At 36.9% G+C, this 61,431-nt stretch overlaps 4 protein-coding genes across 4 annotated transcripts; 2 read left to right on the top strand and 2 right to left on the bottom strand.

Annotated features, from left to right (window-relative positions):
• Positions 1-1,040: 1,040 nt before the first annotated feature.
• K441DRAFT_548772 (uncharacterized protein) lies at positions 1,041-1,193 on the top strand (the record flags this gene model as incomplete). Its single annotated transcript, XM_067642975.1, has 1 exon — positions 1,041-1,193. A coding segment is annotated over one exon (153 nt), but the record flags the coding sequence as incomplete, so codon positions are not given.
• Positions 1,194-20,084: 18,891 nt separating this feature from the next.
• Positions 20,085-20,610, top strand: K441DRAFT_17366 (uncharacterized protein). Its single transcript, XM_067640331.1, has 2 exons — positions 20,085-20,350; positions 20,404-20,610. The coding sequence occupies exons 1-2, from the start codon at positions 20,141-20,143 to the stop codon at positions 20,428-20,430; spliced, it is 237 nt and encodes a 78-aa protein (XP_067506794.1). The 5' UTR covers positions 20,085-20,140; the 3' UTR covers positions 20,431-20,610.
• A 7,083-nt stretch (positions 20,611-27,693) lies between these two features.
• On the bottom strand, positions 27,694-28,037 carry K441DRAFT_17350 (uncharacterized protein). The gene has a single exon (XM_067640330.1). It carries the CDS (start codon positions 27,932-27,934, stop codon positions 27,758-27,760), a length of 177 nt encoding a protein of 58 aa, XP_067506793.1. The 5' UTR covers positions 27,935-28,037; the 3' UTR covers positions 27,694-27,757.
• A 13,739-nt stretch (positions 28,038-41,776) lies between these two features.
• On the bottom strand, positions 41,777-42,164 carry K441DRAFT_656021 (uncharacterized protein). The gene is made up of 2 exons (XM_067647945.1): positions 41,906-42,164; positions 41,777-41,828 (listed from the first exon to the last, which is right to left on the bottom strand). The coding sequence occupies exons 1-2, from the start codon at positions 42,132-42,134 to the stop codon at positions 41,812-41,814; spliced, it is 246 nt and encodes an 81-aa protein (XP_067506792.1). The 5' UTR covers positions 42,135-42,164; the 3' UTR covers positions 41,777-41,811.
• Between the last annotated feature and the right edge of the window lie 19,267 nt (positions 42,165-61,431).

The raw sequence follows: 61,431 nt of genomic DNA, 5'->3' as shown, positions 1-61,431 counted from the left end.
GCGTTGTTAAATGGCCTAAGTTTTATACCTTTTATTAAGTTCTAAATCTAGAAGTAGAAGGCTAGATTACTACGGCACACTTTAAGGTTATAAAGAAGATTAAGAAATTATAGTAATTCTAAAAAGATATCGTACGAAAGAAGCTTTAATTAGTATTATTAAGTATATATATTTCGCTTAATATCTAGACCTCTCTAAACCGGCTTCTTCTCCTTAGGATCTGCGCGCACTTTATTAACCGACACTAGGAGAAGCTCGTTAAAGCACTCCTTGCCCTTTATACGGTAGTAAACCATAGTAGAGAAGAGCAATTTACTACTCTTTTTCTAGTGCTTTAAGACTATGGAATTGTATAAAAGCTTAGTTCTATTATTTATAATAACACTACTTTAAATAATACGCTTTACTGTATAGTAGTAAATTATCTCTAGAAGAAAGAGAAAGTTAAGTGGGATTCTATATTCTGACGGATCCGCTATACTAGCTATATTATTAACTTAGCCGTATAAGCTTTCTTTTTTAGGGCCTAATAGAGATAGAGTAACTTAAGTTATATAATAAATAAGAAGGAAAAGGGAAAATAGAAGGCGAAGTTAAGTAAAGGGCAGCTTTTTAGGCTATGGGACCACTTAGAAAGCTTTATAATATTATTATACACATTTATAATTCGGTTAGTTATATAAGGGAGTTTAAAGATCTAGTAGGAAGAATAATTCTACTTAATAACCAGATAAGATGAAATAGCTAGTATTAAATGCTAGCTGTAGCTAAATAACAGTTAAGCGCCATTAATATATATTTAAAGAGCCACTTTACTACGCTTTAGATAGAGTATCTCTATCTAAAGGACTGGGAATTTCTTTATACAACTAAGGTATTCCTTTAACCATTCTATTAAGCAACCTTAGAAACTTAGGGAGACTACGCAATAATTAACAGAGTACTCTTTACCATAGATATTCTTATTAAGCACTTTAAAAAGGCCCTTATAAGTAGAATTCTTAATTAGGTTAAATAAGGCTAATACTGTATAGTAGTCCGAGCATACTTCTAATAAGGAGTTTAGCTCCCAAATTAGGAAGGGGTGGGAGACCTTTAATAAGTACTATAGTAAAACTAACAACTTTCCTCTTTATGCAGCTGCCCTTATTCTTTATCTAAACCGTCGTATAAAGTATATTCGCGTAAACTAGAAGGCTAAATGGTAAAAGCTAATACTATAAAAGGTGAAAGAGCTTTAGGAGTTTTATCGGGAAAAAGCACCTACTCCTCTTACTCCGTCCTTGTATAAAAGGAAACCCTCTTAAAATTAGGATCTTAATAAATTTAATCGGATTGCTTAAGATCTAAGAATGTACGCTTAGCTAGTAAGTTAAGATAAGTACGAAGACTATAGTAATGGAGAACTATATAATATTAGGAAGCTATCTACTCTTAAATAGTGGTATTAAGATTAATAAAGAAAACGTTGGCTAAGATTATCGTATATGGCAATTGATATTCTATTAATTCTAGCAATAAGCGATAAGCCAGAGAGAGTCTTTTTAGGAGCTCGTCGTACAATCTCATAGGAAAGGGCGCAACTAGGAGCTGAAAATATTAAGAGAGTAGAGTGTTTAAAACATTAGAAACGGAGTGGTATTATAAATAATAAGCTTGGAGTAGCTTAGCTGTTATTCAATTATTAACAAGATTATTAATATTGATTGAAGCGTTATTGACTTATTGACAACCACCCTGCCCTTGTGTTTGAAAGATTGAAGGAGGCCGTAGAGTCGAGAATAATAGCTATAGAGGGTGCGGAGCGAATGGATACACTCAGTGTGGCCAACAGGCAGCGTTCAGCGAGCGATGACGCCTTCCGCTGACTGACTGTGGCCAATCAAGTCGCTCGCTGGACGCTCGCTGGAAAGGTGTATACGCTGACTGCAGAGCTAACAGCGCGCTTATCCCAATCGGGTAATTTATATAGATCTAATAGAGTTATAGAGTTAAACTTTAGAATTTTGGCAGCACTTCTGTATATATAAATATTGATATTGTCTGATCTTAAATCTACCCAAATTAACCTTAAATAGTATCCAAATATTGTCGGATTCGATTAGCACGCCGCGTAGGCTTTAAAGTAGGTATTTACATCGGTAGTAACGTTAGAGGTAAAGATCTAGGTTAGGTGGTTAAGCGGACTCTATTTTAAAGTTAGGCTCTATTAAGGAACGGGCTTTAGTAAACCTACCTATCTTAGCTAGTGTTTCTACCGCCACATTTAACTTATAGCCAGTTAGGTTAGTATTTAAATTCATTAGCTAAGGCGTAGCTAAGGCGCCATTAGAGCTGACGCAGTTAATTAAGCTGCTTAGTAGAAGGCCTTTAAGAAACTACTACTTCTGACATTAATCTGCTTTAATCGTGTCGGCTGCAAGCTTATTATATTTATTAGTAATAACCTTTTTAGCTTAACTAAAAGCTTATTTATAAGCAGAGCTTATTACTAGTATAGAAAATAGATCTAGGGCGATCTTGGCGAAGATTGGATAGAGTACTTAACCGGTTATAAGCCACCAATTAAGAGGATCTGGAAGGACGTTATTTACCTTACTACCGTTCTTATTACGGATCTTAATAAGTTTAAGGCCTGCGTCGTAGTAGCAATTAAGCTTAGTAGTGAGCTTAATTCGCTTTTGCGAACGTAAGGAAGTAAGGTCCTCGTCAACTAGTAAAGACTGCAAATATTCGTCGCCTAAATCGTCACTAGGTATATAAGGAACCTTCCTATATTGTAACTTAACTACCTCCTTATCTTCCTTATTAACTTACTTATTAATATAGTTATTAAATACTGTTTCTATACACCGCTTAGCGTGCTTTTACTACTATAGCCATCATTTCCACTTATTACAAAAGTAGGCGCGTTTAAAAGAGGGATGGAGGATAACTGTAATAAAGTAGTGTGGGCTCTTAAGCTTTATCTTGTCAAAATACTTATTAAGCTTCTATAGAGCTATATTAACGCCGGATTTAATAAAGGAATCGTTTTTATTCTTAAGGCTTTACTAAGTTCGTACGAGGACCTAGCAAAGAAGTTCTATATTTATAATTAACTCCTATAAAGCTCTATAGGAGCCCTTAAGCCTAGGGTTATTAGCGTCACCTTCTATACGTTTAGTGGCTAATATAAAGGGCTTTAAGATCTTAATAAGCTGCTTAACTTCCGCCCAATCCTCTATAGTAAGAAAGTCCTACATAAGGTCGTAGCTATTGTTAGCGGGCTTCCTTTAAGAAAGTAAATATTTGTTAATTTCTTTCTTAAGAAGCAGCGCCCGGTAAAGTATATAGTAGGTAAAGTTCTATTAAACGCCTCCGTCTTTAATAAGTATAAGTTTAGCTTAATTAAAGAGCTCGTCCTCTATATAGGCTTAGGTTTAATTCTTAGTAAAGTCCTTATAATAAGCCGTAGATCGCATAATATATTTAACAATATTATAAACCTTACTAACGGCGCCTCTCTGCCGCATAAGGTTAAATTTGGCCTTATTACTTGCACTAATTAATAAGCGTTTAAGCTTGCTAACGCCTTTGCTATATATTAGGGCCTTAATGGTAAGGTTTAGAATATACCCAATACACCAGAGTCGTTCCCTTTTCGGTATAAAGAGGCTTTTAGAAAGGTGCTCATAGAGTTTATTATTATTAGTAGCATTATTAGCTATTAAGCAGCTAAGCTTATGTTTAAATTGGTACTTCTAAATAACTGCTGCTAAAGCCGTTATTATATTCTTAGTAGTATATAAGCCTTATATCCGCGGGAGTCCTATAAGGATTAATTAGAGCTTGCTACCTTCGTTAATTAAGTAAGCTACTATACTAAGTAGTAATATACCATTCGTTAACGTCCAGATATCGCAGCTAAGGTAAATTTTGCTTTATAAGATAATAAGGAGGTCTTTAATATTAAGGCTTCGGCGTTTAAAGGTGGATTTTATCTAGCTGCTTAGTGACGTATATAAGCTTGCCAGACATTCCTATATATAAGGGCGGTTAAATATTAGCAACGCGCGAGTATAAGCGCTTATAGCCTACCGAAATATAATATCCTATAGGACTGTCTAATTAACGTAGGCTTATACATAGCCAGCTACCTAGAATGGCTGCCGTTCGCTACCGCCGGGTATAGGAGAGGATTAAGTAGCTAAATTAACTAGGCCTAGGGTGGCTGATTAACGTAGAGTACCACTATAGCTTTTTAGGTTTAATATAATACTATGCTTTAATTTTAAATGGCCAATAATATAATCCGTGCCGTTAATTATAAGTAATGCAGCTGGTTTTTAAGCTAGATAGTAGGTCTTATATAGCCAGAGTCTCTTTCTTCCCTCTAGTCCGTCCTAAAATAGATCTGCTCTATGCTTCTATATAGGTGATATAAAGGCTATTTTTAAAAGCGACCGCTTATTAATAACTTGGTATCTATAGTGACCAGTAAGCTTGCCATACTTGCCTAGAAAAAGGTTCTTTTAGTTAATTAGGAATATACAGCCGTAGTTCTGGCCAGCTAGTAGAGGTTCTCGCGATATAGAGTTATTCTGCTTATTTGGTTTAGATATGTCTTTAATTATAAGGGGAGTAGAAGTAGTAGATCTACGAGGTCTACGAGCTGCTAAAGAGCTTAATAGACGCGTAGATTAAGAATTGGATAAGGAAGGAGTAGAGGAAAAAGCTCTGTTATATTGCTAGTAGGTAAAATGTAAAGTCCGTTGCATTTTCCTGTTGTGATAAAGGTTAACATTTAGTGGACAAAACGTGTGTATAGACGCGACGGGGAATTTGGAGAAAACCATATAATTTAGTATAAATATCCCAGGGTTTCTCACCCGAATTTTAACCGGAGATCCGAAGATCCTCAACTTCTATAAAAAGCTTCAAAATACTACCAAATTGGTCCTTCCTTACCACTTAAGCAGCGAGCTGTTAGCGCGCTGCATAAAAGTACGCTAACTAACTATTGTAACTATGTACGCTAACTGACTACTTATATCAGCAGCGAGCTGCCAGCGACGCTGCTAGCGACGCTGCCTGTTGGCCACACCAGTGATCTATTTGGACTGGAGTGGCGTAGATCCGAGGTCAAATCCACTCCATCCACCAAAAAGACGATTTGGCTCCAGGAGCGCCACAGAGCTCCAGTATAGATATATACTATTTATAGTAAGTCTTGGCACGACTTTGGTGTTGTATTTAGGGGTAGGAGGCGTTTAAACTTACTAAAAAAGATCGTTAGATTTGCTCATCAGTTTCCTTATTACCTTCCTCTATAATCTCATCGTTATTAATAACCACCACCCCATCGCCGGGTGTAGGCTCTTCCTTAGAGCTAATCTCTTCTTCCTTAATTATATTAAACTCCTCCTCAAAGCCAAAGCCCTAAGCGTCCTTAGGTTTAGTAGGTAGTAGAGTAAGAGCTTTCGCAGCCTTGCGAGCCGCGGAAGCTTATAAGGGTAAGATTAAAGGAGTTGTAGGCTCTTCTTCTACCTCTCTAACTACTTAATTATCAAATATACCTTTCTGCGGACGACTATACGAGTGCCAAAAACACTTATTTGCCTTAACTATATCCATCCGCAATTAAGAACAATAATCCTTAAGTAGAATCTTACAGCTGCTAAATAGCCTCTCGCATTTATCTAATATAGGAGGCACCGCCAGAATATTAAGGGCAAAGCGAGCTAAATTAGGCTGGCTCTTAAGGCGATTTAACTAGTATTGTAAAACGTCAAAGTATTTATTGTCGCTGATAGGCTCGCAATTAGTTTTAAGGTAGGCTGTAAGATTATCTTTTCTAAGCGGAGTTAATTAATCTTGGTAAAAGACTTTAAGGCGCTTATAAGCTTAAGCAGAGGTATATATCTTCTCTTAATTTAGCTGCCGCGGTAGAGAGTTTAAATAAGGTAGATTTAAGGACCTTACTAAATATTTGTCTTTATATTTAAGCCAGAGCTCTATAATTAAAGCCTTAACTATTAAAATCCACTTCTTCTTCTTATCTAAGCTCCCCTATTACTGCTTAAACTACTTTATCTTAAGTGTTGGATTTAGTATAATTACTACATAGTACGCTCCAGTGACATCTGCCTTCTTAAAGTACTTCTCACATTTCTACTATATAGCTTCTGCGCAGCCTGCAAGATATTTATAGCTTTACGCCTTATAGCGGCTCTGCCGGAGCTTCTGCTTCTTAGCTAAAATCTCTAAGAACTTCTGCCTTGTAGTGTTAAGCTTATTTAGGAGCCAATTGAGTATTTAAAATTGGTCTGCAAGATTTATCGCATTCCCTTCTACTATAAGGGTAGCCTTATAAAAGGGTTCTAAGTAATTATATAAGTATTTAAGCTCGTTCCAGTGGTGGGGTTAAAGTATATTATCCTTAGTAAGGGGCTTTAAGGTAGCTATTATATACTTATTACAGAAATGCTTAACGCGTTTCCTGCAATTTAGGAAGCGACTTATAGCCATAAAAAGGGAATTCTATTATATTTGGTTATTCTAAATTAACTAATTAGTGTTAGTATTGACCTATAAAATAAAATAAATATTGCGACCATATAGAGTGTAACGGCGCTATCGCACGTTACCTGCCAAATTTTGCCATATTCTACCAACCTGCGATTAGCCCGCCTAAAGCTAGCGCCTTGGCGGCCCACCCTATATATTTATTTACATCGGTCCTAGCGACCCCTTTTCCTTCTCTTTAGCTTAGTATCTTTATAATACAGCATTTGTTTAAGCTTCAGTTTAGAGGCATTTGTTTAAGCCGTGACATTATACTAAGCTCTCCCTACCTTACCTGGGAAGGCCTTAATAATATCCTACCCTAAAGAAACTTCGTCTGCAATAACGTATTGACACGCTATACTTAGATACCAAAACAACTCTACATTACCTAGGAAGGCCTAGATAATATCCCACCTTATAAGCCAGATAAGACTAGACCTATACCTCCGGAATTAAAACTAAAGCGTATAATACCGACGAACCTTAGGAAGCTAACAATAGTACCTAAAGCAAGCTTATCTAAGAGAGCTGCCTCTACCTAAGAGGAACCTAAAATCCAATTGGGATTAGAAATTAAAGATAATAATAATATTATAGATATACGCGAGCAGATTCGCGCCCTTATAGCTAGCTAGGAAGCCAATCGTCTTAAAGCGAGAAATATATAAGAGACCCTATAAGAGATCCTAGAAAGCCTTACGGCCCTATAAAATAGCCCGGCTTTCCCTTCTTAAAGCCCTAGCCGACCTATTTACTCTACTAAATGCGATATACTAGGGAATATAGATATAATAACAAAGCAATTAAAGTCCGTTAAGCTTCTTAACCCCCTACTACTATCTAACGGGATAGACCCTACCTTTAAGAATTAGAGGATTTAAGTATAAAAAAAGCTCCGCGTTAACTATAACTATTTCCTTTTTAAAGAAGCCAAAATGCTCTACCTCTTTAGTTAAACCACTAGGGACGCCTAACGGCACCTTTAAGCCAAGTTTAAGGACGACTTCCCTATCTAATTTATATCTATTAATAAGATAATATAGCACCTAGCAGCTATTTATATTAACCTAAATAAAGTACGGGATGCCCGTTATAACTATAATTACCTAATAATAAAACTAAACTAACCCTTTACCAAATTCTAGACTTAATTTCTATACCTTATAGAAGAAGGCCAGGTTCCCCTTAAGAACTACTAATTAGACCTATACGATAAGCTAACTATCCAGCTATAAGAAAAGATCGCTATAACCTTAAATAACCTACTAACCTATAAAAGACTTATAGCTTATTGCCTATTATTAGACTTAAAACTAAAGCGGATTAACGCCCGCCCTAATTAGTAGAAGCAACTCCATAATAATTAGAACTCGCTAGCTATACCTATAGAAGCTAGAGTAGGAAGACAAGTTATAACTACTCTTATACTAAAGGCGGTTATAACTACGTACCGGCGAGCCTCGCCCAACTAGCTATATACTACGCCATTAACTAGTATTTGCCGTAATACTCCAATTAACCCTACCTCGGCTATATACTTTAACTGCGATAAGTAAGGTTACTTTATCTTATCCTGCCTGGAGCTAAAGGATATAGGCGATATTAAGGAGATAGAGGAAGGAGAAATATCCGATAAGTTAGGAAAAGAAGAACCCTAGGGAAAGACTCCCCCCTAGGGTACCCTATTAATCTTAAAGAGATTAATCTTAGTTAGTTAATAGGTGGAAAGTATTTTACGGTTCTATATATAGTATCTTAAAATAGATATAGAGTTAATATAACCGCCCTTATTAATACTAGAGCAAATAGCTTCGCCTTTATAAATACTACCTATATAAATAATATTGCCAAGTTTTTAAATGCAGAAGCTATTTAACTAGAGAAGCCTATTTAGGTAAAGGGCTATAACAGCTAAGCCGGTTAGCCCGTTACCTACGTCTTAAAGTTATATATCGCTTTTAACGGATAACGCTAATATAGTATCCCCTTTTGCATCCTAGACCTAGGGTCCCACAATATAATCCTTAGACGAAAATAGATATCCTATTTTGATATTTAGTTAAATATACAAAAAAGACGGTTTATCTAGCCAAAGGATAGACTAAGGTTGCCCTCCTTTATTAGGGAGATCCAAACCAACCGCAAAACACTAGCTATAAGGGCTAACCCTACCTACTAGCAGAATATCCGGGCCCATAACCTAGCCTTTGCCTAAAAGGACGCCCACTATAAAGCTAAAAAGAACTCTATATTAACAAAGATACTCTTCTAAAGCGCTATGTTTAAAGAGAACTCTACATATAAAAGCGGGATAGATAATAATATAGATGACGTCTAAATCGCATAGATCTAACCGTTATAGAAAAGAACGTATTAATAGGATATAAGGGATAACCTCCAAAAGATACAACAGGAGCTAAAAGGAGTAACGATAACGCTAGTACCCTAGAAGTCCCTAAAGTCATATACGCCCCTATTATTAGGTAACCCCCCTACCATAGATATTACCGCAATTAGCGCTATAGCGTTCCACTTTAATATATACTAAAAGGACAATAAGGTCTTTATAATAAGCCTATATAAAATTAACCGAATTATTAATAATAGAGAGGAAAGGCTAGATAAGGAAACCGACAAGGAACTAGTTAAATACCTCCTTCCTACCATTTATACAGGCTATAAGAATACATTCTTAAAGGCGGCTTTAGATAAGTTACCCCCCTACTAGATATACAATTATAAGATTTAATTAGAGGCTAATAACTCGCTAGGCTATAGCCCCCTCTATTATTAATTAATGGATAAGCTAAAAGCAATAAAGTAGTACTTAATTAACAACCTGGATAAAGGGTTTATTAAGCTAAGTTAAGCCCCTTTTACTTCCCCTATTCTATTTATAAAAAAGCCTAATAGAGGCCTTCGTTTTTATATTAACTATTAAAAGCTAAACGCTATTACTTAAAAGGACCGGTATCCTATTCCTTTAATTAACGAGACCCTTATATATCTAAGCTAGGTAAAGATCTTTACTAAACTTAATATCCGCTAAGCTTTTTACCAAATTAGGATAAACCCTACATCCGAAGATTTAATAATGTTCTATACTACTATAGTTCCTATAAATACAAAGTTCTTCCTTTTAGACTAATAAATGGACCAGCTATATACCAAAGGTATATAAATAACGTTCTTTTTAATTACCTTAATGAATTCTATACGGCATACCTAGACGACATTCTTATATACTTAGACGATAAACTTAAGCATTAAGTTTATATTAAGAAGGTCCTCTAAAGACTACGGAACGCGGGCTTATAAGTTAATATTAAGAAATGCGAGTTTGGGGTAAAACGTATAAAATATCTTAGGTTTATCATAACTACGGAAGGAATTAAAGTTAACCCTAAGAAGGTAGAGGTAATTTATAACTGGAAGCCCCCTTATATAGTAAAAGGAATCTAGTTCTTTCTTAGTTTTTATAATTTCTACCACCAGTTTATCCGTAACTACGGAATTATAGTAAAACCTCTTATACGACTAACTAGGAAGGATACGCCTTTTGTCTTTAATAATAGCTATATAGAGGCCTTTAAAGAGGTAAAGAATCGGCTTATTTCTTCCCTAATTCTTTATTACTATAACCTAGACCTTAAATTAATACTAGAAACAGACGCCTCTAATAGGGTTATAGCGGGAATCCTATTACAGTTACATCTAGACGGCGAATAGTACCCTATAGCTTTCTTTTTAAAGATAATAAACCCGGCTAAGTATAACTATAAAGTATATAATAAAGAAATGCTAGCTATTATTTAATTACTCTTCTAATAGTGCGTAGAGCTTAAAGGTATAAACTCCTGGATTAAGATATATATAGATTATAAAGCCTTAGAGTACTTTATAACTATAAAGTAGCTTATAGGGTAATAAGCCTAGTAGGCCAAAATACTCTCCTAATTCTTCTTTATGATTATATATTGTTCTAGTAAGTAAAACTCTAAGGCTAATACCCTAACCCAAAGAAAATAAGACATAGGACCCTAGGATGAGCTAAAGACCTAATATTGGACGCGCGCCCTCCTCTATCTAGAACAGCTTAACCTACAGATCCTTAAGGAGCTAGACTCCTAGTAAAACGAGCTAGCACTAATAGAGGAGTCTTTAGATAAGCTAATAGGGCTAATTAACCGCCTCCTAACTATAAACCGCACGGCTAACGCCTTAAGGGCCCTCCGCGAATAAGCCGCGAAAGGAGACCCCAATTTTAAAACGGAGGAAGGATTACTCCTATACCAAGAGCGGCTTATAGTCCCTAACGTTAACAATCTACAGACCAAACTAATCCGTAAAGCTTATTACTAAGTCTTTATGGTATACCCTAGCAAGAACAAGACCCGTAAAATTATTAACTGCTGCTACTACTAGCTAAGAATAGTTGCGGATATTAATTAATATATATAGAACTACGAAGACTACTAGAGAGCTATAATCCCACGGGATAAGACCCTAGGACTACTTAAGCCACTCCTAATACTAGAGCGCCCTTAGTAGTATATCTTTATAGACTTTTATAAACTACCTAGGGACCGTAACGGATACAATATAGTTATAGTTATAGTTAACTACTTTAGTAAACGCCTATTTTTAATTCTATGTTATAAAAACATTAATGCCAAAGAGGCAGCCCGGCTATATATCCACTACGTCTACCAAATCTACGGACCACTAGATACTATTATATCCGATTATAGGCCACAGTTTATATCGGCCTTTTAAAATAAGTTTACCTAAATCCTAGGCATTAAGCTAAAGCTTTCTACGGCTTATTACCCCTAGATAGACGGTTAGATAAAGATCGTAAATTAGTACCTAGACTAGAGGCTTAGGCCCTTTATTAACTATTTCTAGGATAACTAGTCTAAACTACTACCCTTAATAGACTACGCGCAAGCAACCCTACCCTATAACTCCATAGGGTTTGCCCCAATTTAGCTAGAAATGGGATACTTACCCCGTATAAGCTTTAACTAAAAAAGGCCAAAAGAACCCCAGACTATACAAAAGAAGCTATCCTATACTAAGGCCTAATAGTACGCCAAATAATTGGAGGAGGCCTGGACGGTAGCCCGCGAGAACCTAGAAAAAGCTTAGAGGTTAATAGAACAGTAGGCGAACAAACACCGTTAAGAGCCCGATTTTGCCCCTAGCGATATAGTCTAGGTTATAATAAGGAATTAAAGAACTAAACGACCTAGCCATAAGCTGGACTACTAGATAGTAGGACCGTATAAGGTTCTTAAGAAGATAGGCAACTTGTATAAGATAAAGCTCCTAGACTTAATTAGGGTTCACCCTATCTTCTTGCTAGATAAGTTACGAAAAGCTACAAACAACCTATTGCCTAGATAAAAGAATAAGCCTCCCCTACTAGTTTAAGTAAACGGTAATAATGAATAGGAGGTTAACGAAATACTGGCCTATAAGATAGTATGGGGAGTACTAAAATACCGTGTCTAATAAAAGGGCTATAATCCTAACCTAACCTAATACCCTACATAGAACTTTATAGGCTACCCCTAAAAGCTTAAAGAATTTTATAACTAATACCCTAATGCGCCTGGACCCCTAAAGTACCTAGACGAATAGATAGAATGCTAGTATAATAAAGACGATAAGTTACCGAAAGAACATAGGGACAAAAACGCCCTAAAGCCCTAATATAGCTGTCTACCAAATTCTACTATATTCTGCCGTTTTCTGCCAGTACTATAAAATTTTAGATATCTAGGAACTTTAACCGCCAGTTAAAGTTGTCTAATTGGTTAGATCCGTGCTAAGACTTTTAGCGGCTACTCTTTCTAGCCTAGTGCTTCCACTTAGCCCACAATCGCCCTTTATACTTAGTTAGGACGGACTCGTGTCCCCTTTGTCTTCTTATCTTATATTTTTATAATCCTACGTTTATAAGCCTAGTGCTACCCTATTTTTTCTAACTAAGCCTAAGGGTAGGCTTTCTTTTAGAGAGGGGGGTAATGTAACGGCGCTATCGTATGTTACCTGCTAAATTCTGCCATATTCTGCCGACCTATAATTAGCCCGCCCAAAGCTAGCGCCTTAGCGGCCCACCCTATATATTTGTTTACATTGGTCCTAGCGACCCCTTTTCCTTCTCTTTAGCTTAGTATCTTCGTAATACAGCATTCGTTCAAGCTTTGGTTTAGAGGCATTTGTTTAAGCCGTGATATAGAGACTCTTAACGATTTTCTACCGGCGTTTTAGAAAATCTATAACCGAGCCAATTAAACCCCCTACTTATGACGTCAGAGGGGTGCAGTTAGCTTAAACCTTAACACTAAATGCCTATATAGAATCTCAGCACCTACCTTTAAGCCATTAAACTCAGTTAACGAACCTCCCATTTAGATCTTTACAAAGAAACTACAACGCTAGGGGGTTAGGCGAATATATTAGATAATATTATAAAGCAATCCAACCGCTCCGCACTTTCGCTATAGTTTTTTAACAGTCGCTATATCCTAATCGCGATAGGCCGTAGAGAGCTGCTTATAAATCTTCTTAGAGTCCTTTCCTATAATAAACGCCTAGGCGTAAAGGTTTGTAATATAGCTAAAGCAACGTAGCCAACATGCCTTCCGCTATTTTACTAACATATTACTATAGAGAGCTTAAAGAACTACATCAATATAAGTATCGTTCAACTCCGCATTATTAGCCATAAAATATCCTATATTACCGCAGATCTCGTACTCCTTAAAAAGAGCAATAAGTATACCCGCTTAATTCTCGCCGCTATGTTTACCTAAAATCTCTCATAGTTTAAGAACAGTATTACAATACCTTCCTCTCCTATTAATAAAATAAGCAACTACCCTAAGAACTGCATACGTATTCGGAGACATCTAAAGATTAAAGAATATTAATATCGTGCTGCGGGCTTCCTTAAGGTCCTTCTTTAATTGCTCTTTCTACTTTTTATACGCCGCAATAACCCAACCCCAAATTATATTTGCGGCCTTTAGAAGGAGCTTCTTAAGGCCTAGGTATAAGAAGAATAGGAGCTATTAAAAATACACATTCTCAAATTAGAAAAAGGTAATATGGCAATATATAATCCATCAAATTAGGAGCCGTTTAAAACTATTAAAATTACGACTCATCTCAAGAGCCCACCTAGTAGGGTACTCCTCAATCGTTGGCTAATCCGATTTGGGTACACTACTATTCTAGAGCTTGCCGCTAGTCCTATGTATATTATAATCTTCCGTAAGGTAATCTAAAGCCGTACACCTTCCTTTTAATATAATTATAAGCTCCTAGTAGCGCTTCTACTTTTCATAAAGCCAGCAGTAAAAGTACGTGGTTTTGCCATTTAAATCTTTCAGGAAGATATCCTTACCCTACCGCTAGATTGGTAACGTTCGTTGCTTAGTATACTTCGGCTGCTTTATAAGAGATTAACACCAAATATACTATCTGCCATAGAGCCGAAACTCGTTAACTTCCTTGGAGTCGTTGGCCTTTGGATTGATTAATTTTGGTATAAGAATAACGTTGTTAGTAGGCGCGGCTGCGCGTATAGGAAAGAATCGTTCCATAGCAGTAAGGGAGTTAAAATTAAGCCACTAAGTAATTAAGTATATAGGAAGGAGAGTAGGAAGGAAAGGAAATAAGTAGGCTTTATAGATTATATGGGGGACGTTCGCATTTTAGAAAACTAAGTTATTATATGGCTCTACCGATTGGCTTAACACCACGCTTTAACACCTTATTGATCCTTCCTCTATAGCCACCTTCTTCTAATTAGATATACGACTGGCGCTTTAAGAGCTCCAAAGCCTTAAGATCCACTCCACGCCACCAATCAAATCACTGGATCCACAGCTAATGCAAATCGGCTCCAGCCAAACGCGCCAAATCGGCTCCAGTCCAAATAGATCACTGGGCCACACTGGATACACTTTTAGAAGATGTCTAGAATGTCTAGCTTATATAAGAGTTACGGCAGCAAAGGAATGACTACCGAAGGTCACCTGCCACGTATTAGGCTACAGTTTAAAGCCCAGCATAAGGATACGAAGACTGGCGGAACACCACCTGAGCTCCCTTTGTCCTATAAGACTGTCGACCTCCGCAAGATTCTACTGCCTTTGGACGGCCGTAGTGGGACGCATAGGGTCAGCAAGGTACGCGAGGACAAGGCCGACGGACCTGTTCTGGATGCGGAGGAAGTTATCGTTTTACTGAGTTCGAATGCCAAGGCTTAAGGGATCTTGTCCAGTAAGGACTTGTGCACCTGTCTAATCAAGGAAGACTAGTAGCGTGGATATGCGATTGACCTGGACCTGTACTTCCGTGGCTCAGCAATGAAGGACGATTAAAAAGTATTAAGAACTGGCTCCGTACGTACCAAGTAACAGACCTAGATAGGCCAAAGGAAGAACAGACGTAGTAACGGGCCCCTGTAGTATGAACGGATTTCACTACTTTCCATGACGGAGTAGTGCTGAAGAACAGTGACAAAATGCGTACGAACTGGGAGGACGACTATTAAGTACGACCCACGGACTTAGTAGTAACACCCAGCTAGCAACGTCCGCAGACTCGCCCGATTCTTAGAGACAGCCGTACAACCAAGACAGCTATTGCTCCGCAGCAGGCTCCACTATAGGAGATGAATGTACGACTAGGAGAGTACATCCAGATTAGGTTACGGCCTACGGATGAGACACCTGAAGCTAGGAAGAAGAATGAATCGTATGGTCCTTGGAGACGGTCTTGGAGACGGACGCTTGACCAGGTTAGCCATTAACCGCAGGCTCCGCAGCAGGCTCCGCAGCAGGTGTTGGATATTTGACTAGGGGACAGTCAAGTTTTAAGGTTGGGGAGGGGACGTAGGTAACGGCCGTATAAAAAGATTTCTATTTGTCTGTTTAATTACAGTATTTCCTAAAGCTCCTTTTCTTGCTTACTTTCTTAATCGCGGCGCGTTAATCGCGACGACCTACTGTAAAGATGTCAGCTTAACGTGGGACCCCAGGAAGCGAGACACCCCCCCAAGCGAGTCACTTACCCCCAGATGCATTTGTATTAATAATAAAATCAACAACGCCTTTGTATTAAATCTAAATAGCCTAAATTAAAGCGATTACGCTTCTTATTATAAAAGAAAACGGCTTGGAAGTTTCCGAGTACATTATAGGCGTAATTTTGCCCCCAACGTTGATCAATTAGATAGCTTACCACCACACTCTTCTAAGCCTCCCCTCCAAATTAACTTACTACCAAATTCCTTTGCAGGCTGAGGATCACACCGAAAGACGTATGTAAATGTTGCCTAGTCTTAACTACATTTACTAGGGTTTAATATAGCTCTAGTATACAAAGCAACGTCAAGCTCTGGTAGAGAGGTCCCTTCCTTATACTCCTTTTAAGCTAACTTTTGGGCAGCAAGCTCCTGTTTTTATAGATCCTCCGACTTTAATCAATCAACGTCCTCCTAGGTAAGAACTCTGTCCTTACTTAGGAGTCTCCTACTACTTTTCTTATCTATCTTATACTTCTAAAATCGCTTGTTTTCTTCTCTCTGTATTTATATATTAGTAGTAAAGCCAATAGCAGCTTTAAACAGCTTTTTAACGCGTTACTAAATAGGGGTTTCAAGCATACCGTCTAGTCGCTTAGTAGTTGATTTGGTAATCTGATTTCGTAAAGACTTAAGGTCCTCTACCGTCCTAGGGGTCTTTAGCGTTTAACGGTCTATAATTACAATTAACTAGCTCGTTCTAGGGCTTACAGAGGCCTCTATGCATAGTAGAGCCTTTAAAACAGCGGTAGGATTATATAGTAGAAGGCCTATAGCTTTCCAGGCGCTATAAATCGTCTTATATATTGTTATAGTACGTACGGACTATCAAGGTACGATGTACGAGGTAACTGTATATTATTGACAAACGATGTTGTATAAGGATCTATGTATAGAGGTGAGGCGGTATATATACGTGTCGCTTAGGGGTTAGGTCTGTGCTCGTGTCACAGCAACGCCGAGTTATAACAACGTGTTAGGTCAGTGCCGTGATATATATAAACGCCTTAGCATATACTATAGGGTAAAGCTTTATAAAATACTCTTTATTAATTCCTACATGGCCAAAACGATAGAAGTTATCTGCCTTTACGCTATAGTAGTACTAAAGAGGTCCAAAACAGCTCACATCTAGTGGCTAAAGCTTGTGCGTTAAATAAGGTAGGAGAGTAACTAGAATAATCTTATATAACAGCGCATACTTAATAAACTACCAGGTAACGTGGCTTAAGTAATTATCTATTATAAGCATGCAATAGCTTTAAATGTCGTCCTTATTATCCTCCACAAGATATTACGTATATATATTATAGTGTTTAATATAGTGTAGGCCTGTAACGGGACTAACCCAGTTATAGTAGAAATGTCTTAGTGAAATACTCAATAGATAAATTCCAACGCTTTAACCAAAATCTGCTAGAGTAATTGAATTACTAAAGTCCGTTAAAGACCGCGTGCGTATATACGCACGCATTAACCACCAAGCCCCTAACTATTTAATTATATAATTCTCTTGTTATTCCTTTCTCTTCTTTACGCAACGTCTTATTCTTAGCGAGAGCTATATACCCTTAGATTTAGATAGAATTTATATTATTCCTTTAAATCTTCCCTAAAGTCTCTCCGCGCCCTTATATTACGTTATGTTAATACTAATACCCTTAAAATAGCAAACGAACTTAAATCCACCACGTCAACTATTATAGCCCTAGTTAGGGAATAAATAACTATAATACAATAGTCCTTTATAGATGCCTTAGCCTAGTAACGAACTATACTAGAAGCTTAGTATTAGTAATTAATTAAAGCAATACGTAAAGAACTTTATAATGCTAAAGTATTTATATTAGAGACCCTAATAGCAACACCTATAAACGAAATTAAAATAACTATATACGAACCCAACCCATTAAATATAAACCCTAAACTAGTAATGGCAGCTTAACCTATACCTATAATAAACCTAGTACCTACTACAAAATTTAAAAAGCTCCCTAACCCTCTAATATTTAATAGAAATTAAAATAACCTATATCCCTTTATAACTAAACTCCGTCTTAAACTTTTAACAAACTATAACTAATACCCTACTAAAGCTAGTAAGATTAGCTATGGAATGTCTTATTTAAATAAAGACGCTACATAAACTATAGACCCATTCTTCTATAACAGCACCTTTATTAATTTTAAAATCTTATCTCTCTACTAGAATAAACGTATAATAACACTAGCTATAAATATATAGCTGTTACTAAACTTAAAAACCTATAATAATAGAACCGAGACTTTACTAGCTTCTTTTCGGAATTTTTAGGCCTTATTAGTGAACTGGATTAGAATAAAGCCGCTAGAGTTACCGCTCTCTGCTAAGCTATTTTGGATAAAATTAGAGCATAGTTAGTAGGTAGAGAACTGCTAAAGGACTTACCCGAATTTACTATAATATATTAACGAATTAATAAGGACCTTTAATATAATAAATAGACTCGTTCCCTAAAGCCAACTATACCTTATATTTAAAACTCTATAAAACCAGTATATACCCCAAAGCGCGATCCATCTCTAAAACCTAAAAGCCCTATATATAACCCTATAGACCTTAATGCCACCTAATCCTATATACCCTTAGGAACTAATAAATAAAGAACATAAGCCGTAAATAGAGAATGTTTTAGATATAGAAAAAAGGGATATATTTAAAGGGATTGCCGAACTTACCCTTTTAAAAAAGTCCGCTGTAGCTCCTCTCGGTCCTTAAGTTGTACTTATTTTATAAATTATACTTAGTCGCTATAAAGCATCTCACCTTTAGTTAATTCGGAAAACAAATTATCCTAGGGCTAAGTCACGCCTTAGGATAAGAAGTAGAAGAGTATAAGTGTTTAGGCTCTTTTAGTGCTAATATATAATATAACTCCCTTAATATACTTAGCGAAATTTAAATACTTAGAAAATAAAAGGAAGTATAAATTCTTATAGATAGCGGAGCTACTAATATAGGCTTTATTAATATAAACTACGCAAAAACTTAACACTTAAATTTAAAGAAACTTAATAAGCCCTAAGGCCTATAAGGCTTTAATAGCAAGCCTTTAATATATGGTGAACTAACGCACTACGCTCTTATAAAGATACGGATAGGCGAATACCTTAAATACGTTTCCCTATTTATAACACCCTTAAAGCATTATAAGGTAATACTTAGATATAGATAGCTAAAATAACACGACCCTTTAATTAGCTGGGTTAAAGAAATATTAAAATTCCATACAACCTATAGCTAAAGTTATTACTTAAAATACTACTTGCCCTATAAATATATATATAACTATTTAAATTTAATATAATACAAATTACCCTTGCTATAAACTTTAAACCAATATAATAAAGTTATAACTACTAATCGCGGTAAAGAATGCGAAGATAATATATTAAAACCTCTTAAAATTCGTATAATATAAGCCGTACCCTTTTATTTATTAGCAAGAAAACAAGACCATAAGATCTTTGCTATAACACTAGAAGATATTAAAAAGGCGTTAGAACTAAAGCAATACATTAACCCCCGACCTCTTATACCTAAAGAATATTATAATCTAATTAATACGCTTAAGAAATAATTTGTAGACTAACTACCCCTATATTAAGATAAGCATGATTTTAAGATAGAACTTAAACCTAGTATAATACTAAAGTTCGGCCCGTTATACGGTATATTGCGAAAAGAGTTACTTATAATGCAATAATACCTTAAAGAGTACCTAGAGAAAGGATTTATCCGCCCTAGTTAATTACTATTTATCTTACCTATACTATTCGTTAAGAAACCTAAAAAAGGCTTAAGATTCTATGTTAATTATTAAGCCCTAAATGCAATTATAATTTAAAACTAATATCCGATTCCTCTGCTATAAGAAACGCTTAACCGCTTAGTAAAAGTATAATACTTTACAAAGCTTAACATAGTTGCTACCTTTAATTAAATCCGTATTCGCAAAGGAGATAAGAAGTATATAGCTTTCTGTATACAATAGGGACTTTTTAAATACCTAGTAATGCCGTTTAGCGTAAAGAATGGTCCTAGTACATTTTAGCAATATATTAACAATACGCTTCGCGAATTCCTTAATGTATTTATTACCGCGTATATTAATAATATCTTAATCTATTTGTCTTTACTTTCTAAGCATTAAAAGCACGTTTAAATAGTCCTTAAACGCCTGCGAGACGCGGGCTTATAATGCGATATTAAGAAATGCAAGTTCTATACGTCCAAAGTTATATACTTAGGCCTAATTATATCCCGTAACGGAATTAAAATGGACCCTAAGAAAATTGCTGTAATTGTAAACTAGAAAAGTCCTAGTAGTACAGTCATCACCGAAATATCGGTAACTCGCTTAGGACGCGAAAGAGCCACATCGCACCCCACCAAAATTTCTATAAGGGGCAATTCTTTTCATTTTAACCACCACAATTAAAGCTATTATGGGCCGCCGCCTTCCGGATAAAGTTGTTCACAGAATTAGGATTCGTATTAAAGCTAGTAAGGCGGTACCAGCCATTGCGGAGGCTGTAAAGGTGGCCAAGAAGACGATTTATAAGATGCAATTAAACCTTGATATTTGGGGCGAACCATACGCTCCTTCTACCGTTGTTCTTGGGCGACCGAGAGCTCTGTTACCCTACCAAGAAATGGTAATATATAGCGTCATGGTGTTGAGCTTTTTGCTAACTGTTTAACTACGTAGAGGCTCCTTGACTTTCTTAAAGATTAGCCAACCGCATATATAGATAAGATGCAGGCCTTCCTATTTAACGAGTTTGACACCCAAGTCTCTGCTATAACTATCGCCCGTATTCTTAAGAGAGCTTATTGGTCACGGAAGGTAGTTATAGCTCGTGTAGCTTAAAGGAACGCCCCCCTCTGCAACGCCTGGATTGGTATACAGAAGAGCTAGGTAGCAGAGCAGCTTATATTTCTTAATGAGTTGGCAGTAAATAAAAGGACTGGTGATAGGAAGTACGGCTAGTTACCAGAAGGGACTACATGTGCTGTATTACGCGTACTTAAGAGGTTAGAAAGGTGGAGTATTCTACCAGCGTTAGCAGTTAACGGATATCTCAGCTACCTTATCTTTTAAGGTTCTATTACCTCTGCGATATTTAAAGCCTTTATAGAGGAGTAGGTACTACCCCATTATACACTATATTTAGGGCTATAATTAGTCCTTATTCTTAATAACGCGTTAATCTATAAATTAACACGGCTTCGAGAGCTTTGTAAGCAACACGGCGTCCTACTAAAATTCCTACTACCGTACTCGCCAGATTATAATCTAATTAAGGCTACGTTTAATAATATTAAGGCTTGGATTAGAAGGAACCAGCGGCTAGCTAAGGACTTTAAGAGCTTTGAGAGCTTTTTATATTTTACTGTTAGTTAAGTATATGGTATATACGTAGGAGCTTACTTCTAAGAAGCAGGATATATTATAGATTAATAGACAGATACTATCTTAATCGCTTAAACTTTAAGATTAGAGCCCTAATTCTATATAGCGTTCTAATCTTAAAGTTATAGGTCTCCTACTAATCTAACGTTATACTTTTACCTGGCTTATATAACTTTAGCGAGTTAATATTCTATTCTTCCTCTACTAACTTATCCTTAATTGACTCCAAAATAGCACTCTGCCTCTCGCTATTAAACTCTAGCTAGTTAGCTAGCTACTTAAAGAACTGGCTAAGTAGCTTAACTAGATCTATTTCCGACTGAACGGGGCTTAAGTTTTAGGGTGCTTCGACATTTAAATATGGCGGAGGATATTATTGAGAAAGGTAAGGATTTTAATCTATAGATTTAAGCTCCTTTATAAGCATAACTAACGCAAGCTTCTTAAGATGCGACGTAGTAGAATCTTCCTTCTCTACTACTGGCTCCTTCTAGCTCTTCCAACTCCTCTCCTTGTAGTTAACCAAGTTAACAACAAGATGTTACAACGGCTGCTTAATAGTAGAGTCACCAGAGAGAAGCTCCTTATTCTACTGCTGGAAGTTTTCTATACTAATAGGATAATGGTTGATTATAGTATTGGGTAAGTCGGGCGACTTCTTATCCTACTAGTACGTCTTGCCTTTATTACGGTAATGTATATTTATATAAGGCCACCTATCTATAATCGCCGGCATTCTATTACTAGAAGCATCCTCAGCTATAAGTACGTTAGGTAGATTGGTAAGTTAAGCTTATATAGCTGTCCTTCTGCCTATAGGCCTAATAACTACTTGCTAACTTAGAGTTACGGTAGGAGCCTAAGTCTCTGGCTCCTTCTCCTTAACTAAATATAAGGTGAAGTTTAAGGATAGAGACCTTAACGGCTAGCGCTTATGCCACTCCTTAATTATAGCGAGAGCTTGATTTAGATCCTTACTTAACTAAATATCTTAAGGGCAGCAGTTGGCTTACCGGGCCTTCTTATAAAAGGCGATAGCTTGGAGCCAAGTAATCTTAAACTTCTGTGGTAATAGACGTTATATAACCTCGTCCTGCTATAGATCTAGCTTAACGTAGTATATATTTTTAGTGTTAAATACAGCTGACTTTATGCCAGGAAGAGACTTATTTTTACTACTCGTAACTGCCTTCCAAATACTTGTAAAGCGTGCAGGCGGCGGCGGCGGCGGCGGCGAGTCTATATCCTCATCTTCCACCTCTACAGGCTCCTCGGTATTCTCATCCTCGCCCTTATTGACCTCATCTGCAGATATAGGCTCTGCGGGCGTTACCGGCGCCGACGGCGACGGCGACGGTGACGGTGACGGTGATAGTAACGATAATGGTGACGGTGACGATAATGGTGACGGTGACGGTGACGGTGACGGTGATGGTACTGGTATTGTCTTCTGCCTCTTCTTCGCTATCTTCGCCTTCCTCTTCGCCTTCTTCTTAGGCGGCTATAGGATAGCAGAAGCAGGCATAGATTAAGCCCGCTTTTATTTAGAAGGCTTTTAAGGACGACCTAATAATCAAGTAGGCTGCTGCTGTTGGGGCGCCATAAGATGCAATACTAAGATTTCTATATAATCGACTTAACTAGGTAACGCGCCAGCTTTAATATTTGGGCACTTATAATAGGTGGTTAAAATCAAAAGAATTACCCCTTATACAAATTTTGGTGGGGTGCGATGCGGCTTTTTCGCGTCCTAAGCGAGTTACCGATATTTCGGTGATGACTGTATATAAAATATCTAAGGATTTCTAGGATTCGCAAATTTCTACCATTAGTTTATTAATTACTTCTTAAAAATCGTTTAGCTATTAGTAAACTTAATAAGGAAGAATATAAGATTTAAATAGACCACTAAATGTAAACAAGCTTTTAATAACCTAAAATATCGTTTTATAACTGCTCCAATCCTTATTTACTTTAATTTAGACCTTAAATATATTGTTAAAACAGACTTATCTAATCATATACTAAAAGGGGTGTTATCGCAGTATAATAAGAACGGTGAGCTGCGCCTAGTAGCCTTTCTCTCCTGGAAACTTACCCCTACTAAATTAAACTATAAGATATATAATAAGGAACTGCTTACAATTATTAGATGCTTTAAATAATAGCGCCTAGAACTTAAAGGATTATTATTCCTAATATGCGTATTAACGGACTATAAAAACCTACAGTACTTTATAACTACTAAGCAATTAATATAGCGCCAAATTCGTTAGGCTAAATACCTTTTATAATTTGACTTTAAGATTATATATTAACCTAGCAAACTTAACTAAAAGCCTGTCATGGCACTGACCTGATGTATATTGTTTTATACTGTCTTATACTGTTTCCTACTATTAGCTAGCCCACTACTAGCACCTTAGCGGCCGGCCCTACTATTTATAACGTGGGTGACAGGGTTTTGACGGTGTGATGAGTTTTGACGGTTTTAAGGTTTCCCATACAAACTTTGTCTGTGTCCTCTCGCTTAAAGTTTTGATGTTCAAAACCCATCACACCGTCAAAACCCTGTCACCTACGTTATACAATACCCCCTTTCCACCTTCTTCTCCTCTTTATACTATAACGTAGTTATTTAGTCTACTTTATTGCAGCACTATGACAGTTTATAGTATCTCTAATTGCACCCTATCGCGATCTTTATTTTTCCCAGTCTACTATCTCCGTTTTCCCAGTATAATTACAACCCGGCGTGACCGATAATACTATACTATAGTCTTAGATAATCTTAGCATAGTCTTAGTATAGCCTTAGTACAGTCTCAGCAATCTTAGTATTATAGTCAGCCTTATAGATTCTAATTGCCTTACCTAGATCTCTTAGAATGGGCGACCACAATATAGATAACGTCCCGCTGACGAACCCTCGCGAAGCGCTCGCCCGCCTCCTTAATACCTTCTATACTAATATCGCCTGGGCGATTAGGAACGGTCTTAAATACCTAAAGGACCTTAATGTGGCAGGAACCTTTTAACAACTCTCTATATATGCAGCCTTCTTGACTAGTATTAAGAGCGGCCTTTAAGCCGTCTATAGTAAAGGCCAAGCTATAAAGTCCTAACTTAAAAAAGCTTAACACAGAATTAACTCCCTTAAGACACTTAAACCATATATTAAACAATATAAATAGCAAGCCCTCGTATATACCGAGACTATACAAAACCTAAGCTTTTAGATTACTATACTTACCAAGACTATTACTAATAAGAACCATACTACTAGCTCCACTCCATTAACTAAGCCCTGTAGAAAAAAGCGTAAAGTAAAAGATCTAACCCCGTTTAATAGTAAGGGATCACTAATTAAAAAGTAAGAAAATTTTAAAATATAGGAAATAAAAATCTAAGGCGTTTTCCGGAGGGATGTAAAGTGCTTTAAGACCCTAATAGACGAAATCCTCTATATATTAGATATGCTAATGGATAAAGCTTATAACTATATTAAATATAGCCTTAATACGCTATATATATACCCAAACGACCTAAGTAAATAGACCTTTTCTAACTAAGAGTCTATGTTTATATATATAAGAGGATACTATAAGACTATAGATATAACCTAAGTGGCTAAAAATAAGTTAGATATCTTAAGCTAAGGCGAGCGTAACTACTAGTCCTAGAAAGTAGAGCTTAATAAGTTAATAATTAAAGTAAATAAGACTAAGGAACAAAAAGTAGATTTGCTTAAAAAGAATATTTCCTCTAAAATAAAGGACCTAGCCTTTACCCTTAGCTATAAGATTGGCGATACTAACTATAAAGGCTAGAGTAAGCAGATAGATATATTTGCTTATAACCTATAGAACCATACCTACTATATTAAGTTAAATACCGCTAAGCTAAGTGCCGCTAGCGGCTATTAACCTATATCTTTATAAAACGACCTAATAGACCTAGACGCCGTTAAGTTCGGTAGCGGTAGTATTGTGGTGGTGTAGATTGGACGTCGCCTACTGTCTTAGCATTTTCCTATATTTATAGAGCCTTCGGCTTCCTTCCTTCTTCCCTTATCACATACATAACACGACTCTACCAGTTACCGGAAATACACTCTTTTCTTTCTTTCTTACTAACTGTTCTACTGACCGACTAACTAACTAACTAACTGACCAACCGACCGACAGACAGACTGACTGACAGCACCGTGACTTTCCTATCTTAGAGAGGTCGTACCCTCCCACATATTTTATGGCATTCCACGTGGGGATGACGGCAAGCTCTTTGGATTAGAAGTCTAGTGCTACATATACAGGAGATATACAGGAGACACATAGGAGACACGTAGGAACATCCTATGACTATAGAAGAACCGCCAGCTATAGAAGAACAACCAGCTGTGGAAGAACCGCCAGCCAGACAGACGAGACAATAGAAGAAAACTAGGCAATATCGAATAGTAAGGGGAACCAGGCAGTACCAGAAAAAGACAGGACAGCTAGACTTAACGTATAGGCTAAAGAGTGGCAATAAGAAGCAAAAGACTGTAAGTCTGTTAACCTAAATCGGATGTCTTTGCCACCTTAACTTGGTCATAGGAAGAGAAGGGTCTTGGAAAGTTATATATAAGGATGTTGGGCGAACCAGCGAGCCAATTAGATAACTTTAACCGGCGGTTGGAGTTACCGAGATCTACTACTAAGCATGGCCAGACCTTTATTAAAGATGTAAAGACGATAAGCCAAGGGCTAATTAATTAGATGGAAACGAGATCTAAGACATTTGGCGGCGAAGGAAGTTAGTACTGCTATTTACGAATAAAGGAGATAATACTGAGCAAGGTCGCAAGCACATGAGATCGGATCTGTCCTTAAAAGCTTCCTATTCTGGCTTAGCTTTATCCTCTTTTAAGTTATCCGGATTATATCAGTAGTAGCTCTAGAGGCGTTCCGTAAAGAAGTAGATGTAAGTAAAAGCAAGAGGCTTAGCAGCACCCTACCGCGTGGAATAATGACAGGCTAAAATAGATGGACGTACCGAGACCCGGTGGCAGTAGGTGATGAAGATTCCGTGCTCTCCCAGGAAGACCCCCCCTCAGGCGTTAAGAAGTAGGTGCCTTCCGTTAGGGATATGGCTGTACAAGTAGACTAGCCGCAGTATATACCTATTAAGGTCCCGCCAGGACAGCTATCTGGGACACCCTCTGTTAAGACCACGGCTATGCAAGCAGACCTACCATAGCGTTTACCCGTGACACCTAGGACCGATGACCCTCAGCAGACGAAGGATGTGAGCTATAAGGACCACCTGTAAGCTCCTGAGGAAGCTCTAAATGCACCACCCTATGACCAGTAGTTGACGGCTTAGGACAGGATCTACGTTGTGACCCAGCCTATGCCAGCCCCAGGGACTATTAGAACTCCGTACTTTATAGGACAGAACGTGTTATAGTTTATTGAGCAGTACGAACGACTATGCGCCCGATATTACGTCACGAGCAAGGAGAAGCACCAGGGCCTTCTGGAGTACTGCAATTATTGGATAGGGATGTGGATCCGAAGCCTGCCTGAGTTCGTAATTAGTAACTAGACGGAGCTTATAAAAAGGCTTAGGACCGAATATTAAGCCGAGGACTACTACCAACGTATGGAGATAAGAGACTTTGTGGAAGCTTATGTTCGAATATCTATAGAATAACTGGGCGACTTGCGTCACTATATGCAAAATTTCACCAGTATTTCAGCTAAAGCAGTAGCCGCGGGAAACCTTACTGAGCGAGAGAAGGGGTGGTGGTTTATACGAGGACTCCCTATTAAATACCGTAGGCACGTAATGGAGAAGACAGGGGCCGTAGCAGACGAGCCTAGTACCCTTGTATTTAAAAGACTGAAGGAGGCTGTAGAGTTAAAGTTAATGGTTATAGAGGGCGCCGAGCGAATAGAAGTCTTTCTAGAAAAAGAGCCCCTAAATGTCTAACTGATATAAGAGCTACGGCAGTAAAGAAATGAGCTCGACCGCTAAAGGGAAGGAAGACTTCTTAACCCGGCTAGACTAGGCGTACATGGAGGAGCTTTAATACAGCAGCAGTCACCTACCGCGGATCAGGCTATAGCTTAAAGCCTAGCACAAGGATACGAGGACTGGCAGAACAGCACCTAAGCTCCCTTTGTCCTGCAAGACACCCGACCTCCACAAGACCCTCAACCCCCGCAAGGTTTTCAATATCCGCAAGGTTCTTAATATCCGCAGGACTGTCAATATCCGCAAGATTTTACTGCCTTTGGACGGCCGCAGTGGGACGTACGGGGTTAGTAAGGCACACGAAGACAAGGCTGGCAGACCTATTTTGGATATAGAGGTCACCGTTTTACTAAATTCAAATACTAAGGCCTAAAGGATCTCGTTTAGCAAGGATTTATACATCTATCTGATTAAGGAAGACTAGCAGCTAAAATACGCGATCAACCTAGACCGGAACTCCCGCGGCTCGGCAATAAAGGACAGCTAAAGGGTATTAAGAACTGGCTGTGTACGTACTAAGGAACTAACCCAGATAGGCTAAGGAAAGAACAGACGTAGCAACCGGCTTTCTATAACGGAGTAGTGCTAAAGAATAGTGATAAAATGCGTACGAACTGGGAGGACTGCTATTAAGTACGGCCCACAGACTTAGTAGTAACGCCCAGCCAGCAACGTCCGCAGACTCGCCCGACCCTTAGAGACAGCTGTACGGCCAGGACAATCGTTAAGCCGCAGGCTCCGCAGCAGGCTCCGTAGCAGGTACCGCAGGCTCCGCCGTAGAAGAATGTACGATCAGGAGATTCCATCTAGATTAGGTTATAGCCTGCGGATGAGACGGCTAAAGCTTAGAAGAAGAATGAATCGTTCGACCCTTGGAGACGGTCTTGGAGACGGACGCTTGACCAGTTCTAAGGTGGGGGAGAGGGTGCAGGTAACGGCCGTATAAAAAGATTTCTATTTGTCTGCTTAATTACTGTATTTCCTAAAGCTCCTTTTCTTGTTTATTTTCTTAATTACAACACGTTAAGACGCGTCAATCGCGACGACCTGCTACAGAGATGTCAGTTTAGCTCACCGCCTGTTACTAAGCCAATAGCGATTTTCCATCCCGGGAATGGAAAATCCTAATTGGTCCAATCAGCAATAGAGCCGGCAGAACTCTACACCGCCCCTAGAACTCAATAATACAGCTACATAATAAGAACGGATACCGAGAGCCTTAATTAATTGCACGGATATAGAGCCAATTATACGACGCAGAGCTACACGTAGGGCCTTAATCGAATGACTGCACGGAAGCCTTAGTCAAACGATTAACTATATAGGGGCTATAACTAGTTGAGGAATCGAATCAAGCAGAGCCTCGATATTAGTACGTCGCCGTTACTAAATTAAATCAGTTGAATGTCGTTAAATTAGAGCCTTCGACTGGGCCGACCTTGTTCCTTAATCGAACGACGACTAATCGCAGCACGACTGTCACTGCTATCCGAATTCAGTACTGCGCCAGCTGCACGACGAGAACGGATACTACGGCAAGGAGGGGACCTGTATAAGGGCAGCAGCATAATATTAGAAAATAAGCACCGTGGAAACGGCAAAGTAGTATACAAAGAGGCACTGCGAGATAAGAGAAGACAAGGATGCTCTGTAAGAGATCGTATATAGGGCATAGCTAACCACCTTAGGCCTAAGCCATCCTTATACAACTGAAGACAGGACCAAGCCGTGTCTGGCTAAGCTAGTAAAGGACTTTGTTAAGGATTATAAGGGGAGTAGGCATTAGACGTGCAGAAGCTAGCACTTCTCAGAGATTATCTTAACGAAAGGACTATATTATAGACATAAGGGTAAGGGATATGCGACGGAGGTAGTTATAATAACTAAGAAGCTGTTACTAGATGGCTTTAAAGATACTAAGGACAACTTAGATAAAGCGCAGAGCTAGTAAAACAATAACAAAGAGATTAAAAGCAGAAGACAACCCTAAGAAGGTTCTTAAGCTGGAAGAAGATTAAGGATACGTAAGCGTACAGCCAGCAGCGAGGGTAAAGAAGCAGCTATAAAGGATATCCTAGAAAAGCACTAGGCCTGCGAAAATGGTTTACTAGAAGCTGCCGCTTATACTTATAAGGAAGTCTTAAGATAGGTCTTTAAATTAGACGTCTGGTGGACACTAAGAGCCTTAACCAACTACGGATGTAGAGCTCTAATTAATTAACTATATAGATGTAAAGCTTTAATAGAACGACTGCACAGCTAGAGTCTTAATCGATTATCTATAGATATAGAGCCTACGGATACAAAACCTAGGTTATATATGCAGCAGAAAACACCTTAAGTTAAGCCAGAGCCTTAGTTAAATCCTAATTAGTTAAACGCCGCCTATACAAGCCAAGTCGTTAAATTAGAGCCTTTAGTTGGGCCAACCTAATACCCTATTTAAACGTCAGGCAATTGTATGGTTACAGTTAAATCAAATTAGTTACCCGTTGCCGTTAGACGTCTTTAATTAGCAGTTAAAGATCCTACAATGGTAGACACGTAGGCATGCAGGTACTAGGCCTAACTAGGAGATTAGTATACGGCTAGAAGAACGTTTTAGAGCCTCTATAAGAGTCTCTTCCCTAAACTACCTACCCCCTTATCGATTAATCGCCCGTCCTAACGCCTACGGATTAGTTAACTAGAATGATCTTTCCTGTAGATATAGATACGGAGCCTTATATAAAGTCTTACACGGAGTCGTATATAGAGTCTATAAATATGGAGTATATAGGTGCAGAGCCCTAATTAGACAATAGTACGGCAGCTTAACTGGACGCCTATATAGGAGAAGCCTTAATTAAACGGTAGATGTGGAGCCTTAACTAACCGTACGTCTACGCGGAAGTTTTAATTAATTGTCTACGGGTATAAAGCCTTAGCCGTATATATAGCAGAAGACACCTTAAGTTAAGCTAGGGCCTTACCAAATCTTAATTAGCTAAACGCCGTCTCCGCATTCAAATTAGGACAGTCAGAGCCTTTAACTGGGCCAACTTTCTACCTTAATCGAACGACCGAACAATTAGTTGTAGCACGTCGTCGCTAACTGATTAGACAGTCTTCGGCTAGCAGTTAAAGTAGGCACATAGACCTACACGCAGACACGGACGCAGAATATGCAATATAGAGTTACTAATGCATAGCTAGATGTGTAGCCAGACGTATAGCTAGATACACAGCTAGATGCAGGGCCTGATGCAAAGCTACGGGCGGAGCCTTGATTAAGAAGCTGCGTACAATATAGACCGATGCAGTGCTAGATGTAGAGTCTTAATATTAAATAGCCAACTGAACAATTAGATTAAGCCAGAATCTCTACTATCTTAATTAACTACCCTGCCGCCACCGCTGCTGCTGTCACTATTCCGTCCAGCTATTTCGTCCTTACTGTCTCAACCAACTACTCTATCTCTACTGTTCTAGATCTGTGTCGTTACTAGATCTATTTTACTGCCAGGTCTACTAAATCTTTATACCGTCTAACTGTTCCAACCGACCTGCTCTAGGCCTAATGCTATTTTAACTATTTTACTGCTGCTCTCCCGACCGCCATACCCTACCGTTTCGATCGCCCTGCCTCCAACTAACTGCTACTAACCACTGCCATTGACCGTTCTGTCACTGCTGCTACTGCTACTGCTATTGCTGTATTAACTAACTGCGACTAACTGACTGCTATTAACTGTCTGCCGCTACCGAGATTTCTGCTACTTAAAGTTCTGCTACTTACTAACTGTTACCGAGTTCTTCTACTAACTATTCTACCGCCGACTATTCTATTTTATTTTACCGCGCTAACTGTCTGCCGTATTACTATTGCTACCACCGTTACTGTTGCTGCTGTTACTGCTGTTGCTACTATTACTACTGCCGCTATTATTTCTGGTTTACTACTATCCTAGTTGCTACTAGTAGGAAGGTTAAATCTTAGCTATAGGTAATAAAAGGACACCGTAGAACAGTTTTATAGGAAGGCTGAGGATATAGTTACCTACGTTTGTTTAGGGATATGCTTTCCTTTATCTATTCTGCTTTTGCTATACTCTCATTTTGCTATTCTTCTATATTGTAGAACGTTAGGGGACAGCGTTCTTAGTGGGGGAGGTATATAGTGGTGTAGATTGGACGTCGCCTACTATCTTAGCATTTTCCTATATTTATAAAGCCTTCGGCTTCCTTCCTTCTTCCCTTATTATATACATAACACAACTCTACCAGTTACCGGAAATACACTCTTTTCTTTCTTTCTTACTAACTGTTCTACTAACCGACCAACTAACTAACCGACTAACCAACCAACCGACAGATAGACTGACTAACAGCACCATGACTTTCCTATCTTAGAGAGGTCGTACCCTCCCACAGTATTAGCCTCCCTAATAATATCTAAAGACATTATATAAATAACAGACTTTATATAGCGTGTGGTTAACCTAGCTATTAAAAAGATACTTACGACCCCTAGTAAAACCTAAATCCCCTTCCAATATTACTACGCTAACCCCCCCCTAGCCACGGCGGATTCTTTAATAGAGGGGATAGTAATTAAGGCGGTAACTATAGATGAGGACATGGGTTCGGATATAGAAACCTACCCCTATAATTCCCTTCCCTAACGCAGCCCTAGCTAATAGTCCTATACGTAAACTACGGACAAGTACTCTGTATTACTACTAACCGTGAGACCGGCTATATTATCGGCGAAGTACCCTCTAGTATATATATACCGTTAGAGACCAATATATTAGGACATACTAGCTAAAACTATAGCCACCAGCTAAGCCCTATAACGCAGCTATTAAAAGGCCAACCCTTAAATTAAGTCGCCTTTAAGGGTTAGAACTATACGGGGAGGAGGATAAAAGGATTAGATCTATACTACTAGATTAGTTAGACCTTATTCTAAGCTAGCTACTATTTAACCTTAGAACAGTAAATAATAATAGAAATTCCATCCTTATTTAGACTTACCTTTTTTTACTATATAACCTACTCCTAAAAGTTCTTATTAAAATAGTAAGCCTTATTAATAGTAGTAGTATAGTACTAGTGTTTATAGACAAAGACTTACTTATAAGGAAGCATAATATTATAATAAAAAGACTTCTAGTCCTAAAACTACTCCGCCTTACTAATAGACTCCGATCTAGCTTTATTACCCATTACTTTACAATAAAAATAATAATCGGCTACTATACAGAATTTATGCTTTTCTATATTATAAAGTTATTACCCTTAATACTAGTAATTCTTAAAATGCCCTAGCTTAAAAAGTATAACCTAAGTATAAACTTCCCCGTTTTAGGGCTTAAGTTTAACTCTAACTACTATGCCTATAACTGTCTTTTATGGTATATCCCTAATTATAACCAAGTAGTACTATATAGACATATTACACGGCTAATGCTTAAATACTATTAGCTAATAGTAAAAGAGGTACCTAATACTAGTAAGCTAATATACACAGTAAACAAAATAGAGATTCTGGAAGACTGGACCACCGCCCTACCCCTAAGAAATACCGCCCTACCCCTAAGAATATAAACACCGCTAGAACTATAAGTCCCCTATATACACCCGCTTAACCTAGGCCAGCTAATAAGATACCTAACTCTAAGTTATTTGCTATATGTATATACGACCGCGCGTATAACAGCTAAAGGCGTTACAGCTAAGACCAAAACTAGAGCAATTAAGACCTTCCCCCCATAACGCCCAACCTTATATCCGTCTCCCACGCATACCGTATAGGGCCGCCGCCGCGTTTCCGCCCCCTAGGGCCAACTAAGCCGCGCTAGCCTAGCTATAGTACTAGAGAACCAAATACGCCCTAAACTAGACAACATTAGATGCACTTATACCGTCAATTTTACCCAGTTTTATAAATAAAAAGGCGTAAAGGTAATGAGGATCTATATAGCGGAGCTAGTAGAACTAGTTAAATAAGAAAAATATTAATAACTACTTAAAGAGCTGCCTATAGGCCTAATAGAAGTACTAAACCTATTAAAAAAGTCTTTCCGCTGGCTAGTGGAGGGCGACTATATAATAAAAGAAGCCTATAAAGCGCTACCCCCTTATTTTTATAATTTCCTTAAAACAAACCTAAAAACTAAGCCTAAGTCTCTACGCCGGAAGATAGTTAATACTAATGTTAAAAAATTCCTAAAAGACAAACTAGGATTAACCCGTAAAGATATTTGCAACGCTTACTAAAGGAGTTCCGCGAATATATTAAACACTTCCTCCCTAAAAACGCAGATAAGCTGCCCCCTTACTAACTATGGGACCATAAAATTGAGATTATCCCTGGAAACCAGGCCCTATATTATAAAAATAGACCACTCTTACCTACTAAACTTAGGTATATAAAAAAGTGGATTAATAAAATGCTAGATAAGGGTTTTATTCACAAATTAACCTTACTAGCTACCGTACTACTCCTCCTCGCTACTAAGCCTAGTAGTGGTATATAAATCTACTATAACTACTAAGGCCTAAATATAGTTACTATTAAGAATTAGTACCTACTACTACTAATCTATAAGACACTTAACGCACTTTATAATGCTAAGTACTTTACTAAACTTAATATAATTGCTGTATTTAACCGAATTTGGATTATAGAGGGCCATAAGTAGCTTATAGCATTTATTACTCAGTTCAGACTCTATAAGATGCTAGTTATACTATTTAGCCTCTATAACGCACCCGCTATATTCCAGAACTATATTAATTATATCTTATATAACGCCCTTAATAACTACTATACTACCTACCTTAATAACGTCCTTATTTTTTCTAAAATATATACCGAGCATACTAAGTATATAAATAAAGTTATCCAAAGACTTGGTAACGCTAGACTTTAGATTAATATTAATAAGTCTAAGTTCTACTCTACTAAAATAAAATACCTCGGCTTAATTATCTTAACTAATAGTATAACTATAGACCCTAAAAAGGTATAGGCCTTATAGGAATAAAAAGACCCGACATTAATTAAAGAACTATAACAATCTCTTAGCTTCGCGAACTTCTACTAATGATTTATCTAAGGCTATTCTGCTATTGCTATACCTATAACAAAACTCCTAAAGAAGGATATTAGATAGCTATAGGGACTAAAATAAGCCAAATTATTTAAGGCCCTTAAGGGAGCCTTTACCTTAGCACTAGTACTAGTATACTATAACTATATAAAGAAGATAGTAGTAGAGATAGACGTATTAAATTAGGCTTCTAGTGGAGTCTTTTTCCAGTATAATAATGACGGTAAATTAAGACCAGTTGCATTCTTCTCCGTAAAGCACTCTACGCTAAAGTATAACTATAAGATCTATAATAAAGAACTCTTAGCTATTGTTAAGGCTTTAGAGAAATAGTGTCCTAAGCTATAAGGGACTAAGGAGCTGTTTAAAATTATTACCGACTATAAGAACCTATAGACGTTTATAACTACTAAGCAGCTAAATTAATGCTAAGTTTAGTAGGCAGAGTTCCTTTTATAGTTTAACTTTATAATTATATATAGACCTAATAGCAAAGCCACGCTCCCTAATGCTCTAAGCCGGCTACTAGGAATAAGGCCTAAGGACGCTAATAATAAACGCCTCTGCTACTAAGCCCAAGTCATTATACCGCCCTAAAAAATTAACCCTATAATTTTAGAAGAATTGCTATATAAGTTCTGTAACTCTAATAATGCGGAGTTTATAGCCGCTCTAGACCCTAAAATAGCTAAAAAGTTACTGGATAAGTTAATTTAGTTAGGATACTAGGAGAACAAACTTATAAGAGATATAGTAGCGGCCCTATAAGATCGGAAAGCTTACCGTTGGCTAAAGAAGATTAGGAAATTACTTTATTGCGATAAATTAAAATATAGTATTATTAATAGATAGATCTACTTCCGCCAACGTCTCTTTATCCCTAACGCCCTAGACCTCTACCTAGAAGTTATTTATTACTCTTATAGCAGCGGCCCCGCTAGTTACCCTAGCTAGGTTAAGACTCTTAACCTCTTAAACTAAATATACTAGTAGCTAGGAATCTCCTAATTTACGGCTACCTTCATTAAAGACTGTGCCCTATACTTTCGCACTAAGACCCCTTATTTTACCCCGCTCAATTTCCTAAAGCCACTAGAACTACCCGCTCGCCTATAAACTAATATTTTAATTAAATATATTATAACGCTACCGGTATACCAATGCCACGGTAAGGTATATAAATATATTCTTATTATTATAGACCGCTTAACTAAAATATAATACCTTATTTTAGTAATAGGACTCTTAATAGAGGAGCTAGTTAATAGCTTTATTAATAACGTATATAAGCTCTACGGTATACTAAGCACGATTATCTCTAATTACGGTATATAATTTATTAGCGACTTTTAGCAACAACTAAGTAAACGCCTTAAAATAACCTTAAGACTAAGCTTAGCCTAGTACCCAGAAACAGATAGCCAAACTAAAATTATTAATGCTACTATAAATAAGTACCTCTATGCTTTTGTTAGCTTTATATAGGATAACTAGGTTAACTACCTACCGCTTACTAAGTTTGCTATAAATAACCAAATTAATAAGAGTATAGGCATCTCCCCATTTTTTATAAACTATAGCTTTAACCCTCGCCTTGGAATTAAGCCTACTAGCCCCCACCTATTAATACTATTAGTATAAGTAAAGAAGGAGTTCTTCCGCGTAGACTCTATAGCCAACCGCTTTAAGCGGATATTAATATAGCTTAAGGCCCTAGCCNNNATTTNATAGTAANNCTATAAAGANAATNCTAATACCNNTAGGNATAAGAGCNCGTTATTNTANNAAGGNNATATAGTTATAGTTAGCTTAGAAAATATAAAGATAAATAGACCTAAGAAGAAATGGGACGATAAATAGAACGGCCTATACCCCGTACTTGCAGTATACTAAGAGGCAGTTATAGTAGACCTTCTAAACTATATTTAAGTAAATAAATCCTTCTACACATCTAAGGTCCGCCTCTAGGCTACTAAAGAGATCCCTAGCTAAGTAAATATTAATACTATAGAGCGCCGTAATATATAAGGACGAGTAGTAGAGAGAGACGATAATAGTAATATAGAAGATAAATAGGAGTTTAAGAAAATCCTTAATATATATAATAAAGACCCCCAAGGCCTAACTTATAAGATTAAATGGAAATATTATAAGGATATAACTTAGCAGCTAAAAAAAAACCTAAAGGGTTATAAATAGGCTATATAGCGCTTTTATAAGCAACACCCTAAGAAGCTAAGACCCCTAGACTAGGTATAAGATAAGGAAAAGTCATGCTAAGGTTATAGCCGACCACCGTATTAAAATTTGTGGTAGTTAAGATGTTATAGAACTTTAACCGGCGGTTAAAGTTATCTAATTAGCTAGATTCTTGCTAAGAAACGCCACGCGGACTGATTTAGGCGGTGGTATAGAGTTCTGCTAACCTTACTTACTAAACTAACTAATTAGGATTTTCTATGCCCGGTACAGAAAATCGCTATTAGCTTAATTAAGGGCGGTAAGCGGAACTAATATCTTTATAATAAAAAATAGGCGACCCTAAATACTGCCTATTTTAGAGTTATCTATTTAGTTTAGGGACTAAACTATCTAGGGGAGAGGAGTACTATTACGGCACTAACCTAACATATACTGTTTTATACTATCTTATACTGTTTCCTATTATTAGCTAGCCTACTACTAGCACCTTAGCGGCCGGCCCTACTATTTATATACAATACCCCCTTTCCACCTTCTTCTCCTCTTTATACTATAACGTAGTTATTTAGTTTACTTCATTATAGCACTGTAATAAAGCCTAACTTATTAATATAATAATTATAAAACTTACCTATAAACGCCTCTAATAAATGGATTATAAATTAATTACAAATTCTACTGCCCCCTAAACGCTTTAAGAAACTACACCCTATATTCCTAAACGCGGAGCTTAATAGGAATAAATTAGAAATTAATAAGTGGGATATAGAAATTAATAAATTAATAGAATATAAATATAAGAACGACCCTTAGATAATAGATATAATAAAAGCGATTTAAACAGGGAAATGGCAATATAAGGATATTACACTCGCCGAATACGAAATCTATAATAATCGGTTATACTATTAATAGAAGACAGTAGTCCCAAATTCTAAACCCTTACGATTTAAGATACTTAAATTTATACACGATTCCTCTATAGTAGGGCATCCTAGCTATATAAAGACCTATAAGATTATTTAATAAGTATACTACTGGCCTATAATATATAACTATATACAAAAATACGTTTGAGTATATAAAATGTGCGTGCGTAGGAAGACCTCTTATATAAAGAAGTAAGGAGTACTTTAACCGTTGCCAATTCTAGTGCAAAGATAGCGAGATATCTTAATTAACTTTATAGTCGACCTACCTAATAGTAATAGGTTTATAAATGTTATAGTAGTTATTAACTGTCTTATGAAAATATAATATATAATTCCTATAGACTTAATCGATGCAATATTAGTAGCCGAATGTTTTATTAAGTATGTCTTTAAGCTACACGGACTTCCTAATTTAATAATATCTAACTATAGAAGCTAGTTCGTTTTAGACTTCTAGTAAGCCCTATATAAATAATTAAGCATATAAACACGACTCTTGACTATATTTTATCTAAAAATAGATAGTTAAACTAAAATTGCGAACGCGATTATAGAATAATACCTATAAATATACTGCTCCTACCTGTAAGACAACTAGGAGAAATAGCTACTGTTAGTTAAGTTTACTGCGAATAATATAAGAAACAAATTAATAGGCGTAACGCTGTTCTACGCAACCTACGGATAAGACCTTTAACTTAGATTTAAACTATAACCTAAAATTAATATAATAGGACCTATAATTAAGAGGATTTAACTAATTAACGTATATAACTTCGCTAATTAAATAAAGTAGTTAACGGAACTATTATAAAGTAAATTAGCGTACACTTAAATGGTATAGAAATGGCATATAAATAAAGGACAAGCTCCCGCGTGGGACTTTAAGGAAGGTAATATAGTTTACCTAAATATACGAAACCTAAAGACTTAACGACCTTTAAAGAAACTAGACTAAAAGTTTACGGGTCCGTACTAAGTTAAGAAGAAACTAAGCCTATATACTTATAAACTTAAACTACTAACTAAGATAAAAATATATCTAACGTTTTATATAAACTTACTATAACCCTTAAAGGGTAAACCTATAACTCGCGAAGTACCACCGCTACCTCTTGTAATTATTAACAACGGCAACGGTTCTTACTTCATTAACTTAATTAACAATATGCGATAAAAGACACAATCTAAATAATTTAAACTTCTTGTTAAATAGGAAGGATATAAAATATAAACTTAGGAAACCTATAACCAGATTAAGACCAATACGCCTTCTCTAGTAAAAGAATTCTACAAGGACTATCCTTTGCGGCCTACTTTAGCTAGATGGATATAATATAAAAGTAAATAATTACCACCTAATATAAATACATAAAACACAATAGTAGGAAGCTTAAAATTAAAAAAAAAGACTTAAAATACGTTATAACATTTATAATACAATTACGTGATATATAAGATGTTAAGGAACTTTAACCACCGGTTAAAGTTATCTAATTAGTTAGATCCGCCTTGCTAAGACCTACTATAAAGATATTAGTTCTGCTCACCGCCTTAACTAAGCTAATAGCGATTTTCTATCCTAGGGATGGAAAATCCTAATTAGTCCATTTAACGATAGAATTGGTAAAACCCTACACCGCCACCCGACGCGAAAACATAACACGTAATAAGTTATAAGTCTTAACTAAAATTAAATTATTTAGACCTTCGGCTAAAAGGGGGGGTACTATAACGGGACTAATCTAGTTATAGTAAGAATATCTTAGTAAAACACTTAATAGATAAATTCCAACGCTTTAACTAAAATCTACTAGAGCAATTAAATTACCGAAGTCCGTTAAAGACCGCGTGCGTATATGCGCACGTATCAACCACCAAGCCCCTAACTATTTAATTATATAATTCTCTTATTATTCCTTTCTCTTCTTTACGCAACGTCTTGTTCTTAGCGAGAGCTATATACCCTTAGATTTAGATAGAATTTATATTATTCCTTCAAATCTTCCCTAAAGTCTCTCCGCGCCCTTATAAGGCCTAGCGAGTCGTCCGTCTAGCTTTTTATTGAGGTTGCATAGGTATACCCGCGAAGACGTTTATCCTGCTTAGTAATTTAATACTAAGTCTCCTGGTATTACTGCCCTTTCTAAATTATAAATAGAGGTAGGTAAGAGCCGTTAGCGCCAATTGTTTTAATTATAGAGACTAGCTCTTGTGTTCCTGGTTATTAAATAGTCCGATTCTTTAACCTCTCCTTACTAGTCTTGCCATCTACGATTACTCGGGCCAATGCTACAAGGCCTAGCATTACCCCTTTTTCGTTAAAGTTATGCATAAATTTGGAGTGCTTAATTGGGTATTTATCCTATACGCTTTAAAAGAACTTAAACCAGTCACGAATAATAACTGGATCATCGTTCTAGGCTCTCTAGCAATCTAATTGACGACTTATAATACTATAGAGCTCGTGGCGTTGCATAAATCTCTCCCCCCAATGTTTACCTATACCCGTGGCATAAGTTTTCGCTCCGCTCAAAATCTCGCTTCGCTCAATTCCACCTAGCAAGCTAGGTGGCCGCCAGCTTAGTGCATAGGCATGCTCAATGCACAGAACACAACTTCCTACTTACAACCGTAATAATACACCATAATTATGACGTCTACGTATGCAGAAGAGGAGAGCCTTGTCCAACAGGCCTCTGCTGCCTATACTGCCAACGAATTTACCACAATTGCCGCCGCTGCACGCCATTTTGGCGCATACTACGACCGCGTCAAGAATCGTGTCAATGGACGCGTATCGCGTACTAATCGACAACTAACCAACCTGCTTCTTTTTACAGTAGAAGAGGAAGGCCTTCTAATCTGGCTTCGACGCTAAGACACGCTTAGAACGCGTGCAACAATCCAGGAACTCGAGTGGGAGTGTAACTGTATACTCGCGTCGCGTCACGCCGGTCCAGGCGACCCACCACTTTGTGGCGACCACTGGACAACCCGCTTCCTACGACGGCACCCTAAGTTTAGCCTATATACTAAGAATCCTAAGGAGCTTAAAAGACAAGCAGCAGAGGACCCAATTGCGTTGGCGGCATGGTTTAAAGAGTATAATTGTATAGTGGGCATTTATAATATTATAGTGGGGGATATATACAACTATGATGAGACAGGCGTGCGCCTAGGTGTAGGCAAGAAGGAGAAGGTTATTACAACTATTTCTAAGGCCTTAAGAATTACTGCTGCAAAGGATACTAGCCGGGAATCTGCTACTATTGCGGAGACGATTTCTGGCGATGGCGCTGTCCTCCCTCTACTTATAATTCTGGCTGGCAAAACTATCCAAAAGCGGTGGTGTACACAGACGACAGAGGACCTCCCAGGCAATTACCTACTTGCTGTAAGCGACACTGCATATATTAATAATAACCTGCTATTACAGTAGGCAATTCATTTTAAATTATGGTCATCAAAGCGTTAAACTAGCAAATTTCGACTTCTTATCCTAGATGGCCACACCAGCCATTTTACTAGGCAGTTTATTCAATTCTGCGACGACCATACAATTATCCTTTTTGCTATAATACCACATACTACACATATCTATTAGCCGCTTAACGTTATAGTATTCTAGCCATATAAGCACTGGTACGGGAAAGCGGTCGCCCGTGCATTCCGAAATAGCTGTATTAACTTCAATAAAATGGAATTTCTATAGGCCCTACATCGAGTCAGACTTGATATATTTAAAAGAACTACTATACTAAGCGTATGGAGGAAATCAGGCCTAATTCCATTTAATCCATTAATTGTTATTAATCAAATACGTCCGCTATTACTGCCACGACCGGCCACGCCGTTGCTACCTACGGGACCGACAGATAATTAGATTCTTGCAACACCATTAAATGCACGCATGCTTGAGACAATAGCTAACCTTCTTAATGGTGAGGAAGACCTAGGTGAAGAGACATGGAATATCCTGCAAGATAAGTTCATGCGCGGAAGCCTTGCAATTGCATTTGCAGCTAAGGCCGCACATAGGGACTTAGCACGCACCACAGCAGCGGCGCAGAAGCGTGCGGACGCTCGTCGTGACGCTCGACAGTCGCTGCAAACTGGTGGTGTACTTTATGTACAAAATGGACGTAAGGCCGTTGATAATGCAGAGCTAGCAAAACTAGTAGAGGCACGGGAGAGGCTAGATCGGCTAGAAAAAAGGGCGGCCAATAAGGTTATTAAGGCGCAGAAGGCCAAAGACGTTACTGCCAGGAAGGTACAACGGGCCTACAATAAGGCGCATGGAATTATTATACCACGGGGCCCTAGAGTAAAGAAATAATTGTAGTTGTATATTATCCTGTGTATTGGGCATGCCTGTGCACTGAGCTGGCGGCCACCTAGCTTGCTAGGTGGAATTGAGCGAAGCGAGATTTTGAGCGGAGCGAAAACTCATGCCACGGGTAACCCTGCCTTCTGCTAAGAACGAGTTCGTAATTAATTATAGGAAGCATATTAACTCTTATTGGAAAGCCCCAGGACTAACATTCGCGTATCCATTTAATAATTTGATCCTCCTGATAAGCATGCAGTAGGGTTTTATAGGCCAGGTGTCGAGGAAGACGCCCAGCAAGACGATGGGCAACGGTAGAGGGTAGTAATGCGCGAACGTCGGAGGCTTTGCGAATCGACGGCTCAACGCCAAATTCGACGTCTTGTATAGCTTTTTGTATGGAGGCTTCGGCTTCGCGAGAACTGAATTTAGGAAGGAACATGGTGATTTGTGCTAGAAATTTTCGATTTGGGTGTAATTTGGCAGGGGAAGAAGAAGGGGAGGCATAGGCGCGAATGGCTCGCTAGGGGGGTGTCTCGCTTCCTGGGGTCCCACGTTAGCTCACCGCCTGTTACCGAGCCAATAGCGATTTTCCATCCCCAGGATGGAAAATCCTAATTGGTCTATTTAGCAATAAAGCCGGCAGAGCCCTACCCCTGGAAATGCGCTAGCTGTACGATGAGAACGGCACCAAGAGCCTCAATTGATTGCACGGATACAGAGCCGATTGTACGATGTAGAGCCAGACGCAGAGCTAGACGCAAAGCCTTGATCGAATGACTGCACGGAAGCCTTGATCAATCGAGCGACCGTATAAAAGCCACGACCGGTTGAGGAATCGAATTAAGCCAGAGCCTCGATACCAGCACGTCACGTCACTGAATCGAGTCAGTCGAATGTCGTTAAATTAGAGCCTTCGACCGGGCCGACCTTGTTCCTTAATCGAATGACGACTGATCGCAGCACGACTGCCGCTCCTATCCGAATTCAGTACTGCGCCAGCCAGACTTGCTATTAAGCAAGCAAGCCAAGCCGGAAAGCCTTAGCTTGCTGGCTTAAAACTTTTCGCACCTAAAGCTGGCTTGCTTGGCTTGATAGGTCGGAACAGTCGGCTTGCTTGGCTTGCTTGAAGGCTTGTTTGATCTTATAGATATTTTGGAGTAATATACAAAATTATGCCTCCGAGCCGCCGATTTGGCCAAAAAGCTCCTCTGCAGCCCCGATTTATAGTTATTGTAATATAAGATAACATAGAGATAACGTAATGAGGAAGTTCGCGTGGCTGAGGATGTCTATACAAGGCTTGGCATGGTGGTGAGGAAGGTTTCGGTAGGAAGGCCTTGGTAGGAAGATCCTGCTGTTGACTCCAACGGTTAGCTTGAGTAGCTGCGATTNCATTGCAAAGCAGCAATNATATTAGGGCGGAGCTTCGAGAGACGCGGTTCTAGTAGATCATCAGTCCCACCGAACGCCCGTTCGCAGTTGTCGCTTGTAGCCAGTATAGTCAATATATCAAGAGCCATCCATGCGAGCTTCGGCTGAGTCGTACGCCAACGGGTGATCGTCTGGTAGTGGCGGCAGAGCCTTCTAAGCTTCGTATTCGTCCGACGCGTCGATAGAGCTTTGAGCCACGCGGCTAGTGTGTTACCTAAATAGTCCTGTTTGCTCTATTTGCATACTCAAAATCGTTCATCTACAACACCAAAAATCTATNACGAACTTCAGATCTCTACCGAAATTGTATATATATATTTCCTATCAAGCGGGCAAGCAAGCAAGCAAGCAGGCCCTCTTTTGGCTTGCTGGCTTGCTTGATTACCAATCAAGCAAGCCAAGCAAGCTGTCAAGCCAGCTTGCTTAATAGCAAGTCTGGCGCCAGCTGCACGATGAGAACGGACACCGCGGCAGGGAAGGGACCTGTATAAAGGCAGCAGCATGATATTGAAAAATAAGCACCGCGGAACGGTAAAGCAGTATATAAAAAGGCACTGCAAGAGATTGTATATAGGGCACGGCTGACCACGTTAAGCCCAAGCCATCATTATGCGACTGAAGACAGGACAAAGCCGTATCTGGCTAAGCTAGTAAAGGGCCTTGTTAAGGATTACAAGGGAACAGGAGTTAGATGTATAGGAGTTAGCGCTTTCCTCAGAGATCGTTTTGATGAAGGACCGTATTGTGAACACAAGGGCAAGGGATATGCGACGGAGGTAGTTACAACAACCGAGAAGTCGTTACTGGATGGTTTTGGAGGATACCAAGGATACGCGAGCGTACTGCCTGTAGTGGGGACAAAGGAGCAGCCGCAAAAGACATCCTAGAAAAGCACACCGGGCCCGCGAAAATGGTCTACTGGAAGCTGCCGTTTATGCTTACGAGGAAGGAAGTCTTAAGATAGGTCTCTGGATTGGACGTCTGGTGGACACTGAGAGCCTCAATCGACTACGGATGCAGAGCCCCAGTCGATTGACTACATGGATACAAAGCTTTGATAGAACGACTGCATAGCCAAAGTTTTGATTGGTTGTCCGCAGATGCAGAGCCTACGGATGCAGAACCCAGGTCGTACGTGCAGTAGAAGACACCTTGCGTTAAGCCAGAGCCTTAGTCAAATCCTGATTAGTCGAACGCCGCCTGTGCAAGTTAAGTTGTTAAATTAGAGCCTTCAGTTGGGCCGACCTAATACCCTATTTGAACGTCCGTCGATCGTACGTTGTCACTATCGGTCGAGTCAGTCACCGTCGCCGTTAGACGTCTTCGATCAGCAGTTAAAGATCCTGCAATGGCAGATAGACAGGTACTAGGGTTAATTAGGAAATTAGTATGCTGCCGACAGCGTCAGAAATACGGCCAATTAACGTCTTGAAGCCTCTGCGAGAGCCTCTCCCTTTAACCCCCCCCTTATTGATTGATTGCCGCCCGTCTTGACGCCCACGGATTGGTTACCTAGAACGACCTTTCCTGCAGATATAGATACGGAGCTTTACACGGAGTCTCACACGGAGTCGTATACGGAGTCTACGGATATGGAGCATACAGGTGCAGAGCCTTAATTAGACAACAGTACGGCAGCTTAACTGGACGCCGATATATGTAAAGCCTTAATTGAACGGCAGATGTGGAGCCTTATCCGATTGTACGTCTACACGGAAGTTTTAATTAATCGTCTACGGATGCGAAGCCTTAGTCGTACATGTAGTTGTTGAAATGAACGACTGAGGGGAGTCAAATGTAAGATGGAAGGTTGAATTCTTGATATTTGGTAGGGTAAGAAGCTCGTATTATATACAACAATAATTAGGTGGCTGGTAACAGCCACCCTATATTGGGCCCAGCCACCCAATTCTTAACAGTAGTAGAAGACACCTTAAGTTAAGCTAGGGCCTCGTAAAATCTCAATTAGTTAAACGCCATCTCCGCATTCAAATTAGGACAATCAGAACCTTTGTCTGGGCCGACTTTCTACCTTAATTAAACGACCAAACGATTAGTTGCAGCACGTCGTCGCCGACCAATTAGATAGTCTTCGGCCAGCAGTCAAAGCAGATATATAGGCACGCACGTAGACACGCACGCAGACACGGACGCAGAATATGCAATGCAGAGCCACTGATGCACAACCAGATGCGCAGCTAGACGCATAGCTAGATGCAGGGACTGATGCAGAGCTAGATGCAGAGTCTTGATATCAAACGGCCAAATTTTCTGCTATCTTGTTTGGCTGCCCTGCCGCTGCCGCTGCTACCGCTATTCCGTCCGGCTATTTGTCCCTACTGTCTCGACCGACTGCTACTGACCAACTGCCATTGACCGTTCTGTTACTGCTGCTACTGCTACTGCTGTATTAACCGACTGCTACCGACCGACTACTATTAACCGTCTGCCGCTACCGAGATTTCTGCTACTAAAAGTTCCGTTGCTGAATGTCCTACTGCTTACTAACTGTTACCGAGTTCTTTTACCGACTGTTCTGCCGCCGACTGTTCTATTTTATTTTACTGCGCTAACTGTCTGCTTTTATTACTGTTTATGCTACTGTTACTGTTACTGCCATTGCTGCTGTTACTACTGCCATTATTATTTTTGGTTTACTGCTGTCCTAGTTGCTACTAGTAGGAAGATCAGATTTTGGCTATGGATAACAGAAGGACGCCGTAGAGCAGTTTTATAGTAGGGCTAAGGATAAGGTTACCTACGTTCTTTTAGGGATATGCTTTCCTTTATCTATTCTACTTTTATTATACTTTTGTTTGGCTGTTCTTATAGTACAGAACGTTAGGGGACAACGTTCTTAGTGGGGGAGGTATGTAGTGGTGTAGATTGGACGTCGCCTACTGTCTTGGCATTTTCCTCTATTTATAGAGCCTTCGGCTTCCTTCCTTCTTCCCTCTATTATATACATTACGACCTTACTAGTTACCGGAAATACACTCTTTTCTTTCTTTCTTTCTTACTGACTGTTCTACTAACTGACTAACTGATTAACTAACCGACCGACCGACCGCACTGTAACTTTCCCATCTTAGAGAGGTCGTACCCTCCCACAGTATAACTACTAAAGAGAGATATAAATAGGTTAGTTAAGATAGTATAGGACGCGCTAAAACCAATTAAGCTATAGAATAAGGTGTAGCTAAGTTATATAGCTAGTTATATTATAAGTTTAGAACGTAAAAATTTAGAAATATAAGAATATGGGACGTACTAACGTACTTAGTATATTTTTTAGACGCAGTATTATATATTTAAAAGACTATAATCCCTACCTAGATAGTTCTCTTCTTTATATAGGCAAAAGTCCTTAATACGATACCGGGTATATAACGATATATTTAGTATTATAATCTATACGCCCTAATTAAACCTTTTTTGGTATAACTAATAATAATCTAACTTTTAATGATATTGTTAAACTCTACTACTAATATTAGTATAACTAGTTGTATAAAAAGGGGGTATATCTAGCCCGTAAGGAGGGAAATCTATACCCTTTAGGCTTTAAGATCCACTTTTATTAAAGTTTTATAATAAAAACTTTTTATAACAATATAGTTTTTTACGTTGTCTATATTATTATACTAAAGGTATTATTATATTTAGAATTTATACGTAAAACATATTAAACGTTAAAATTATATAATAATATTGCATATCTATGAGCCTAAAGCCAAAATTAAGCGATTAGCTCCACTAAAAAACGATTTAATTGTCGTCTGCTCGGTGTTTTAGAGTCGCTGTCCTTGGATTTAACGCTTATGCCTTAATAGAGTTATAATAACCTCTCTCTTACTATCCTTCTATTGCTCCTTATATAGATAAAGCTTTTACAAGGCCTCTATTACCTTATTGAGTTTAATTTAAGGTTATTAGGAGTCCTTTTTATCTATTTCTATATCGCGATCTAGCCTAGTATAGAGCTCCGCTATATACTTAATAAGGTCCTTAGTAGAGTCTATTATATCTTCGCCCGGAAGATAAATAAAAATTAAATATTTATAAGCTTATAGATCCTTCTAGCAGCACGTAGTTATTTAGCCATATATTTTAAGATCTAGGCATAATAAATAAGATAGAATTAAGTATGGAGAGAAAGATATAAGCATTACTCTACTAGATTTTAATCGTTGTGTAATAAAGATTAATAGCTAAACTTATGGTAAGGAAAGGCCAAATCTAATGAATTTAAAACTCCTTATACCAATTCTAGTGGGGCCATCTCTATAATATTATTAAATGTTAAAATATTGTAATACTGCATAAAAAAGGCTTGATTTAGGGGTGTAGATCATAATATAAAGTATATCGTTATAATTTTTTTTTTACTGTACTGCTTATTTACCCTACACGTAACTCTTAATATAACTGTTGGGAATAGGGCAAATTGCCACTATATGCGGCAAATTGCCGTCACGTGAGGCAAGTTGCCGTCACGTGTTGCCGCGGCATTAGCGTGGTAAGGAACCTTAAGTTCCTTACCCTTCCCCTTTCTTAGAAGAATATATAATAATAAATATTATACTATCTACGAACCGTAGCTATGTGATATCCCCTTGTAAGTCTAATACTAATTAGTAGTTAACTTTACTGTTATACCACAGAACAGCTAGGTTTTCACTAAGAAGAGATAAGCTACTGTACTAGTGCTACTCGTGCTAAGGGAAGCTGTCTTTTAAGGTTAGAACTGGTCCTAAACCTTAAATAGAACTCTTCCATAAATCTAAGGATCTAAAGGCCAGAACTGGTCCTAAGCCTTCCCCAGATTACAGATTCTTACGTCTATTACGCAGAATAATACACTTTATAAGTCTTCGCGATTTAAGGCCAGAACTAGTCCTAAGCCCTATAATCGCAAATACACATCATAAACGCGTACTAAACGACAATCCCTACACTACTAATATTCCCTTTCTCTAAAGATATAACTATGGCCACTCTAAATAACTAGAGAGACTCCTTACTACTAGGGGTAGCTATATACGCGAAACTTATCAATAAAGATTAGGACGTATTTACCTTTAATATAATAACCTATACCGTAAAATAAGTTAACGGCTTTCTTCTATACTATATTCTATTCTACCAAAATAGCTACTACGCCGATTTATAGTTATGGGAATACTTTAGGGAGGATTTTATAGGATGGACCGCCGACACCTAGGTACTTAGTAATATTAATATTATTTAGGATTTTTAAGACTCCCTTTAAAGGAATGGGGTGTATATTACTAAGGACGGTAACCTAATTACTAGTAATATTTACGCCGTTCTTACTAGTATAGAAGAACTAGTATAGACGGAAGCTAAGATTATACGTTAACTATAGAAACCTAAAACTAACCTATATTCTTTAGAAGGCAACTTTAATTTGGAACAAAACCCCTAAAACGCTACTCTTTTACCTAAAGGTACTCTCCTACCTAGAGGTGCTCTTCCTCTACCTTTATTACCTTTAACCCCTTTATCCTAGCCAACCAATAAGCCTTTATCTTAAGAAGTTACGAATTTAATAAAGGTATATTTAGATAAAGAGAAGAAGTTTAGAGGAGAATTGTATAATATACTTAGAGCAAAACTATAGGTCTTTTATAACTGCTGCAATAAGGTCGGAATTTAACGCCACTAGTTCTATTATGCTTTCTTTATTATATTAAAGGGACGGGCGGCGACGTTCTATTATAACTATATTATAGGTAAAAACTATAGCTTTAATATAATACTTTAGCTTACTAGAGCCTACTTTAAAACTAATAAGAACCGCTAACTCTATATATCTAAATAGCGGGAGACTATATTCTAGAAAGTTATTGCTTCTAACCTAATAACGACTCGCCTAGAATATCTTTAACTACTCTTTAATAAACTCTAGAAAATCCAATGTGGTTTTACTAAAACTTACTAAAATAAAAATAGTCTAAGGGACTAGGTTATTTTAGCATACTATAGCGTTCCTAAGTGTAACTTGGCGCTATATAAACCTATAGATATATTTAAAGGAGTATATACCAAACTACGCTTTGCTATAGGCACTATAATATAAATATAAGAACCCTAATAATTCTATACTGAAAACCCTATTTAAACCGGGATTCTAAACTAATATAATTATAACTAAACTAATTAAATATATGGCGGCCGGAGTAGGGGATATAGTAGAGGGTATAATTAATATTAACTATAAAGCAATCGTAGAGGTCCTTATGGAGGTTTATTTCGGAACAACTATTAGAAGAAGTGCTATATTTATAAGAAGCCAAATTGCTAGTTAAATAGACACTCTCTTAATAAGTAAAAGGAGGTATATAATAAGTTCCGACAGAGTATAAAAAATGTTAAAAATTATAAGGTTACTGCGGCCTACTTTTAAAGCTTTTTAGTCTAATATAAAGGTATAGAAGACCTTAAGAATAAGGTTAATAAGGCTAAACAGCTCCTTATAGATATGGATATTAAGGACTACTCTCCTAACTAATACTTTACTGAGTATAGTAAGGTAAATGGCACATAAACCGTTGCTATCCTTAATGACTAATCTACGTTCTATTCTGTTATAAAGTTAGATATCTTTAATAAGCTAAAGGAAAGTTCCGTATTTTTCTTTAACGATAGATACTTGGCGAACGTCTTCTATAGTATTATGTTAGATACTAGAGCCGCAGAAGTATCTATAGTAGGAGAACCTTAAGTTTAAGCTCTTCAGCAGCTTAATAGCTCTGTTTAAATTAACTAATTAACGGCAGGCTAATATATAATTCGCTTCGGTAAGGGTACTGTGATTTCTCTCGGCACAATTAAGGTCTAAACCCTGTTAGGATATATTACTTTCTACGTTATCCCCACGAATACCCCGTTTCTATTCTATATCTAAGATATAGATAGATTAGGCGTTAAGCTTAATAACCTTAAGAATATGCTCGTTTAGGGAGATAATTGGGTGCCTATTATACGCAAGTGGGGTTATCCTTGGTTACTCCTTTAACAGCTAGAAAGGAGCGTTGCTTAAAGTTACTTAACTGAGCCAGAGCTACGTTAACTACACCGTTGTTTTAGCCACCTATCTATTTACTAACTGCTTAGGGTTCTTTAGTAAGTAGGTTATAAAGTTAAGGTTAAGATAATTAAGCATCTTATAAAGTACTGCTATTACTGCTAAATAAACTAGAAGTCCCCTAGCCGATTTAAGTTTACCCTTAAAGATAACTATAACTTTAACTTTTGTATTATTATTAACATTATATATTTTAGCGGCAAGCTAGTACTCTAAGTTGTTAACTTCTTAACCTCCTTTTAAGCCGCACGCTTTTTAAAGGATATGTTAGCTAGGAACGCATAGGATACTCTCTAATTATACTAGATTAATGTCTACCTAGGACCCCTGGATTAAGTTATTTATAATATAAAAAGGAACTTCTTATCTATAGAGTTTTAGTAATAAGTAAAAGCAATAGCAATTAAGGTTAAGGAAGTCCCTGTTAAGGCACATAATAGTATTAAAAAAGTAGAATGATATTATACGCTACTACGCCGAGCGTATAAGATTATTTCTTTGGAACTAGAGGACGCTAATGAAGAGCTTATCTTATAGATGGCTGTTAAGGCTGTTAACGACTCCGCTAGTCTAGATAGGCTTATACCTACGTTGCTAGTCTTTGGCGCCTACCCTTAAATAACTAATAATTCTTTACTATCTCCTTTTATTATATAACGAGCCGAGGCTATTTATAAAGTAACGAAAAAGGTACGACGTCTCTACGCTACGCGCTAGGTTAATAACGTACTAGGAATAAGAAATGGCCTAAATACCTTAACTACGCTTAATCTGCCGCTCCAATCTAAGGTACGCGTATGGCGCGAAAAGGGAGGATGGTTAGGCCTATATAAACTTATTATAATTAATAGCTAAACTTATACTATTTAAATGCCTTACAGACCTACCTAATTCCGTTTAACTATTATTAAGCCCTACTATAAAGATAACAGTTCCGAGCCTCTGTAAGATGCCCTAGAAGATACCCTAGAAGATACCCTAGAAGATGCCCTAGAGGAGAACCACGATTAGCGTGCCCTAGAAGGCGACTACGATTTTAATATAATTGTAGTAGATATACCGCAACTATAACGCGGTAGAGGCCGCCCGAAGGGATCACGAAATTACTAACATTTTATTAATTTCGAAGAGTAGTTTATTGCCGCTATTAAGAGTAGAGCCGAGCTGTTAATGGCCTTTATAACAGCTAAAGAGAAGGCTGACTTTAAGCTTGTAAAATAGCTCTAAAAGGAAGGTTGTATTATAATTTAAGGAGCCCTTTTTTAAGCATCTAATAAGCGGGAGATTAACAGTCTTATTGCGAGAGGAGTTTTTAAATTTAAGAAGTATGACCCTACTAAGTTTAATGGAATTTGTATCTTTAAGTTAAGAATAGTTAACGAGATTAAGGGTAAGGCTATTAACGCCCCATTTAAGAAATTAAGGCTTNTTATTTAAGGTTATAACGATAATAGTAAGGAGATAATTCTTATGTAATCTCCTATAATTTAACGAGCTAGTTAGCAAGTTATTGTTGCACTAGCTTCCTCTTTAATAAAGAACGGAATGGCAGTTTATTTGCGAGATATTACTTAGGCCTATACCTAATTAGAGACGTGCCTTTAGCGCTTAATACTCGCATATCTTCTAGAGTAAATTCGCCACTAATATCCTAAAGATATAATTATAGTTGTCCTTAAGCTATTATACGGAATCACAGAGGCAGGAACTTATTAGTGGGCTACTTACAGCAAGCACCACAAAGAGAAGCTTTTAATAACTATTTCTATATTTAATCCCTGCTTCCTTATTACAACTATAGGAACTCCATTTGGAATTATTGGCATATAAACTAATAATATAATTATCTTAGGAGATAACCAATTCTTAGCTCTTAAAGAAGATGAGCTAGTAAAGGTAAATCTTATAGCAAAGCCAAAGGAAAGACTTGATTTAATAACACTATTGCTCTTTAATAGATGTATCCTTTCTATAAATGAGGATTCCATTACTTTACGCTAGAAGGGTTAAGGCAAGAAGATTAACGTTATTAACATTAATTCTCTAAAATAAGGATATGTGGAACAACGCGCTTATAGGGCTTATATTGCTTCTATCTGTTAACTTAAGGCTTCCTTTAATCTCTTTGTTGCCGCCTAACACTAGGAACTAACTAAGGATAATGTTCTTGCTCTAAATAAGCGCCTTTCCTAGTAAATAAATTATCTTAACTAAGGGCTACTCTATATGCCTATTAATCTCCCCACCGCTAAGATCTTTGTGTTTGTTAATAGATTATTTACTAATAATAAAGATTTTAGCTTTTAGTTAGGATATAAGATTATTATCACGAACAAATCTACTAGAGAGAATAACTTTATAATTTACGGCAACCTTATCTATTGGAGCTTAACTAAGAGTAAATATGTTACTTAAAGCGTTCTAGCGTTAGAGATATATAGAATGGTTAGCGGAGTTAATATAGCAATTGCAATTGGAACTACCCTTAAGATAATTACAGATTGACTCGAAATTCCCGCTATTCCTACAATTATATACACCGACTTATACTCCCTCTATAAGTATTTAGTTAAGCTTAGCACTATAAAGGAGAAGCGTCTTATAATTAATATTATAGCACTTTAGTAATCCTATGAGCGTTAAGAACTCTTTAAGATTTAATAGATTAATAGCTAAGATAACCCGGCAGATATAATAATAAAGGTAAACTTAAATAAGGCACTAAAGACATTCGTTAATATAAATACTCTATATATGCGAGTTAAAGGTTAGGTTAAGAGGAAAATTTAGAGAAGTTGAAATCTTATAGAACTTTAACCACCGGTTAAAGTTGTCTAATTAGTTAGATTCTTGCTAAGAGCGCCGCGCCTAATTAATTCGGGTGGCGGTGTGGAGTTCTGCTGACGCCATTTGTTAATCTAGCTAATTAGGATTTTCCATACCCGGTATAAAAAATCGCCATTAGCTTGCTTACTACTAGCGCCTTAGCGGCCTACTCGTCTTTATATTAACCCCCTAACACCCTTCCTCTTTTTCTTCTTCCCCTTAGCTTTATACTTTTATATAGTAGCAATCTATAGGTGTTTATAGATAGCAACTATAAAAAGAAGAGTTGCTAGTGTTGGGAATAGGGCAAATTGCCGCCATATGCGGCAAATTGCCGTCACGTAAGGCAAGTTGCCGTCACGTGTTGCCGCGGCACTAGCGTGGTAAGGAACCTTAAGTTCCTTACCCTTCCCCTTTCTTGGAAGAATATACAATAACAAACATTATACTATCTACGAACCGTAGCTACGTGATATCCCCTTGTGAGTCCAACAATAACAATACTATTAGTATTACGATATACTTAGCGCCAAAACCCATACCGTACTAAGGAGTTTTACCTATAGTAAATCTTAGAATATAATTAAAGTTAATCTATTAGGCAACCTACTCTACTAATTATATTTATATTATTAACTTTTTATTTACCTATATACCTATTACGGGACGTGGGCAGTGGCTACAGAGTATATGTATTTGAGGAGTCTATAAGACGTTGCGCGATCGATCGTAAGGGTCGAGGGCGTAAGGAGGTAATATACCTACGCGTAGCTAATATAAGCTGTATATGAGGTATATATAAGAGCACGGGGTTCTCCTATGGAGGCCCCTACGGTAGGGTTCCGTAATACCACCCCTGTTACGGACGCTTTAAGTATAATATTACGACTACTTAGGGAAGAGTCGGAAGAAGCTAGTTAGTTAATTTAGGTACAGTTTAGGATGGAGCTAATAGAGCTATATAATGAGGAATGGTAACCAAGGTCACGTAAGGTAATCTATATAATTTATACAATCTATAATAGAGTAGATAGAGTATATGTATATTATGTATAAGAAGGATTTTATAGGAGTACGGTTGTGTATTTAAGGACCCTTAGTCCCTACCTAGATAGTTCCTTCCTTATAGTAATTCTTAGAATATAATTAGAGTTAATCTATTAGGCAACTACTCCACTAGTTATTATTACGTTGTTAACTTTAATTTATATCACTTATATACCTAGCCTATTAATAAGCCTATTATAGTACCTGCTATAAGGTTCCGTTATATAATTACTACCTAGTTATAGTATTAAATATAGAAAGTTGAATAATATGCTACTAAAAGCAGCCACTATAACGCTATTAATGGCGGCAACTACTTTAAGGTTAGGAGGTGATACTAGTATAGCAGATACTGACTTATAATAACCTATAACGGTTAGATAACTATAAGAGATAGTTAGCTAATTAATAATAAATAATGCGGCGCTGGAAGAAAGAGTTAATGGGATAGGAGCGGTAAAGATTAAGTTACTATTAATCAAGAGGTACTTAGGAGAGAGATTAAAGCTTAAGGGATTTCTTATATAAATGCACTTTAAAGTTACGCAAGAAGGAGTAAAGCTGCTAATACCTATAGATTGAATAGTATATATGGGACTATTTCTATTAGAAAGGGCACTTAAGTAGTTTAAACTTTACCTTATGGAAATATAAGCAAACGGAATAATAACCACTAACTAAGAGGTGTGGTTTATGTTTTTAAGCTAGGAGGGGTTTATAGAGCGACTTATATAAATATTTAGAGATCTAAAGGCGGTAACTATAGCGGAAAGAAAACTCTAAGATATTATGTAATAAACCTTAGCAATTAAGTATATAATATAGTTCTAGACGCTAGCTATATAAGTTAAGTGGAATAATAAGGCGCTTATAGCACAGTATAAATGGGGACTTAAGGCTAAATTTTAGGATATAATTATCCTAATAGAAGATGCGGATACCCTAAGGGATTTAATAGATTAAGTAATTAAGATTAATAATTAGATCTACTAAAAGGGAATAGGCTAAGAGAGGCTAGGATAGAGTTCTATAGTTATATAAGGCGTAAAGTACGCAATAACTAAAGCCAAATTAGAAACTATGGTATGGCATAGAGCTAATAGACCTAAGCGGTACTAAAGAAGCCTATAAGAGATGGAGTAAGAAACTATAAAAACCTAGAGGTTAAGGATTTAGTGATTATAGGACTAAGGAGTAGAGGCTAAACCAGGGATCTTAGTAGTAGAAGACGTTTAGGCGAACTTTATAGCAAAGTTAATGGTTTAAAGACGGAGCTTATATAAATTGTAAAAAATAAGGTTACTTCGCAAGGGATTATAAAGATGGTTAGAGTTACTACATAATAAAGGGAACTAGACTAGTAGAAGATATATATATATAGAAAGATAATAGTATACTGCGAGGAATAAAGGAATGTTTAATTAGAAGTTTTATATTTTGTTATAATAACATATACCAAATTTATAAAGATACTAAGTATGGCGTAAGCTATTAGCCATAGGAGCTAAAATCCTTAGAGTATAGGGGAACTAATAAACTAGTTTGTAGATCGAATATTAAGGACAATAAATTTAATATAGGCGAAATATTTAGTAATAATAAGGTAATAAGGGCAGCTTACTAGAAGTATATAGACCTTAAAAATGTTATAAAAGAGGTAGAGAATAATTCTACTATAGAGTAGGGAATATTAGTAGGGATTAAGACCCTACTAGATATAATGTCTATTACTTTATAAGATATAAGAGAAGTAAAACAGTAAACTACTTTGGCACTTAATAAAGGTAAAAGGCTAAAGGCTTAAAATTCTCAAAATGAGATAAGAGACGACTAAGATTCTTAAGACGAGATAAGGTATATCTAAGGACCTATAACAGACGAAAACTAATAGAGTAGGGTAATAGCTTAATTTAAAGATATATAAATAAGCTCGGGATAGAGTTTCTTATAGGCATAAGACTCTTAAGACGAGATAAGTAAGATTTAAGACTCTTAAGATGAGATAAGAATACCTAAGCTTAGTTGGACTAAAGTAGGAGTAAAGCTTAAGATAGAAGCAAGCTTAGGATTGAGAATCCTATAGGACTAAGACTTTAATATATAAATAAAGACTATTGACAAGATTAAGAAGTAAGAAGACTTTAAGGATCCACTTATAAAACGCGAAGGAAAAGAAACTATAGAGGAATTTAGAGTAAGAATTACCTTATAGCAAAACTAGAAACTAGATAAGAGATTTAGTACACTAGGTTATATAAGGGACAGAGCACCTGTATAAAGAATTACTAATAGGCCTAGGATAGGCACACTAAGAGCTAAGTGGCTCGCCGAACTAGAATAAGAAGAGGATTTAGGAATTCTAACTAGGTTTAAAGAACGATATATAAAGGGCTATTACAATATAGTAATAAAAAGATACTTCTTTACAGATAAGCCGTATATACTTAAGAAGTTATACTAAAAGTAGTATAGATAAAGACATAATAATAAGTAGGAAGATTTCTATATATAGTTAGATAAAAAAGTTATCTAAGATTACCTAATTATAGAAAAGGCTATAAGTTATATTAAAGGAGCCTTAATTATAACGTTAAAGGATTTAGAGGAGTAATTAGAGGACTAGAGAAGTAAGAGATAAATCTTAGTACCTGCAAATAAAGTTGTAACGCTTAAATTAATATAAGAGAGGTTTAAACTTAAGGATAAAGATAAACTAAGAGTTAACCTAAGACACTAAGTATATTATATATTAGTATAGATCGTATATATAGATAATATATATAATATATATAGAGTACCTAAAGATAAAAACCGGAAGTACCTAGTAAGGATATATTGGGCACTGGATAAGGCGAAATATAGAAATGCTAAGTATATATATAGTTAGCACCTAGTAGAAGTGCAGAGCTAAGGGGACTTAATATTTTAATTAGGAACATTCCTTACGGAAGAATACCTAGATGGATAATAGTGATAGGAATGCCCAGGGAATATATATTTATAGTATATTAAAGATAAAAAGCGAACTAAGTATTAGCTAAAAGAGGACTAAGTATAAATAGGATTAAGTAGCTAATAGTTGGGAAAAGTAGAGGCCTATAGGACTAGAGGGAACTAGTAGTAGAGCCTTAAACCCTTAAAGGAATTTAAAAATAACACCTAAATTTATAAGTTAAGTGGTAAGATTAATAGTTTAAAGCATTAATAGATAGTAGAGTAATAAGGAACTATATCTTACTAGTAGTAGTTAAAAAAAATAGGGTTACCACATAGGAAAAAGGAGCATCCTTACCTATTAGTGATAATTTTAGGAGATCTAATAGCCTACGGAGAAAGTATTATTAATTTTACAATAGGACCTATTTAGTTAACCATTAAAGGAAGATAAATTAAGATGTCTTTTGATATATTACTATTAGGGAATAATAAGGTAGTGCTAGGAATGCCTTAGTTACAGGAATATAATCTAAGGATTAATTAGATTATAGGTTAGGTTAATATTAGAAATATATAATAACGTAAGATATAATAATAAGCTAAAATAGTATAGTACTAAGTAGGAGCGACCTATAAGGAAACGGAAAAAGGATTAAGCTATATACTAAAGAGATACTATAAGTATGGCAAGAAACTATAGTTACTAGAAAATAAAAAGCTGTTAGAGTATATAGTATAGGACTATAAAATAGAATTAGAACTAGGAATAAGTCTAAGGTTTTTTTTAATCTATAAGCTTACTAAAGAAGAAGGTAGAGCATTAAAAGAGTTTATCTAGGAAAACTTATAAAAGGGATATATTAGACTATTATAGTTATTAACGGGTTATTGTTACGGCACCGTAACAAATCTAGTCAGGGGGCTCTCGCTTAAGCCTTGGCATATGTATATAGACGTGTCCTTTTCTACCTTCTGCTCCTCATCTTGATATCCGGGTCAATAGACTACCAATTGTACAGGCTTGCATACGTTCTACGGCGCTCGTGCCTCGATTGACTAAGTCGCTGTGACAGTTATCTAGTACTATTTGTACTAAAAAAGAATAGTAAACTAAGGCTGTGTATTAACTCTAGATAGTTAAATAGTATTACTAGGAAGGATAGGTATCCTTTACCCTTAATTAGCAAAATCTAAGATAGGATAGGTAACGTGTAAATCTTTATAAAGATAGATTTAAGATAGGCATACTATTAGATTAGGATTAAGGAAGGTAATAAATAAAGGTCGCTACTATTCGTACACCCCCTAAATAATACACGTACACCCCCTAATTAATACGCATACACCCCCTACCTTATTTGGTTTAGATGCTTCCTTATTAAGTTAGAATATCACGTACGTTTGACTTGTTTGCGCCTGCATCGCGAAAATTAAAGTGCGCGCAATATAAGTTTTGTGGCTGCAACATCACGATTAAGTCTTGATTTTAGTTATAGTATAAGTAGTAGAGTCTAAATTTGGATCGCGCCTAAGTTAATTAATTGGATTGCGCAGTGCTTTGTGAGGCGTCGCGCAACCTAATTTGGGTGCTGCTACCTCTGCTTCGCGCCCACGCCTACGCCCACGCCCGCGCCCGTGCCTGCGCCCGGTGGGACCTAAATCAACACCTCTACTTCGCATTTAAGAGCCTACAATTATAGAGCGTCGCAGCAGTCGGCCAATTAACTCTACAGCTAGCTCTACAATTGCCAATCGCGTCGACAGATTAACTCGTAGAGAGCCCTTAGCATTTGAGCGAAATACTATGAACTCGCACTTTGATTTTCGTGATGTAGGCGCAAACAAGTTAAACGCACGTGATATTCTAACTTGATGAGGATGCATCTAAACCAAATGAGGTAGGGGGTGTATGCGTATCAATTGGGGGGTGTACGTGTATTATTTAGGGGGTGTATAAATAGTGGCGACCTAAATAAAAGGCAGCCTTTAGGTTAAAGGAAGGACTGTATAAACTATTAGTTATATAATTTGGGCTTATAAACGCGCTAGTAATATTCTAAAAGCGTATTAATAATATATTAGGAGAACACTTAGATAAATTTATTATGGTATACCTTAATAATATTATTATCTATTTAATAAATAAGGAAGAGTATAGAGAATATGTTAAATAGGTTTTAAAGAGACTATAAGAAGAATAGATGCTAGTAGTAATTAAGAAATGCGAGTTCTTTACTAGGAAGACCGATTTTATTAAATTTATTATTAAACTAGGCTAGCTTAGCATAGATCTAAAGAAGATTAAGGCTATAGTAAATTGGTAAGAACTAGAGAATGTTATATAGTTAAGATTATTTTTAGGGGTTTATAATTACTATAGAAGGTTTATAGCACAATAGTTAAAGGATATTAAACCATTTATATAACTAATAAAGAAAGAAGAACTATAGGTATAGGGAGAGGAATAAAAAGAATTATTTAAGAAAGTTAAAGAATTATTTACTTAGGAGCTAGTTCTTAAGATTTATTAACTAGGATTAGAAATAGTTATAGAAATAAATATATTAGACTATATACTAGGGGCATACTTTATATAAAAACATTAAGATGGATAGCACCTAGTGGCATATTATAGTTGGAAAATAATACTACTAGAGTTAAACTATAACATCTATAATAAGAAGTTATTAGGTATAGTTACAGTACTAAAGAAATAGAGAGTATTCTTATAAGGTATAAAGAAACTATTTATAGTTAAAATAGATTATAAGAACCTAACAAGGTTCCTAATAATAAAGGAACTTAACTAAAGATAGGTTAGATGGGTAAAAATACTTATAGAATACTATTTTAAGATTTAGTATACTAAGGGTATAGATAATATAAGAGCAGATACTCTAAGTTAAAAAGTTAAGCTATAAAACGATAAAAAGCTATTAGGGGCTTTACTGCGAAAAGATATAGACATACTAATTAGGTATAATTATCTAAAGATTATAGCAACTTAAGAAGAGCTAAATAGAGTTTACGAGTTACTAGAGAGCTTTTAGGCATAAAGGATCTCTAAGGTATAGCTAGAAGAATAGTTAGAATATCTAGAAGAAGAAGCACTATATAAGCGTAGAGAGGTAAGGTATATCCTATAAAGTATAGTAGGATACTTTATAGAAGATTTCTATAAGGAAATGACTTAAGGATACAACGGAGCTATAGGCTTAGTGTTAAGACTCTAAGAAGAATATATTATTAATAGAATCTAGGGCTTAGTACGAAAAGTTATAAAGGAATATCTAGATTATTAGAGGAATAAACTAATAAGGCATAAGTCGTATAGAGGGCTATAACCTATTAAAATACTAGAAAGACTATAGGAGGTTATAATATAGGACTTTATTATTAAGTTACTAAAGTTAAGAGACCCTATTATAGGATAAGATTATAATATAATCTTAGTAATAGTAGACAAGCTTATAAAGTGGGAATACTTTATAGTATATACAGAAGAAATATTAGTAGAAGATATCGCTAGAATCTATATTAAAGAAGTATTTATAAGGTATAGAGTACTAAGTAAGATTATATTAGACAAAAATCTAAGATTTATAGTAGTATTTTAGGAGGTATTTTTAGCGGAATAAGGAGTTAGAGCAGTAACTTCTACCGCATATTATCCGCAGACAGACGGTTAAACGGAAAGACTAAATTAGACACTAGAGTAGTATTTAAGGTACTATATTAATTACGTATAGAATAATTAGGTATTACTGTTACTAGTTATATAGTTTATATATAATATAACACTATAAGAAGGGATAGGCATATTACTATTTAAGGCAAACTATAGATATAAGCTAAGAATATCGTTATTACTATAATAAGTAAAGAAAATAAGTAGCATAGCTAAAGAAAGAATAAAGACATTAATAAATCTTTATATAGACCTTATAAAATTAATAAAAATAGTATAAAAAAGAATAAAAAGGTATTATAATGCTAAGAGATCTAAGGGACCAGATCTTAAGGAGGGAGATAAAGTATAGCTACTACACAAAAATTTTAAAAGTTAATAACTAAGTAAGAAGTTAGACTATGTTAGACTAAGACCTTTTAAAATTAAATAGAGGATTTTACTAGTTACGTTTAAGTTAAACCTACTAGCTAAAATGAAGATCTACCCTATATAGTATATTGCGATACTAGAGCCAGTATATAGGAATATTAAGCCACTAGTTTATAAAGTAGACACGTATAGAGGATAAGAAGAAGATAAATAGTAAGTTTTAAAGATTATTAGTGTAAGAGGCCAGCTTGACCGGAACGTATGATTATCTAATCGACAGTGTCACCGGTAAGTAGAAGGTAAGTCAAAGGTACGTCGAAGGTA

This window comes from Cenococcum geophilum (genome assembly GCF_001692895.1).
Source record: "Cenococcum geophilum 1.58 unplaced genomic scaffold K441scaffold_10, whole genome shotgun sequence".
NCBI lineage: Eukaryota > Fungi > Ascomycota > Dothideomycetes > Gloniales > Gloniaceae > Cenococcum > Cenococcum geophilum.
This window is presented reverse-complemented; position numbering and strand designations above follow the sequence as displayed.

Coding starts and splice junctions, on each gene's coding strand:
- K441DRAFT_17366 (XM_067640331.1), top strand. CDS start 20,141: ATGGGCCGCCGCCTTCCGGATAAAGTTGTTCACAGAATTAGGATTCGT. Junction 20,351..20,403: donor TGTTACCCTACCAAGAAATG/GTAATATATAGC, acceptor TTAACTACGTAG/AGGCTCCTTGACTTTCTTAA.
- K441DRAFT_17350 (XM_067640330.1), bottom strand. CDS start 27,934: ATGGAATCTCCTGATCGTACATTCTTCTACGGCGGAGCCTGCGGTACC.
- K441DRAFT_656021 (XM_067647945.1), bottom strand. CDS start 42,134: ATGTTCCTTCCTAAATTCAGTTCTCGCGAAGCCGAAGCCTCCATACAA.